Source organism: Schistocerca nitens, chromosome 5 (assembly GCF_023898315.1).
Source record: "Schistocerca nitens isolate TAMUIC-IGC-003100 chromosome 5, iqSchNite1.1, whole genome shotgun sequence".
In the NCBI taxonomy this organism is placed as follows: domain Eukaryota; kingdom Metazoa; phylum Arthropoda; class Insecta; order Orthoptera; family Acrididae; genus Schistocerca; species Schistocerca nitens.
Genome location: NC_064618.1, coordinates 188,611,783 through 188,683,871, shown reverse-complemented (window position 1 = coordinate 188,683,871; position 72,089 = coordinate 188,611,783). Strand labels below are relative to the sequence as shown.

The following is a 72,089-nucleotide window of genomic DNA, read 5'->3' as shown; positions in this document are numbered from 1 at the left end:
ACTACACTGACGAAGCCTTTCTCTCATTTGCCGAGAGACAGTTAGAATAGCCTTCAGCTAAGTTAATGGCTACGACCTAGCAAGGCGCCATTTGTACCATTGCATGTATCTCAAGATAGTCTCACTTGTATCATCAAGAATGCTGTATACCAAAGGACGATATAAAAGTTAAGTGTTCTAGTAGCTACGTTCTTTTCTTTATCACATTCATTACGAATCCTGTTCCAGACTTCGCGCCAGTCGGCGTGTGTGTACGTGTGCCCTCTGGGCTACCCGTCACTGTGGACTGGCTGCCTTGTCAGTCCACTACAATATGAATGTTCCTTGATGTTTTAAGAAACTTCTTTTGTAATTGTGTAGTATGCAACCAGTGCAGCATCCCTACTTGTTCTTGCCAAAAGATACATTTCCCTTCTCCTTTCAAAGGATACTTTAATGCCTCTACTGAGCCACGGTTTTTTACATGACTCTTTAGCGCCCTTCCTGATTAGCTTGTGCAGAAAACACATGTTACTTTCAAATAATCATGAATTTATCAAGGAATAGGTTAAATTTTATATTATCATTTGTTTCATTGCAAATTTAATCACAGGTCATCTCCTGTAATCTATTCTTAAGAACATCTGTCGTCTACTCATTAATTTTTTTAACTGATTTCCCCTGAGGAGTATCCGTACTGTACGGCATTTTGATATTTCCCCTAACCGTGCATCCTGATCAGAGAGAGCATTTTTATGGTAATAAGTTATTTCTTTGCTTTGTGGTTCGCCAAAGAGAATATTATCATTTTGTGTCCTACAGACTTTAGCCACCTGTGCTGGAAAGTTAATTACTGAGATCGAATTGTAGAATCGAAATAAGATTTCCAGGTCATTTTTCCTAGCAAAAAATCAACATTGAATTCACAACAGACTATTAAATGCTCGCTGTTGTCTGACAGATATCAGAGATAGGAATCTCAACACCTCATAAATGTTTCATACAATCCTACTAGGGACCTGTATACAGTTACCACTAAAAGATAAATATTTTTCAGCATTAATTCACAAGCACGGACTTCTCTGTGCTGATCACAACGAAATCTACTTGTCTCAATGTTTCTGAACTTTTATTCTTTCTTAGGACATGTAACAGCTCAAATGTTTGTTTTGCATGAGTAAGTTGCTATAGTTCATATGTAACGTATCTAACCATGTGGATAGGTGGTACTCAGACAGTCATACGATGCTCAAAGTTTCCGTACAAATAACGTGCTGATCTATCTGAGTAATCGGTCCTCCAGCATTTTAACGGAACAATTTAACCTCAGTTTTCTATGCATTTTTAAGCATTTTGTGGGGGTTTCTGTTAGTTTCACTTCCTTCAAAACGGGGTACCTGAAGCCTGATTCTAACCTAAAAACGTTTGTCCCTTCGACACCGGAAACCTCATGGATCTTACCATGTCTGATGACGCCCACTTGTATATTATCTACAAGAAGCTCTGCCGATCTATCTGTCCTTCTCCGGTTCAAGTGTAAGACATCTCCCAGTTGTAGTAACAGTCGCTGCGCTCATATGAAATCCCATTTCAGGCAGCAGCAGTAGGCCAGCCCAGTGTACATACGGCTCACATTAGTGATAACCCAGGACTACATCTACATCTACATTTATATAGTAGTAAGGGGAAGCAGTATATTCGATACCTCATCCAGAAACGCACCCTCTCGAAACCTGGACAGCAAGCTACACCGCGATGCAAAGCGCCTCTCTTGCAGAGTCTGCCACTTGAGTTTGCCAAACATCTCGGTAACGCTATCACGCTTACCAAATAACCCTGTGACGAAGCGCGCCGCTCTTCTTTGGATCTTCTCTGTCTCCTCTGTGGGTTGACCTGGTATGGATCCCACAATGATGAACAATACTCAAATATAGGTCGAACAAGTGTTTTGTAAGACACCTCCTTTGTTGATGGACTACATTTTCTAAGGACTCTCCCAATGAATCTCAACCTGGCACCCGCCTTACTAACAATTAATTTTATCTGATCATTCCACTTCAGATCTTCCGCACGCATACTCCCAGATACTTAACAGAAGTGACTGCTACCAGTGTTGGTTCCGCTATCATATAATAATACACTAAAGGATCCTTCTTTCCATGTACTCGGAATACATCACATTTGTCTATGTTAAGAGTCAGTTGCCACTCCCTGCACCAAGTACCTATCCGCTGCAGATCTTCCTGCATTTCGCTGCAATTTTCTAATGCTTCAACTTCTCTGTATACTACAGCATCATCCGTGAAAAGCCGCATGGAACTTCCGACACTACCAACTACGTCAGTTATATATATTGTGAAAAGAAATGGTGCCATAACACTCCCCTGTGGCATGCCAGAGGTTACTTTAACGTCTGTAGACGTCTCTCCATTGAGAACAACATGCTGTGTTCTGTCCTCTAAAAACCCTTCAATCCAGCCACACAGCTGGTCTGATATTCGGTAGGTACTTAATTTGTATATCAGGCGACAGTGCGGAACTGTATCGAACGCCTTCCGGAAGTCAAGGAAAATGTCATCTACCTAGGAGCCTGTATTTAATATTTGCTGGGTCTCATGAACAAATAAAGCGAGTTGGGTCTCACACGATCACTGTTTCCGTAATCTATGTTGATTCCTACAGAGTAGATTCGGGATTTCCAGAAATTACATGATACGCGAGCAAAAAACATGTTCTAAAATTCTGGTCCTATCGCAGCAGGATATCCACAAAACTTTCATTTGAGTGCCTATTTGCTACTGATATTTCGTGCAGGTCACACCTAATGCTGCAATAACTGTTCATAGCCTGGCTGTTTCCTGCTGCACATCGTAAAACAAACTGTTCCTCTTTGCCAAAACCCCTGCACTAATTCAGTGTACCCTCTGTCACCTAGCTAAGGCTAGCACCAGGCTTCACAGTACTCGTTATGTGGTACCCTGTTCCTAGTTTGTCCTGTAGCATCTGGGCTACGCACCTCCCACGGCTATCACATGGCATCAAGACTGTTGTATCCCCACTATCTTTCGGTTCTGACCTACGTTGAGTTTCTTTTCTAGAGGTGTGTTGAACGCTGCTATGACCTGCATTTTGGTGAGGCTCTTGCCCTCCTACTTCAGGTAGCAAATAAAATTTATTCATTGCTCTTGGCTTAAATGTAGATAAAGTTGAAGAGCTGTTCCGCTTTCGCCATTCCAGGTTACCTTTACCCATTTCGCAAGATCCTTTCCCCTTCCCCCGTATCTAGCCCAAATTTCGCGTGTTCCCGATTAACCTAAAGGGTACAGTTCTGTGCCTCCTCTCAGCGATTTTCTTATCTTTTTGCAGAGCTTACAGTTCCATGGGTGATCCTTGCTGAGTTCTCCACTCAGTTCCGCACCACAGTCACCCCAGTGAAATTCCGAGCCCAGTTTGCACATACGACTGCCCGCAAGACTGGCTTACGGCAACATCCACACTTATTACGCCTTGCAACATAGATTACAAACTTGAAAACAGTATTCAATCTCTTAACATACTTAAATTAGACTAATTTTCATTATTTATGAGGACGAAAACTTAAGCCCATATGTTAGCGCTTTAGGTGTATGATATAAGGAAGGAAATTACTTATCTCCGCTTACAACATGAACGTAGCAGTATTAGTTAATTATATTAATCACAACAAATTGTAATTGTATGCAAACTCCACATAAAGAACGTGGGGTAGCCGCGCGTTATGAGGCGTCTACTACTCACGGTCCGCGCGACTCTCCCCCCCCCCCCCCCCCAACCCCGGGCGGAGGTTCGAGTCCTCCCTCGGGCATGGGTGTGTGTGTCGTTCTCAGAGTAAGTTAGTTTAAGTTGGGTTAAACGGGTTTCTCTAAGTTAACTGTGTTAACAACTAATATTCGACTACTTGCCGCACACTTTTAAAAATGGCTCTGAGCACTATGGGACTTAACTGATGTGGTCATCAGTCACCTAGAACTTAGAGCTACTTAAACCTAACTAACCTAAGGACATCACACACATCCATGCCCGAGGCAGGATTCGAACCTGAGACCGTGGCGGTCGCGCGGTTCCAGACTGTAGCGCCTAGAACCGCTCGGCCACTTAGGCCGGCGCACACTTTTACTTGGGCTCTCTGTGAACGGCGCACATATAACAATTACAAACTGTTGCTTCTGACGACTCCTCATATCATTTACAGGCAACGGATAAGATAAAACGATGACTGAAAAATCCGTTATCCGACCGAGATTTGATCCCGCGACCACTCAGATTTTACTGTTACAACGCCAGGCCAAAAACCTGTAGAGACAGACAGTTTTGCTGAACAAGTTTGCGAGTATCCAAATATGTTAAATATTTGTTCGGATCTTATCACTGTATTGACTTAGAGTCTTAAATTCTTTTCACCGCCAATGGATCGTAGCATTGACATAAATTTCAAGTTGATAGCTCTACGCTTTCATGGAAAAAAGGACACACTGACGGACAACAAAATGATCCTAAAAGTGTTCCGTTTTTGTCTACTGATGTACGGAACCCTAAATTGGAAGAACCTGTCCTGTGTCTTACTACAGAACCATCCATCTCTGTCTTAAGGATTCGCGTCCATGGAGTAAAATAGCTCGGACCATAAATTTATATTTTAATTAGAGGTTGAGGTTCTACGTTTACTGAATTTTAATCAAGAAATTCTAGAGTTTCGTAGGAGCCATCCCTAAATCAACAGATTGGCATGCATACAGTGATATCATACATAATTGGATTTATTTGGTTCAAATGGCTCTGAGCACTATGGGACTTAACATCTATGGTCATCAGTCCCCTAGAACTAAGAACGACTTAAACCTTACTAACTTAAGGACATCACACAACACCCAGCCATCACGAGGCAGAGAAAATCCCTGACCCCGCCGGGAATCGAACCCGGGAACCCGGGCGTGGGAAGCGAGAACGCTACCGCACGACCACGAGCTGCGGGCATGGATTTATTTGTTAATCCTGCTATTTCGAAAGCAACAAATAAGATATTCTTGGCATACTCTCTGGCATACTGAATAATTGCAAGACCTATTCTCTCTCTAAGAAATTCTGATCGCTTAAAATGCACACATATTACAAAAATTGACGTATTTACAGGATATATATGCGCGTGTGTATGTTCCGTGTCTCCATCTAAATCACTGTATCGATTTCAGCCAGACTTGGTACAATTATTCCTTACTGTCAGACAACAATCGCTACGGGAGCACGAGTCAACTAACTACCATAGTTCAGGACCTGTGACGTCATCAACACTACAATGCTTGAAAAATTTGCGCATTGTGTATGACGTTTAGATTTATTACTTCTTTGCTACCTGCTCTATTCCCAACACATTTTGCCGACAGTATCCACGTATGCCGTTAAATGTACCTACACCAATATATCATTGTACGACACATAGTTCAAGTGATATGACGTCTTAAACACTGAGGTGAGTGAAAAAATGTCGCATCGGGCATGAAGTGTTAGTACATTTAGTTTTTACTAGTAAGACACTCGTACAGTCGAGTCAACTTGCGGATATGTGTGACGCCCGGCAGCGCTTTTGACAGCTTTCAGCTGCTAAGTGCAAACAGCTGTAGGTGAAGACAGTCAAATACCCGGGCAATCCCGAGCTTGTCAGTTACCGGTAGAATTAGTGTCTTGTAATTTACGTCCACGACCACGAATTTGTTAAGTCCTTGGACAACCAGTTTCGGATATGGCCTGTGGCTTTCTACACTCCTGGAAATTTAAATAAGAACACCGTGAATTCATTGTCCCAGGAAGGGGAAACTTTATTGACACATTCCTGGGCTCAGATACATCACATGATCACACTGACAGAACCACAGGCACATAGACACAGGCAACAGAGCATGCACAAAGTCTGCACTAGTACAGTGTATATCCACCTTTCGCAGCAATGCAGGCTGCTATTCTCCCATGGAGACGATCGTAGAGATGCTGGATGTAGTCCTGTGGAACGGCTTGCCATGCCATTTCCACCTGGCGCCTCAGTTGGACCAGCGTTCGTGCTGGACGTGCAGACCGCGTGAGACGACGCTTCATTCAGTCCCAAACATGCTCAATGGGGACAGATCCGGAGATCTTGCTGGCCAGGGTAGTTGACTTACACCTTCTAGAGCACGTTGGGTGGCACGGGATACATGCGGACGTGCATTGTCCTGTTGGAACAGCAAGTTCCCTTGCCGGTCTAGGAATGGTAGAACGATGGGTTCGATGACGGTTTGGATGTACCGTGCACTATTCAGTGTCCCCTCGACGATCACCAGTGGTGTACGGCCAGTGTAGGAGATCGCTCCCCACACCATGATGCCGGGTGTTGGCCCTGTGTGCCTCGGTCGTATGCAGTCCTGATTGTGGCGCTCACCTGCACGTCGCCAAACACGCATACGCCTATCATTGGCACCAAGGCAGAAGCGACTCTCATCGCTGAAGACGACACGTCTCCATTCGTCCCTCCATTCACGCCTGTCGCGACACCACTGGAGGCGGGCTGCACGATGTTGGGGCGTGAGCGGAAGACGGCCTAACGGTGTGCAGGACCGTAGCCCAGCTTCATGGAGACGGTTGCGAATGGTCCTCGCCGATACCCCAGGAGCAACAGTGTCCCTAATTTGCTGGGAAGTGGCGGTGCGGTCCCCTACGGCACTGCGTAGGATCCTACGGTCTTGGAGTGCATCCGTGCGTCGCTGCGGTCCGGTCCCAGGTCGACGGGCACGTGCACCTTCCGCCGACCACTGGCGACAACATCGATGTACTGTGGAGACCTCACGCCCCACGTGTTGAGCAATTCGGCGGTACGTCCACCCGGCCTCCCGCATGCCCACTATACGCCCTCGCTCAAAGTCCGTCAACTGCACATACGGTTCACGTCCACGCTGTCGCGGCATGCTACCAGTGTTAAAGACTGCGATGGAGCTCCGTATGCCACGGCAAACTGGCTGACACTGACGCCGGCGGTGCACAAATGCTGCGCAGCTAGCGCCATTCGACGGCCAACACCGCGGTTCCTGGTGTGTCCGCTGTGTCGTGCGTGTGATCATTGCTTGTACAGCCCTCTCGCAGTGTCCGGAGCAAGTATGGTGGGTCTGACACACCGGTGTCAATGTGTTCTTTTTTCCATTTCCAGGTGTGTAAAACAGAACTGAACACGTTCATCGCTGGCCGTGACCATGCCATCTCTTATTTAACATCCTGTTTTTGCCGTACTGGCACCTCGTGATGTTAGTTTCAGTAACTTCTGACACTGAGTTGCTGCTTTGCCAGCCCGTGAGCGGCAGCAGCAGCGCTTATCGATATAAGCCCTGCCGTATTATCTTTTGCTGCACTGCTATTACTTCGCGGTCGTCGTGTGTCGACCACTCAATTGGAACGTGCCAGCAGTGAGTTCAGACCTTGTAGTGTCTGAATTGGCACGCGGCACAATTTCAGTTGGGGCACGGCAGCAGTGAGGTCCGGACCGCCATGACTCTCCCGACGGTTGTGGACACACATGATTGAAGTGGGGACGACTTTGGTTGGTCGTCGGTAGGTCGTCTTCCCAGACGACGTGTATTTGGCCGGCGATGGCTTATGGGTTGGCTGTGTGTGCCGACGCGTGATTCTTCCCTGTTATTGTACAGTCACTGCTGTTATCATTGTCTAGTTCTTCGTGCAAGTGTTCGTGAAACTGTGTGTACTTTGTGTGATTTTGACTCACAAGTTATTTTAAATGTAGTGAGCGTATTGGCTCTGAGTAGGTCGGTTGGCGTGGAGCAGTGAGGAATCCTCAGCAGGGTGTGGTCTGGCCGGGCCCATTGGGGGTCTCCACGTGGTGTCGGAGTATGTGCCGCTGTTCCCATTGCTACGAGGTCCGTGGCTCACCGACCTTGAACACGAAAGTTGAGTTTTCATTTAACCTACCAGCAAGTCAAGGCTACACATTGTGTCATTTGGAGTTCGTCGTCGGCTGTTGGGATATTCCCACGAGCTACAGCATGGTTTTGAAGTTCGAAAATTCTAGCCACCCTCCGGTGGAGTTTCATTGTATTTGGTTATTTGAATTGAAGTGCACAAGCGGAATCTTCTGCCTTGTGGGCGTTATCGTTCCGGTTACCTGCCCTGGCCGTTGAGATAAATTTCAGGCATTGTAGTTTTCTCATCGTGTTGTTGCTGTTCAGCACAGTGTGTAATTTGACAGACAGCTCAATGTATGATTGGTTGTGGGCGACAATATCTTCTACGTCGATCAGTTGAACTCTCTGTTTTTGGTCTTTAATTCTAATAACAATTTCATGAATCATATGCGGAATAAGCATCAAAGATTCAACCGAACATTACGAAAAGGCAACTTTAAGCAAAACACAATTAAAAAAAATATTTTATCAAAATTATTGCTGAGAAAATCTTTCAGCAACAGTTTAGTTACCAAACCTTCGTCCAAATGGTCCCAGGAGAATCAGAAAACCCTTAACTCTTTTACCTAAAAATGTATGACTCACACGATATAAGAGAAAACTCTTCCTCATAAACATACAACAGTTATGGCGCCATTCCTATACGGCACCTCTCTGAAGGTACGGCCCTTATGACATCACTGGAAGGCGACAACGACAGAGGCAGCGCCCGACACGACACAGGCAATATTACACCCACTCTACAGAATATTAAATAGCAATAAATTTACGTCCAAGTGTGACAGTACTTGCCAAGCCACCAACCTTTATGAACCATCAACACACGACACTAAAACTTCAGCCTAACCAACAAGTGACAGCAAGGAAAATTCTTTTTTTTTTTTTTTTTTATCTCAACACTGGCAGCTGTTGCGGTTCATATGACCAAATTTCTTCTCTCTTTAAAGTGCCACGTAAGAAAGTGAAAATTAATGAAATGACTATTGCCTCTTTCTTATATAACCACAGCAGGCATCGGGCCTGTCCCAATTACATTCGAACAATTCACGGCAGCACTTGGCAGTTAAGAAAAAAAGCTACCCTAAGTAGCACAGGTTTTCTGTAAGGTGAAGCAGACAGCTTCCAAATCTTACAGTGCACCGGTATTCTGTAAGGTGAAGCAGACAGCTTGGATATCTTACACTGAGTATAACGGAACTTCCGAGATAAGTGTGAGAATAAAGGCCAGAACTATTGGTAGTCAGAATTTCTATTGCCTTCAGACGAGTACATTTTAAAGTATTCCGTGCCTCCTACGACGATTACCAAACCACTTCGAAGACACAACCGTTAACCGTTGCCCCACCAATAGGCAAAACCGCCGGTTTAAGTATATGTAGTGCCATAGGAGAGAGATAGCCTGGACACTGCTGAAGCAGAATAGAAAGACAATGCCATCACGGCACGCAAATGTTTCTAACGGACGTGGACCGACAACAGCCTAATACACAGAAGAGCCAAAGAAACTTGTACACCTGCCTAATATCGTGTAGGGCCCCCGCTAGCACGCAGAACTGCCGCAACACGCAAGTGATCTGACATGACGCCTACTTAAGTGTCACCTGTCAGAATGGTATCTATTGTTTACGCAAACAAAGTTGACACTCGGCGCGGTGGCCGATGGGAGCGACTGTAAATAGGAAATGCCTTTATGGGCGCTCCCATCAGCCACCGCATCGAGTGTCAACTTTGTTTGCGCTTGTAGTAGACGCAGCTGTGGTCCATTACCACTCCAACTGCACACGCCCCACACAATTACATAGCCTCCACGAGCGTGAATAGTCCCTGCTGACATGAAAGGACCATGGATTCATGAGGTTGTCTCAATACCCGTCCACATCCATCTGCTCGATACAGTTTGAAACGAGACACGTACGACCACGCAACATATTTCCAGTCATCAACAGTCCAATGTCGTTGTTGACAGTCCCGGGAGAGGATAAGGTTTTGTGCCATGCTGTCATCAAGGGTACACGATTGACCTTTTGGTTCCTAAAGCCCAGATCGATGATGTTTCGTTGAATGGTTCGCATGCAACCGTCCGACGTAACTTCAGAGATAACTTAGGTTGGAGTAAATGTTTCTTTTCTTTTTTTTAATACGCCGTAATACTGGTTTAAAACGCTCACTTTTCACTGTCCATAGTTCATGTACTCACTTAATAACTTAAAATATTTAGAGTCAATGAACTTGCATTAATACACACTTATTGTCCCTTTAATGATTTAGGCGTCACGTTAGATTTATCTTTTGACTCAGGTTTTATTGTTCTTTCTGTAATTAATTGTTTGTCCCTATAACACACGCACACCGATATGTAATTCAAGATTAACTTCTGTTCAGTTCAGTAATCGTGACACTGGCGACAACTTTTGACTAATCGGCTTACTTGTCTTTCTTTGGGTCTTCGTTTTATTGTGTCCTACTCAAGACTACGAATAGTTTATCTGTCGTTGATCCATTGCTCTCAAGGTTTGTAACTGTTCATCAGTACGAAGGTTAAGTCCGATAAACCAATGTCACTCAGTTGAAGTCTCACACTCGCCTTACTATACCACTGCGTTGAGAACGGTAAAAATTAACAATCCTCAGTCGAATGACTGAGCAATACTTCAGTCTCTACCTCACGAATTATCAAACTTCCAAACCTGAAACAAGCTAATAGTGTTTGCGTCCAGACAACTATCGCAAAAGTGCTCTAGAGCGACTCTAGAGCAACTAACTAACTGAACATTTCCATATCCGAGTTGCATTGTAGTTGCACTGAATTTCCTTTTCGATGCGGCTACAGCTTTCCTCCAGGGTAAATGTTATCTTTGTCTTTAATACTTTATCGGATTTAATCTTCGTTGATACGATTTTGAATTTATTCTATAGATGTTTGATAAAGAATCTATGATAATCCTTTACTTAGATCTCCCCTTGTTGTGTGATATTCTCAGTATTTGAATGACATAGGTGTTATTCAAAATATTACCAGTGTAGATTTTATCGTCAATCGTTCCCGTCACTGTCGAAATGACTCTTTTCCCTACTTTAAGTTTTCACAAAGTTTGTTAATTGGGGTTTGCTGTCCTTCGGGCGTTATTCATAGGTCAACGAGGTCTCTAGTGATGGGAAGAACCTAGTGAAAGCAGTAATTATCGGGTTTGCAGCCGGATCCCATCAACATTCTGCCACGTTATTTCGGCTCAGTGACGTCCGGCCATCTTCAGGTGAGTAGACGAAGTACTGAAGAGACCTGATGCAGGCATGGTATTTATAGTCAATTCCACGCATGCGAATCGTACTGGCGGTTTACGGCGCATGCGTTAGGAGGTGAGGTCTCCTCAGAGCGTTGCTTCTTATTATTATAATTGTGCATGGCCCTCGGTATTTGCGTACTTGTCTACGGAGACCTAGCACTGAACAAATGCTCGGTGAGTTGCTGGACGAGACGTCTGTCTTCATCGCAATAAGGTCGGTCACAACTGTCTGATCAACCGCGTTCCGGCCACCCACACACAGCTACGACTTCTGCAGTGCTGGAGCGTGCGCGCACTCCCATTTGAGGTATTCGACGGATTACAATCAAACACCCTGTTGCACAACTGGACGTCTCTGTTGCTAGTGCTGCCACACTTGTCCACCAGTTGCCCCGTGGGTTCTTTGCCGCCAAACAGGAGGGCCATGTGTGCAGAATTTTCTTTTTTCTTTTGTGCGTTACAGGGCTGATGGTGACCACTTCGAACCGGAAATTCAACGGCTATCCATGGGGTGGCGCAACTTGGGACTTTCATCTGCTCCGCGAGAAGCAGTACGTAGATGATAGGGGGCTGTTGATGCTGCAATACGTTGAGTCCTTCGTCGACCAGTGTACTGGTACCATGCGGGCACACAGGCTCTCCCAGTAAGGTGGCGTAAGCCATAGCCGAAACGGTTGCGCTCCCAAACTGCGGTGGTGGGGAGAGAGCTCCTTTGACTCTGACCAATAACAGCATGACAAAAATCTGAAGCTACCGTTGACCTTTGGTTTTCTTGTCATCCGTCTTTCTTTGCTAAACCACCACATGAAGTGGAGTTGGCATTAACTTCAGATTATCCATCTAACTGTAATTCCCTACAAAAATATTTGATTTACAGACTCACTCATATCCACTCACACATGATTAAATATGAGACTGGATATGGACAGGAAAGGATATCAGCACGTATTGTAAAAACATATGTACATGTGAATGTATGTATTTCTGTATATCCCACATTTCTTAACCAGTAACGGATTTCAACCAAACTTGGTATACACATCATTTAATCTCAGGAAAGAATCGATGCTGGGGTAAGAATCACCTACTCAGGAGTGGAGTCTGGGCTTAAAAAGCGGAGTTGCCCACGACGCGCGAACACCTGTAATTCTCCACCAAGTATTTGAGAATGAGAGCATTTAGTGACTTACAACGAACTTTACACACCATTTCAAACATTTATGGAATATTTTCTCGCAGAGAACCCAAAAAAATGATGAAAGGTTAGAAAGTTCTCCATTACTTCGTTTTCGCTGTTCATGCAGTAAACTGCTGCATGAAGTACGACGTTGTAATTTATCAGTTCCTTACTACCAAATGTATTCGCGATAATTTTGCAGGCAGTATTCACATAAACAACTGAATGCACTAGAAAAGATATATAATAGTCTGACATATCGTTCAGGAGGTACGACTTCATAAACTCTGAGATGCGTTAGAATGAAACTATAGTGCGAAATTAACTGCAGGCACAGGTGAAATATATATGAATGTACGAGAAAAATTATATTATTTTCTGACACATCGGTCAGGAGGTACGACTTCATAATAACTGAGATGCCTGAAAATGACACCGTACAGCGAAATTCACTGGAGTTACAAGTGGAATACGTGTAGAAATCATTGATAAATATGTTGAATATATGTAAAATATATTTGACAGGTGCCTATGCAGGCAAAGCCACAGACATAAAGTACATCCTAATCTCCTGCAACAACGCTGTCAGCCAAATCAGATACACATACCAGTTACGCCGGCCGGAGTGGCCGAGCGGTTCTAGGCGCTACAGTCCGGAATCGCGCGACCGCTACGGTCGCAGGTTCGAATCATGCCTCAGGCATGGATGAGTGTAATGTCCTTAGGTTAGTTAGGTTTAAGTATTTCTAAGTTCTAGGGGACTGATGACCTCAGAAGTTAAGTCCCATAGTGCTATGAGCCATTTGAACCATGACAGTTACGATATGGAATGATATACTTTGGGGGTTAGAAGCATCTGCCTTCTATTGAGATGGGGGTGGTAACATGGAGAAAGAAGAGGGTAAGGTGATTAACAGACAGACAAGGGGAAGGAGCAGATGCACACAGGAAGAGATGCGCGCTGTGGGGGGTAGAGGTTATAGACATAGAATTGGGGAAGGGGAAATGGGCAGTGAGATAGGAAAGAGGAGGAGGTGAACGTAGACAGGGAGGAAGAGATGGGCCGAGGGGGAGGAGGGAGGAAAGGAATGGGTGGGCGAGGGGAAGAGGAAATGGTCAGAGAAAGGGGAGAGGAAGTGGTGTACAGGGGGAGGTGAGGAGGACGTAGATAGAGCGAGGAAGGAAGACGAAAGGGTCAATGAAGGATGAGGAAATGGGCATAGGGAGGAAGTAAGAGGACCTGGAAATAAAGAGGAAGTGGAGGAGGTGGACAGTGCGGGAAGGACTAGATGGACAGAGGGTGAAGGAACAGAAGGACGGAGGAGGAATGACCAGATGAACAAAGGGGGAAGTAGCAGATGGACAAAGGGGGAAGTAGGAGATGTACAGAGAGAGGGGCGAGGAGGTGATGAACGTAGAGAAGGGTAGTAGGAGATGGACAGAGAGAGGGCAAGAAGATATGGAGAGAGAGTGGGGTGGAGGAGATGGACAGAGAGGGGCAAGAAGGAGTTGGATGGATAGTGGAGCAAGAAGGTTCTGGAGTAACAGATGATTGAACAAAATATACACTCAAGCAAATCTGCGTACTCAGCTACATAAATGACAAGTAAATGGAATTGAACAACATGTAACACTAAACATGTATGTAAGACGCATCACGAGCACAAGGCCTATGAAACGATTGCGACTGAAAAGTTTCAAGGTTCTATCTTTAACGGCATAGAGCCGTTGCCCATAAAACATATGAGTATAAAATAATTTCATGTGCTGTTCTCTTAATACTAATAAATATTACACTTCCTGAATGGTTTATCTCTAACGTCGGTGAACCTTCACAGAATTAGCAGGCAACATGAGGCCTGAGGTGATAAACTTGCCAGTGCGTGGCTAAAATCTCCACATTTATTTTATATTATATTTTTCTTTTGAACTTAAAAAAAAACTGTTCCTTAGCATGATGAGCCTTAAAACACCACGATGCGGTACACTATGAACAGAACGTATTACTTTTTTGCGACCTGTGATGGATAAAATTGACAAGAAGGGCAGAAACGGCATACGTTGGATATCTGCACTCGAGCACAAAGTATAAACGTTCACGTCTGACGTATAACAACTGCCGTATGGCGCGATATATTAGCCAAAATCTCTTTATATTTGTACAGCTTTCACATTTGTCATCATTTGATCACGTTTTAACCGCCACTGATATTACTGGAGCCGCTGTGAGAAGTAAAGCATCACATCTAAAAATGAAACGGCTTTTCTAACCTTGTGTATTTGTCCCTGGCAGTGCAATTCCGAGGAGGAAGAGGTGAGAACACTACGCGAGATTCACGACACCCTGTGCGACGTTGCGGCTCAGGTAGACGCAGTGTACGGACTACCAATGCTCGGCTGTCTGTCTACGCATCTGTTCAACTGTATCACTGTGCTCAACTTGTTGCTGTCCATCACACTGGAGTACCAGGTGAGAAGAGAGATATGATCTCTGTTGCATGATCTTCCCATTCATGTATTCAATCACTTACACACAGTGTGCGACAAGTTGTTATCATAAAGGAGCCCCAATAGGAATGAGGTGCGATGCTGATAGGGTTGAACAACCTAGCAGATCACATTTCTGTGGCCCGCTGAGGTGGCCGAGCAGTTCTAGGCGCTACTGTCTGGAACCGCGCGACCGCTACGGTCGCAGGTTCCAATCGTGCCTCGAGCATGGATGGGTGTGATGTCCTTAGGTTAGTTACGTTTAAGTAGTTCTAAGTTCTAGGGGACTGATGATCTCAGAAGTTAAGTCCCATTGTGCTCAGAGCCATTTCCACCATTTTTAACATTTCTGTAATATATGGCAACCAAAAATTAGGAACAGCTCTAATCCACCCCGAAAGAGTGTTGCTGGTATTCCCTGCAACTTGTGTCTTAGAAACGTCGCCTAATGAGGATGATGATAATTCATAGACGAAAATTCCTCTTACATCGCCATTTCGACTAATTACAAATTTGAGGTTTTGCCTGTGTATTAAAGATACTGCAAAATATTTGTGTCTGGAGCAGACAAAAAAGAGACGGGTGTCAGAACAAGCAGCATGGGGGGAGCTTCCATGTTCTTGTGACAAAGAAGGATGGAACGTCTTCATCTCAGAGTAGCACTTGCAACATACGTATTCAGTTATTCGCTGGACATATTCCAACCTCTGTCTTCCTCCACAGATTTTACTCCCTGCAGCTCACTCAGGTACCACAGAGGTTAATCTCTGGTGTCTTAACAGATATCCTGTACTCCTGTCCCTTACCCTTTTCAGAGTTTTCATATGTTCCTATCCTCTCCGATTCTGCGGCAGAACCTCTTCATTCCCTATCTAAACTAATCCACCAAAATTTCAGTATTCGTCGCATTCGTCTGTAGTACCACATCTCAAATACTTCAATTCTCTTCTGTTCCGGTTGTTCCATAGTCCATGTTTCGCTACCAGAAATTACTGTGCTCCAAACGTATATTATCACAAATTTCTTCCTCAAATTAAGGCCTAATTTAATACTAGTAGACTTCGCTTGCCCAGGAATGCCATTTTTTCCATTGCTAGTCTGCTTTTTATGTCCTTCTTGCTAAGTCTGTCTTTATTTTGCTCCCTAGGCAGCAGAATTCCATAACTTCATCTGTCCCATGACTTTCAGTTCTGATGTTGTTTCTCGCTGTTCTCATTTATGCTGCTTTAGACTGTTAATTCAGATCAACAGGGATGCTTACGAGCAAGGAAAAGTATATCTGTTTCGCTCGACGGTACTACTGAAATGACTCTAGCAGCCAAGACAAAAACTAATACAATGCTTCATAAATATTTTCATTCTTATGTACGTTTTCAGAATTTACCGGCCGTTGTTGCGGAAGATGAAATTTTCTAGGATGTTAACCCGCGCCAGCGTCGCGTTTCTACAGTCGTTGGACAATAATATGGAAATGCTACAAATGTAATAATTACCATGCCTAATACGATGTAGGAAATCCGTTAGCGTTCAAAATAGTCGCCAGTTGTCCCGGAATGGACAAATACATGTAGTGTATACTTATCAAGTGCATATTATTTCATTCTTCCCGCAACGTAGTAGCAAACTCAGTTAACGGTTATGGACATGGATGGCGTTCACGCACCCTTCTCTCCAAAGTAGCCACAAAGGCTAGTACCATTGGGATGTGTGAGTGTGGCGCCAAGGGGTTTGGCGACAATTTAACCTGGTGCTCGAAAAACCAGTCCTAAATTATCAGCCCTGTCGTCTTACGATACAGCATCATCACTGGGAAACAGTTATAGTAGCATGGGATGGTATGATCACATAATAACTGGTGGTAACGGGACCTAGCAGAATTAACATGGCTGCCCAAATCGTCGCCGAACACCCACCTTTCTTCACTGTTGCCAGCAAGCAGTATGCATCGTACGTTTGGGATGGCGTGGCCATACGTTTACTCTGCCGGATGTTGGAAAGAGTATGAAATAAGACTCATCCGGCCAAACAAATTTCTTCCATTGCTCAATAGTCCAGGTTTTACGGCTTCGGCACCACGTTTTCCTGTTGCTAGCATTGACATCACTGTTGAGTGTTTTTGGAATCCCGACTCGCCCTACAGTTCCCAACTTACGCAGCTCCCCTCGTGTTGTTTTGGAGTTGACAGGATCCGTGAGAACGACATTCAGTTCCACAGTGGTTTTTGCTACTATCTTCCTCTCTATTTTTCTTCACAGCTCTTTTCAATTGCCGTTTATCACAGTCACTTGTATCCGCGTTACGACTTATCTGCCAATGTTTTTCCCTGCATATGATGTAAATCATAGGTACACTGCCTCTTGGAACACCAACATTTCGACTACATTGGTTACGCAATCATCCACCGCACGAGCATAAACAACTTGCCCACGTTCGGAACCGTTCACCTCCGATGTAGAGCACTCACAACTACACATATCCCTGTTCTGGCCACGACTGATACTTGCAACATACTGAAGGCGTTTAACAGGTATGATTGTCAAATATGACATCGACAATGCAGGCTTCGTCAGCATTTACTTTTAAAATAAATGAAAAGCACTATAGTTCTCACATTCGACATGACTGTTTTACTGCGTTAACCCTCGTCAGACTTTAACTAACTAATGACAACAAAGAAGTTAACTGCAAACGACGTTGGAAAATATGTTATACCTCAAGACTGGCGCACAAACGCACGGCAAATGGCCTGCCATTGTGGCCGAGCGGTTCTAGGCGCTTCAGTTTGGAACCGCGCGACCGCTACGGTCGCAGGTTCGAATCCTGCCTCAGGCTTGGATGTGTGTCATGTCCTTAGGTTAGTTAGGTTTAAGTAGTTCTAAGTTCTATGGGACTGATGACCTCAGATGTTAAGTCCCATAGTGCTCAGAGCCATTTGAACCATTTTGAACCACGGCAAATGACATCTTTGAAAATGCGGTCGTAATGCAATTTAAAAGATAAAGGGTTGAATAGTAAATGAATATAAAGAAAGCACAGAGAAAAAACATGAACATTATAATGGAAAATAGCCTGAATAACACTGTACATTAATAAATAAAGAAAATAAAACCAAATAATTAGTGTTTGGAATGGATACTTCAAGAGGTATTAAACTGCAAAGTGATACAGAAGCCAGCTTAGAGAAAGAATTAACAGTTGTAACTACAGAATATATAGAGTAAATAGGCAGTCTCAATACAATAAAAGAAATCAGTACTATATCAGACATTAGTCGAGTCCATGCCAAGTTGTGTTGCGGCACTTCTGCGTACTCGCGGGGACCCTACACGATATTAAGCTAGGCTCTTCAGTGTAGAAGACAAAGAAAGTCAGTGGCTTTGATGGTGCGCACACGTACAGGACTTCAAAATTAAATTTTAATGTAGTGATAGGAAATAAAAAGGTTACCTTCACACTGTTTGAGGGTACCGTTCGTTTACGAAGTTACTGAACGAATCAACAGAATTCTATGGGGAAATAGTAGACATGTCATGTTTCTCTGTCAGAATAAAATATGGGGCACTTTCTAACGAAATATGGACACACCTGATTTGGTTAACACTGTGGGAGGCTGTGAAATGACGTGTGGCTAAGGCGACGCGTATATAGGCGAAACACGAAGGACTGTAAAGGAGCGTATTAAAGAACACGAACGCCACATGTGGTTAAAGCGAAGTGTGTTATCTGCTATAGCGCAACATTAGGAAACCTGAGGGCGAGACAAATGGGTAGTTCAGGCCGTTCACTTATCTGGTTCTGAGCACTATGGGACTCAACTGCTGTGGTCAACAGTCTCCTAGAACTTAGAACTACTTAAACCTAACTAACCTAACGACATCACACACATCCATGGCCGAGGCAGATTCGAACCTGCGACCGTAGCGGTCGCGCGGTTCCAGAAAGAAGCGCCTAGAACCGCTCGGCCACTCCAGCCGGCTGCGGACGAGACACTGATTTCAACAATATACGCGGGCCAGTCAAAGAAACCAATACTGGTAGAAGAAATTTCCGATAAGTGACTGGAATTCCCACGGATAATTTCAACTTCAGTGGAGAAGACAGCTTTAGGTTTCTGGATTTGAAGGTTCTCGCCATCAAGGTTGTGAGTAAGCAGTGGCGGCGAGCGAGGAGTACAACATCCGAGAAACCACGTCTGCGGCACGACAGTAGTATTTTGATCAACATTCTCCCTCTCTTGCTCTGCCTGATTCGCCTCTGTTCTGTGACGATTACCTGTCAACAGTAGCCGGAAGAATCTTACACAATAATCCCACTTCACCAACACTCGCGCAGTAAAACTGCCATTTATTAGTGAATGTCACAGTTAATTTTGAATGTGTGCTAGGTTCTGAAAAAGATCCCAGCAGAGGGGTAGAAACACCGAACGGATAGAAGAAGTTGAAGATAAAAATGACTTGCCCTGACATCCAAGAACGTATTTCAATGTAGTTTCTTCCATAGCACTACAAACTGAGAACTTCATATGTGAAAATTCTGTAGTGGGTAGTTCAGGCCGTTCACTTATTTGGTTCTGAGCACTATGGGACTCAACTGCTGTGGTCATCAGTCCCCTAGAACGTAGAACTACTTAAACCTAACTAACCTAAGGACATCACACACATCCATGACCGAGGCAGGATTCGAACCTGCGACCGTAGCAGTCGCACGGTTCCGGACTGCGCGCCTAGAACCGCGAGACCACCGCGGCCGGCTTCACTTATCTCCATGCAGCTCTGTTTTTACGAGGGGGGTTCAGTAAGTAATGCAACACTTCTTTTCCTGAGAGCGGGTTATTTTTACTCAGAAGAGCCGTACACCATATTATTCTCCTTACTTTTATCTACAAAACACTAATTTTCAACTTAATCTCCGTTCAATGCCACGGCCCTACGCCAACTTACTGGGAGAGCTTATATGCCCGCGTGGTAACACTCTACTGGTTGACGTCGGTGCCAGCGTCTTGCTGCAATAACCTCTCCGTGACCCTGGCACTGATTCCCGCAGAGAACATCCTTCATGAGGCTAAACAAATGGAAGTGGGAAGGAGCGAGACCCGGGCTGCAGGGTAGATAGGGAAGACGAGTGCAATGGGGTTTTGTGAACTCCCCACCGCTGAGCAGATTCGTGCGTGGCCTTGCGTTGTCATGGAGAAGGAAAAGTTTCTTTGCATTTTTGTAGTTACGAACACTCTGAATAAGTTTCATAAATTTCCTGAAGAAAACATAACGTACTTCAGAGTTGACTGTTGCACCATGAGGGAAGAAATCAATCAGAATAACCTCTACAGAGTTCAAGAAGACCGTCGCCATAACTATATCAGCTGGGCGTGCGGCTTTGAACCTTTTTTGGAAGGAGAGGTGGTGTGTGGCCACTGCATGGACTGCGGTCTTCTTTCCGGTTCGAATTGATGAACCCATGTTTCATTTCCTGTGACAATGTTTGAAAAAAACTGTCACGATCAGCCTCCTAACGCCCAAGCAATTCCGCACAGATGTTCCGTCGTTGGTCTTCTTGGTCTTCGGTTAGGCGGCGAGGAACGCAGGAGATACTTGTGGTCCGTCGATCACCTTGAACGAGAGCGTCTGCACGTTCCAATGTTCCAGGAGTCTCAGTTGTGTGCGATCGAGCGTCACTTCGAAGATAGGACAGATTTGCAGGACCTTGTTACGATGATGACAGACGACTCGGTCAACAACTCATCGCGCTTTGGTTCACTGTCAGGTCTCTGTAGACATCTGGCAAAGGCATATGAAAATGTGTGATAGTTTCCCACCAAAACTCAATGACAGTTCTCTGCTAGGAATGCACCTCCGTTGCATCTGTCATATTCCACGATGTACAGCCGTACATTTCGCATTTTTCAACTGAAACTCGCCAAGAAAAAGATGTGTTGCATTACTTATTGAGCGCTCCTTGTCGTTTTAATGTATTTGCCATAGATTTCGAAGCAACCACTTAGACATATCTCATAACTGTGATAATCGTATTCTTCCTTGAGAAACGTCAATGTTCTTCGTTTATACAGATGCTGGTTTAGGCTAAGTTTAAGTTTCGTCTGTGTGATCAATGTATTTCCTGTAAAATAATACGTAAAACTGCACGAAGCGGTTTGGGATTGTAGCTATTACATTCGTAATATTTTAATGAAACATACGCTGTCTGATCAAAACTATCCGGACACCCCCATAAAAACACGTTATTCATATTAGGTGCATCGTGCTGCCACCTGCTGCCAGGTACTCCACATCATCAACATCAGTAGTCATTAGACATCGTGAGAGAGCAGAATTGGGCGCACCACGCAACTCCCTGACTTCGAACGTAGTCAGGTGATTGCACGTCACTTGTGTCATGCGTCTGTATGCGAGATTTCCTCGCTCTTAAACATCCCTAGGTCCTCTGTTTCCGATGTGGTAATGAAGTGGTATCGTAATGATAATGAGCGTATGGCATTGGTGGCCGGGAGATCCCTCGCGGGGCGGTTCGGCCGCCGCTCCACAAGTTCTGTAACTCCACCACGGCGACTTGCAAGTGAATGAGGATGAAATGATGATGAAAGACACAGTTATCTCGAGGCAGAGAAAATCCCTGACCCCGCTGGGAATCGAACCCGGGACCTCGTGCGCCGGAAGCGAGAACGCTACCGCAAGACCACGAGCCGCGGACAATTAGTAGTGTGAAGGGTCACGTAAAGCACAAAAACGTGTCGGCCGACCTCACCTGTTAACTGACAGAGACCGCCGGCAGTTGAAGAGGGTCGTAATGTGTAATAGGCAGACATCTATCCAGACTTTCATACAGGAATTCCTAACTTCATCAGGGTGCACTGCAAGTACTATTACAGTTAGGCGGGAGGTGAGAAAACTTGGATTTCATGGTCGAGCGGCTGCTCATAAGCCACACATTACGCTAGTAAATGTCAAATGATGCCTCGCTTGATGTAACGATTGAACAGTGGACAAACGCTGTGTGGAGTGACGAATTACGGTACACAATGTGGCGATGGCAGGGTGTGAGTATGGCGAATGCCCGGTGAACGTCATCTGCCAGCATGTGTAGTGCCAACAGTAAAATTCGAAGGCAGTGGTGTTATGATGTGGTCGTGGTTTTCATGGAGGAGGCTTGCACCCCTAGTTGTTTTGGTGGCACTATCGCAGCACTGACCTATATATATGTTACAAGAACCTTTCTGCTTCCCACTGTTGAAAGTAATTCGGGGATGGCGATCGAGCACCTGTTCATAATGCACGGCCTGTGTCGGAGTGGCTAGACGACAATAACAGCCGTGTAATGGACCGGCCTGCCCGGAGTCGTGACCTGAATCCAATAGAACACCTTTGGGATGTTTTGGAATGCCGATTACGTGCCATGCCACACCGACCGACATCGATACCTCTCCTCAGTTCAGTACTCCGTGAAGAATGGGCTGCCATTCCCCAAGAAACCTTCCAGCAACCGATTGAACGTATCACTACGGGAGTGGAAGCTTTCATCGAGACTAAGGGTGGGCTAACATCATACTGAATTCCAGCATTACCGATGGAGGGCGCCAGGAACTGGTAAGTCATTTTGAGCCAGGTTTCCGGGTGTTTTTAATGACACAGTTTACTTCTTAACAGCACACACCAAGTTTTCTGTAGTTGTCACTCGTCTGCAGTAAAGCTAATATGTTGCTACATTATTTCGTATGCAACTGATCAGGTTATCTCAATATTATGTTAATATTTTTACCGAAGTTTGATGTCAAATATGAAACGATTTATTTATTGGTTAGTGTTATGTTATATTACTGCAATTATTTACATTACGTTCTCCTGTGAATGCTGATTTGTTAAAGATCTAATTGCTTAATGCTTTTTTTAATTTCATATTTCCCGAAAAAATGGTCAGGGCAAGTTACTACAGATGGATGTTGTTAATTGTGCAGGGTTAGGCTGTAGGAAATTTGTACTTACCTTGTGATGCCCCCCCCCCCCGCCCCCCCCCCCCCGTTCTCATGACTCTATGACATTTGTACTTGCTAACATATACTGTGTCACTGTCCAGGATGGATTCATCTGATCAGCTGCCTTGGTATATGCGTTTTGACAAGGAATTTCCAACCTGATATTAAAAGTAAGGTCTTAGGTATGCGTCTTTTTCTCCCTCATTCTCTCCCTCCGATTGTGCGTGTGTGTTGGGTTTTCTGTGTGTTACAATCTTCTGATAGTTCTTTAAGAGCAGAGAACAGAGTTCTGTTGAGGAATATTGTGTATTCATTTACTATTTCTTTTCCCTCTACTATGATTTTTTATATGCAACAGTCTTTCCTATTTCACTTTTTTGTGGGAGAAGAAAAAGTTGACCCAAAAAAAGCCATACCCTAATTGAAAGAAATATTAAGTAAATACATTGTTTTCTGCAACAGAGCTCTTTTCTTTGCTCTCAAAGAAATAAGAGCAGCGCCAAAGTTGGTATCGGACATAATGAATCATTGGTCTTTTAGAGGTGGGGTGACTTTTGTGCATTGTTATGCAGATAGCCGCACCGTAGGGGCAACCACAAAGGAAGGGTGTCTGAGGAGAAGCTACAGCAACTCGTGGTTCCCGAAGAGGGATAACAACCTTTTGAACTGTTGTAGGTGCCACAGTCTGGATGATTAACTGATTTGATCCTCTAACAATAGCCAACATGGCATTGCTGTCCTGATTCTGCGAATAGCTAAAAGCAATGGGAAAGTACAGCCGTCATTTTTGTCCTCACGCCTTGTAGATCTGTTGTATATCTTAATCGTGATGCCATCATCATGGGCAAATTATTCAGGACGCAAAATAGTTCTTCATCCGCACTTTTTTGCGGGTACTACTCATCAGTCTGTCGTTATCAGGTAAAAGACAACTGGCATTATGTGGGTCGGGGCGTGGAAGGCTAAATTCCTTAAACGGGAAGATTAGAGCGTTTAAACAGATACCGCTATGTTAGGAATTTGTCGGTAGTGGAAGGACTGGTACGGGGTACTCTGAAACTCGTGAGACCAACTGAGGAGGTACTCGATAGATTGCTGGCGGTTTTAAAATCAAGAAACTCGTCCTGGGGTACTGATAACAGTCAAACGTCGTTGCGATTCTCGATTCCCAGGATGGATGACCTTCCTATACACATAGTCAAGTTTGTAGAACGCCCCCAGCTGGCGATTACTACTCGCAACTGGCCAATTTTTATAGTTCTCGCTGACTCCCGTTTTCCTCATTACACACACCATTGTGTATTATACAGTGCTTTTGGGTGTTTGTGCTGGTGGTGATGAGCTTCATGTACACTAAAACTCGATCTTGAGTCCTTTGTATATATGCAGTGGGGTATATCGAACTTAACTTTTAATCATCTTCTGTTTCTGTGAGGAATGCTGTGGACTCTGTTTATGACAATGCTGAGCTGTTGTATGTGAATTGGAAACTTATCAAGAAAAATTGTCTTTCTTACACAATGAAGTAAATAAATTGTTTTGTTTATTTTGTGTCTGACTATGGATTCAAATACTTTGTCATCAATGTGACATAAGATGAAACTGGTTAGGAATCCATAATTAGAGCTCTCAAGGAGAACCCAACTTGTTGTGAGCAGCATTATGTCAAACAAGATATAATATGGTTGTTTGACTAATTTGCCAGTGTCCGTGAGTATACAGTGATTTTAAGGAATATGTGCTTTTCTTAGTTACGTGACAAGTAGCAGCTCATCTAAAATTTTCAACTGGATGGACTGGAATGTCCTGATAATCTATTTATGGTCATCTTTTTAGAATATGGTAATGTGTGTAGAACATGTGTGAGACGGGCTCGGATCGGTTTTAAACCACTGTAATTATGTCCTGTTGATGTACCTCAGCTCCCCGTTGTGGGATAACTATACCATAAGTGTTATAGCTTATTTTCCTGTGCTTTCTTTCACGAGTTTTCATAAAAATCCTGATCGCCAGCTGGCTGTTTACACTGCCTAGTAAATGATGCACACATAGTAGTCAACCCATCAGTATTCCATTTGTCTCTGAGCAATAAAAACTACCCTTATTATATTGTTACGTTGAGGATTAAGTTTCCTTGTCATTTACGTATAGTGATGCACGTATGTTTATTATTCTTTTATAGTTATTGGTATTGGCTAACATATTTTTAAAGCTGAGCTCCAAGTACATTATGAAAATGAATGTGAGTAATACTGTCTAATTCTTTCCTGCAACTATTGCATTCATTTACCCTATAATTAATTCGAATGTTCCATATCCAAGTGCAATTAAATGGAAAGCATAAATTAATAAATAACTGTACTGAAATTAATTTACTGTGTACTCCATCCAAAATTGAAAATCTGCTTCATGAGGTCTAAATCGCAAAAATGAATGAAAGTAATCACCTGAAGGGAAATGAACTTACCCACAGGTCAATGACAGTGTAATACGAATTGTGAAATGTGCGACATACTCCGTGTTTAGCAGATTGTATGCCCTGGAACCAGGTAACATAAAAAATTTAAGAGGTCATCAAATGAGCCTTAGTTATCATGTTACAACAAGACAGAGGAATCTTTACACCTAAAACACGTGTTATGTCACTGGCTGATAATGAATGTTTCACGTAGATCTGGTAAATCTTAGAATACTTTTAGTCAGCTTAGTGTGAGAACTTCAGTATTACACACAATAGCAAGCAACATTTGAATGAATATTTTTTTACTACTTTAATATTACCAGGGTGCTCTGCTAAAACTTGTAGTCTTGGAAAAAGTTCTGAAATAGGCAGGTACCAATCTGCAATAGAACCAATCTGCAAAGTTAACGCAAAACTCTAGTGTGAAATTGTGGTATACTGTCTAATTATTTACAATTAATGTACAAGGTGTCCGTAATTAAAGTTTCATTTTCAGATTGCTGTAGAAACAGAACCACTGCTCAGAATGGGGTCAAATTTTAACAATATATATTGGCAGAGGGAGAAAATTCATGGATTAAATAAATACCAAAATTGGACCAATGGATGGCGCTGTATGCATCAGACGTCAGGCATAAACATACCTGCTGCACACGGCTGTTTGTCAGTTTGCGTGCACGACGCCCTACATAACAGTCTCTATGAACAATCGCGCGCTGTTCTGAACCGCATCTACAAGAACAATGAAAGTGCGCCAGTAGCCCTGCAGAAGTTTCATACGTTCAAGGGTACGAAAAAAGGGATTTACCCGATGCGCCAGTGGGTGGAAAGCAGTTGATCCGACGTCTGCTGAGGATGTGGCCGCAGCACTGGAGGAGGGGTCGAGCGGCGGTGGGCAAACATGCTGTTCGAGGCGAACTGCCGGAACGTTGGACATGCCTGCAACGACGGTGTATAAAATCCTACGAAACATCCTGCATTGCTATCCACAGAAAAAATTTGCCTTGTGTAGGAGTTACTTGCTGCTGAACTGTAAACCTTGGCTCTGGAATTTCTTTCTCATGCGGACTAGGACTATGAAGGGCCAGGGGACATTCTGTGGACAGACGAATCCCATTTCCATCTCCAAGAACATTAGGGCATCGTTTATCGTAAGCCGTAATTTTTCGACGAGGTGAATCCTGCGGGCCCTGTTCCTTTTACCGTCACTGATAAACGCTGTGAAAGTCTTTTGCACACTACCGTCATTCCAACGCTTCACAGAAAGGCTGCGTGTGTAGGATCATTTTTGTGGAAGATGGAGTTCTTCTGCAGGTTGCACAACAAGTGAAGTGGCGGCTCCAGAGGCATTTAGGAAATCGCACGATATTTCCCTGCAGCCCGGGCGTCCAGATCAGCTGATCCTAAACTACGTGACTTCCGGCTGCGTACTAACTGAAAGATGTTGCTTTCAGTGCTCCAATTGTGAAAGTAAGTTGAACTGAACACACGTTGCACAACGCGCTGTGGAGGAACTCCCGATACACTCTGATTTGTCGTGGAACACGCTATCTCTTGATATCGGCTTGTGGCACAAAATGGTGATCAGCGTATTGAATCGATCTTGCGTCTCAAGATAATGAGAAACCGAAGTCACTTTGCTTTTTTATGCGATTTTTGGCCGAAGAACAATTCAAAACTGATTTTGCCCATCCGTGATGGGTGGGCTTACCTAACTAAAAGTGCCATTATTGTTGACTGTCGAACTTCTGCAATCATGCTCATTGAACAGCACGGATGGTGTAATGTGCAGCTCACACCATGGTCAACATACTGCGATTAATCTGTAAATTGTACCAGAACGCATTTACGTTAAGATAATAATCTTGCGGTTGAAGCTCTTCTATTTTGTGTTAGCTCTAACAACACCTACATACAAAAAAGCAGGAACTCTGTGTTAAACTATTCAAAATTCACCTGAAACTACGAAATCAAATCAAAATCTCTGAAATATTTAGTGACACCACGAAAATAGTCAAACAAAACACAGAAACACAAACAAAACCAAAATGGAGGAAGCAACAACAAAAACTAAACACTTTTTTAAAACAAAATAAAATCTTTATACATAAAAATAGAAAACAAACAAGGACACATTCTACAAAAGTCTGGGCAATCTTACTGACATACAACTAACTAACCCAAACTTCAATGCAGCTTTGGAAAGAGAATTAGTTATAGAAGATATAACATGAATAATAAAGGAAAACAAAAACAACATATTGACGGGAACGAAAACTGAAGAAGGAAAAACCTCCTCAAAAATAAAGAACATACTTAAAAGCAATGAGGCGCTCACTATGAGATCAGACAAGGTCAGCACCACGACAATAACAAAACAGGACGAATACACGTACAAAAGCAAAAATTTTCTTGATGACAACAATATAACAAAGCTAACCAGTTACGCAGCACAAAGATACCAGAAAAACACTCTAACACTTCTAAAAAATATCTCACACATATCCACAAATCTGAAAGCTAAATAGCTGAAACAAAAAAATCCCCAAGCACCCATCCTAAATTGCGTACTAAAGCTCCTCAAGGAGGGCATTCTGACATGGCCAGTTGTCAATTCAGAACTGCACCCACATACTTACAGAAACATTAGATAGGCACAAATAACAGAAGCATACACAACACCAAAGAGATGATACAACAAATCAATTTGGTCACCGTTGAGTGGACTCCTAGGGAAAATTTTTCTCAATCACATTGAAAATAAAATATCTGAAACAATAATAAGACCCGAACGATACCACATATTATGTTGGTATCGGTATGTGGATGACATCAAATGCCTTCTAGATGAAACAGCCAGTCACATCCAACAACTGCACAGTGATATAAGCAATAGATACCCAAAAATAAAAATTCACCATGGAAACAGAACACTACAAAATTTTAAACTTCCTTGACCTCACAGTAAAAGACAACAACCAACACCAATGCTTCATGTTCAGGAAAGTGACCGCCACCAGCACAGGAATTCACATACATTATAATCATCTGATTGTGCACAAACTAGCCTGCTTCCCATATATGCCACACAGACTGAACAAAACTCCACTCAATGAAAACAACTATAAGAATGAATTACAGACAATCAGCCAAATAGCTGTAGAGACTAGATACGACACGAACACCATAGATAAACTGAACCACAAAATTAAAATGACTCCCAACACACCAAAACATAAACCTTCTCACCAATTTACAAACACAGAGAACACACATGTGAGCACACATGAACAAGAAACACCCAGAACGACAAACAAATTGTTCAGTCTCACCATAAACAAGTAATAAAACAATTACAGAAATTAATTTTGAGTAAGCTGTCGAATGTCACATTCATCAAATTTTAAACGACGTATGTTACACATTATAATAACTAAATAAAGACAAATAAGACATTCTATTGCATGATACACATACAAATATAGGAAAGCTAAACATTGAAAATAGAAACATTATTTACAAATTATGCCATGCACATTTGCAAGTAACCTTTGTTACTCGCCATTATAATGCTAAAAGCAACCATTTCATAAAACTATACAGTTATCTTTAACCTCCCATACATATAAGAAGGTACAATGTATACACTTTTTTTTTTTTTTTTTGGTCATCAGTCTACTGACTGGTTTGATGCGGCCCGCCACAAATTCGTTTCCTGTGCTAACCTCTTCATCTCAGAGTAGCACTTGCAACCTACGTCCTCAATTATTTGCTTGACGTATTCCAATCTCTTTCTTCCTCAACAGTTTTTGCCCTCTACAGCTCCCTGTAGTACCACGGAAGTCATTCACTCATGTCTTAGCAGATGTCCTACCATCCGGTCCCTTCTCCTTTTCCACATATTCCTTTCCTCTCCGATTCTGCGTAGAACCTCCTCATTCCTTACGTTATCAGTCCACCTAATTTTCAACATTCGTCTATAGCACCACATCTCAAATGCTTCGATTCTCTTCTGTTCCGGTTTTCCCACAGACCATGTTTCACTACCATACAATGCTGTACTCCAGACGTACATCCTCAGAAATTTCTTCCTCAAATTAAGGCCGGTATTTGATATTAGTAGACTTCTCTTGGCCAGAAATGCCTTTATTGCCATAGCGTGTCTGCTTTTAATGTCCTCCTTGCTCCGTCCGTCATTGGTTATTTTACTGCCTAGGTAGCAGAATTCCTTAACTTCATTGACTTCGTGACCATCAATCCTGATGTTAAGTTTCTCGCTGTTCTCATTTCTACTACTTCTCATTTCCTTCGTCTTTCTCCGATTTATTCTCAAACCATACAGTGTACTCATTAGACTCTTCATTCCGTTCAGCAGATCATTTCATTCTTCTTCACTTTCACTCAGGATAGCAATGTCATCAGCGAATCGTATCATTGATATCCTTTCACCTTGTATTTTAATTCCACTCCTGAACCTTTCTTTTATTTCCATCATTGCTTCCTCGATGTACAGATTGAAGAGTAGGGGCGAAAGGCTACAACCTACAACAACAAAGCAGCCCACACAATAGCCAACATACTCAAAAAGCAAGGGCTAAAAGTAGCCTACAGGAAAGACAACACAACACAGAGGAATCTTAGGACAACCAACATAAGCCCAAAAAACACAACACATCTGGTATTTACCAACTACCACGTCAGGACTGCAAACCAGTTTATACAGGACAGACGAGCAGAAACTTTAATTACCAGCTACACAGAACACAGAAGAGCATTAAGAAGTGACAGCTGTCATTCCACATTTGCTGAACACCTTATGGTCAAGAAACATACCCCAACAGACATCAGTACTGATTTGAAAATTCTCAAATGCAGCAACAATCCCCAACAAAAATTAATAACTGAAAAAATTATCAAATACAAAAAGCCATAGTGGAAGGAAAACATGTGATAAATGAATACACAGCACACTGCAATGGAACTCTAGTCTCTGCTGTCAAAGAATTATTAGATAAGACCAACCTATAGAACTCCCCCCCTCCCCCCCTCCGCCCCACACATACACAAGAAAGGAAAAAAAAATCCTCAAACCTGTGGTCACCCCTCTCTCTCCCTATTTTCACACGAAAAATTAATAATAACAATAATGAAAATTTCTCAATATACTCTCTCTTTATCTCTCTCTCTCTCTCGAACACACACACACAAAATGCACAGACACCTCTGAAAGATTCAGAACAACGGCCAGAAATACCTTCAACTGTTCCACTGTCAGCCATCATGTTTTTACACCTTCAACCGTTCCACTGTTCGTCATGTTTGTTTTTACAGATATAAACAGTGAAACAGTGACAGTGACAGCTCAGTATATACTGCTTCACGTTGAAGAAGACGAGGAAAAAAGAAAACGTAAGTTCAGGCAGGCGATAACAGTTTTCAATCGTGACTCTGGCTCAAATAATTTGTCTACTTCAAGGTGATTGTGGTTGGAGATGGCAAACTGTGAAATAAAACAGTCACTGTTGAAACATAATACATCAGGAAAACCACACCATGTGGTAGAAAGGTATGAATTCATATTTTTGTGTGTTTCTTCAAATATCTATAATCATGATTTAAAAACTAATGTTTTCATGTATACAAATAGTAAAGAACATTCTTTATGTTTAACAGCCATAACATAAAATCCCACTGAAGATACTGCAACTACAGTGTAACATGTATGGGACAATAAAAAAAAATTGTTTTGCTAAAAGCGGATCCCATCCAGAAACATAATTACGTTAATATACTTATAATGACATCTACTGGTAAAATTTTCTATGACGTTCCCCTCGGCGTCAATAGTATGCTGTTCAAATTTGACGGCATTCTAAGCAGTAGTTCTCTTTAAACTGGAACTTTAAATAATTACACCACGTACATTCCTGTTGGACAGCAATAGATCATGGGCTAAAGGCGAATACTCATTATGTATTAAGGGTTATATTGGTTAAGCGAATAGTGCAGTCTACGGTAACAGCGCTTCTAAGTGGCTTCAAAACGTTCTTCACAGGTCTTTCAACACGGTCGGACGGAGCAGCTCACCATCCTCGTAGTCTTGTTGGCTCTTTCGAATGCTGCATGTCTGCTGGGTGCGACGTGGTCGTGCAGTGCTCTAGAGAGTGAATCCAACCGCTGTGCTGACCTGGTGCACAAGCTGCTCCTCCTCCCGTCGGACGCCTCTGTCGACAATGCCGGACTACGCCGTCAGCTGAAGCTGTTCTCACAGCAGCTGCTGCATCGTCGTCCCAGCATAACAGCCGCAGGACTTTTCACGATCAGTCTCAATAACCTGCCAACCATGGCTGCGGTTACCATTTCTTACTTGGTCATATTTGTGCAGTTCAGTGACGCAAAAGCTAACGCTTGTGTTCAAAAGTAAATAACAAATAGTTGGTAGTAGTTTCTGACACCTTACAAGTCAACAAGAAATTTGCTTTGAGTAAGATTCATAAATAGTACAGGTTTTATTTTAGAGATAAGTAAATGGCAGCTGACTGTGAAGAAGGACAACAGAGAGAAGACAAACATTCTGAAATATGAGTGAAAAGTAAGGCATAATGTCAAATTTCTATGTATTTGGCAGTATAGGAAGCTAAATTATTTGAATTGAAGGGACTCATGTAACAACTTCAGGACATTGGTTTCTATATGGTACAGTCAGTTCTGCTTCTCGGTCCTTATTGGTCTAAGTAAGTGCTCAACATTTAATTGCTACAATATCAACAATTCAAAGTGTAGAAATATTTCCTTTGTTCAAGCTTTTAGTTACTTGCTTAATAAATGCAGAAGCAATTGTCAGCATGAAACGTATGTTCTACTTAAACAGGTTGGTGCATAAGTTCGTAGCGTTGTTTTGCGTGTTGGTATTCTTACTGCTATGGGTTAATTAATCGAATGTCGGTGTTTATATGTCGTTCACTGCTGCTATTTAAGTTTTCATGTCACCATTTTCCCATTTGGCGATATTGAGTGGAGCTGTGGACGCTAGAAAATGGAGTGCCAAATGGTGAAATCTGAGCATCTCCGAGACATTCTTCTGTTTACAGCAGAGTGACAACAGCGGAGGCATCCAGAAATATTTGCGCCGTGTATGGAGATACTGCCGTTGAACAGAGCACGGTAAGAAAATGGATTTTCGTTCTAAGAAGTATCGTTTTGACATTATTGAGTATCCACGCTCAGGGAGACTCACAGGGTTTCATGATGACCACTTCATCGTATTACTCCACAACGTCCGTGTCATTATACACGAGAACTTACAAATATAATGAACTGTAACTTCCTGGCACATTAAAACTGTGTGCCGGACCAAGACTCGAACTCGGGACCTTTGCCTTTCGCGGGCAAGTGCTCTACCAGCTGAGATGATAGAGCACTTGGCCGCGAAAGACGAAGGTCCGGAGTTCGAGTCTCGGTTCAAATGACTCTGAGCACTACGGGACTTAACTGCTGAGGTCATCAGTCCCCTAGAACTTACAACTACTTAAACCTAACTAACCTAAGGAAATCACACACATCCATGCCCGAGGCAGGTTTCGAACCTGCGACCGTAGCAGCCTCGCGGTTCCAGACTGTAGCATCTAGAACCGCTCGAGTCTCGGTCCGGCACACAGTTTTAATCTGCCCGGAAGTTCCATATCAGCGCAAACTACGCTGCAGAGTGAAAATCTCATTCTGATAATGAACTGTGATCATTCCACTATCATGCGACATTAGCATACCGTGGGGAAGGTTCAAAAATCGGGTGTCAGGATGTCGCATGCTCTAAGCCAGAATCACATAAATCAGTGGGTGGCCATATGACCCTCTCTGCTTACACGTCTTCAATTGGCTCGTGAACAACACTGTACCTCATATCCTTTATCATTACTGGTGATGGGAATTAGTGCATTGGTGCTAACGTAAGGAAAGTTAAGGAATGCGTGATCCCAGACAAAATAGCAACTCCCCTTGCAAAGACCTTCCCGCAATCACAAAAGACAATTTTATGGATCTGGTAGAACAATGACGGTGTGGCGTACTATGAATTGCGTCCCCGAGGTGTAACCATCGTCATTTCTCGTCAACAACTGAGGCATCGGGCAGACGCAATCGAAGAACAACGTCCATGAAAACTGCGTGAAGTGTTGCTGTTCCACGATAAGGCCTGCTCACATTCTGATGGACTGTCAAAAAACACTGTACAGGTGTTGGTTTGGGAAGTCATTCCACAGTCAAGTTAATCACTCGTTCTTGCGCACCCAGATATTTATATTTTCTGATCTCTGTCACAAAACCTTGAAAAAGCTTTTTTTTCTGGATGAAAATGCGATCCGAACATGGTTCGACGAGCTCTCTGCTCCAAAACCATGATTTCTGCAGTAGTGGAATCTGAAATTTACGACAGCGTTGGTAGACATTTGTCAGCAGTGATGAAGAATATATTATTGATGAGTAAAGTTTGCGTAGTATGTATCTGTTGTGTATTAAACATCAAATGCGACGATGATATGCACCAACCAACTGGTAACATCAGCTTGGATTGGTAGTGGAATCCTAGGTAAATATTCACAGCAAATACCTTTATGTTTCAGCAGGTTCCTGCTCATCACTTCCGCAAATAAAACTTTAAACCAGATCGCCATAAACATAATAGTATTGCCCTAGCTGTATGTAATGTTAACATTGAGGATTATATAGTTAACAAGGGATATCTTACCGTTACAGGAGTGTGTTATTGTCAACTTTATTGTTTTACTACGAGGGCAATTGCGTACTTTTGGAGTGTACTTCAATACTTACTGCGATTTCTGTCTGTTTCCCACTGTTTATATAGCTTCCTACATACGGTGACTATCAGTAACTGATAAAACAGTGTCAAATCTGTGTACCTAACAATAGTGCAAAAGGCATCTAACATTTCGCTTCAAATAACAGCCATACGAAGCGAGCTCTGTCGTCCGGCCCCTTGCGGCCAGTGCAGCTGACGGGTAAAACGTGGTTTAACCACTCGTGTACTGAGTTGCGCCTGTGAGGCAGCACACCATGTTACTGCCAAATTTTAGCACATCGAGATAAGAAACATTAGTTACACTTTCTTTACCAAAAAAAAAAGAGACCCTTAAACTTTTTCCCGCAATATGGCAGAAAAAAGACTCAGCTAATTTAAGTGTCGTTGCAGCTGTACCATCTCGTGAGGATTTTCTAATCTCCAGGTGCGCATAATATGTGTATTCACACTTCCACTAAGGTGAAATGCTGATTCGTCACTGATCCAGAAATCTTCATCGCCATGCAGTAACATTTCGTTTGGAAAGTTGGTACTTATGACGTAGTTTGTAGCGTTGAGAGTTTGTAGCAACTGCAGACAATAGCAACATAGGTGAAAGTGTCCCCTTAAAAGTTTCCACACAAACGTCACTGGAACTGCTAATTCACGACTAGCCTTCCGAACTCGTTTCTTGGGTCTACGCCTGAAAGACTCTCTCACTCGTTCGTCACGTTCTTCAGTCACTATTGGTCGTCATATTCTCTTTCCTTTGCATTGACAACCGGTTTGAAACAGAACTGTTTGAGTGTCTCTTTCATTTGACGTGTTTTTTATAATTGTAAGTCGAATATAACAAAAGCTACAAAACCTTAAGACCCAGGTATTCATTTCGCATAAGTTCTGTTACAATAAAGTCAGATAGAAACATAATGCGAATATGTTTATTTGTGCAGTACGATCAATACTTGCTCGCCGTTCTGATCTTTACAAAGTTTCACTATGTACAGAAAACGTTTAATTTTCCTACAAAACCTGAATTAAGTCAACAAATGTACGGGAGTTTATCAACTGAAAACACAACATGAGAAAATCCTTCACCAGTAAGCAGGTTACATGCAGATGCAGCGAAGCAGCGTTCTATTTACGACAAACGTGTAGTCTTAGGAAGGTTAACAGCTCAGGGTACATACACCTACTGAAGTAATGGAAGCACAGTAGGGAAGAATGTATCAGAGAAGAAGGCAAATGCAGTTCTTGGTGAAATACAGGCGGGATGTGGAGACAGTGGATCGTCAGTAACAGCAAACAATATGGTAAACAATGAGCTTAGAGCTAATTATTTCCGCTTGGAGAAATCACTATATGAGTTTGAAAGGCAATCATACCATTAAGCAGCTTGTATGCACCTATTAAAGCGGACACTTAAGCAAACAGTTAATTTTCCAACATTACGTAACCAGGTGCAGCCTAAAGGCACCTGTTGTGACGCAATGCTGCCGAATAGGACCTTTAACAGTCCTATACCGACAGCCACTGCCAGCATCAGGGACATGATGGAATGAGCTCTGCCGCGCTCTATATAGGAATACCTTGCCTGGGGAGCAGAATATTTGCTGATAACCTCTAACGGAGCATTTTGAATCAGGGTAAAGTCATTGCTTATAGTTTTCGGCTTGTTCCTCACAGAAATTACCGTCCGATGTCTTTCTCTTTCATATTTGCTCAAAGAACGCACACTGGACATGGTCCATGTGTTAAACGCAAATCTACTTAACAAGAAATTCCGTCTGAGACACTGGCAACGTAGCAAAGCCACTAGGCCTCATGTGATATGCACCGGCGGGTCAACGAAATATACTCGAACTTCCGAAAAACCCTTAAGCTGCGCCGGCCGGAGTGGCCAAGCAGTTCTAGACGCTACAGCTTGGAACCGCGTGACAGCTACGGTCGCAGGTTCGAACCCAGCCTCGGGTATGGACGTAAGTGTTGCCCTTAGGTTAGTTAGGTTTTAGTAGTTGAACCTTAAGCTGCACTATGTCCCACTCAGTCTAGCATCATGGTTCAAATGGCTCTGAGCACTATGGGACTTAACATCACCCAGTCTAGGCATGATTCACCTGTTGACAGGGCATAGTCCTTATCCGTAGTACTTATGTGTACAATGTCACCAACAAGGATGGGAATGTGACTGCAGAATGGTTGGTTCCCTTCATCACATTCTGTTCCAATGTCAACTGTACAAATTACGCAGATCAGAGGTGATACAAGTAAACCGATTAAAAGTGAGTGCGCAAGACCCAGGAAGTGGCCAGCGCCGGGGCAGTTGCAAATTTCTGAAGGGTGTACAATGATTACCTCCATAGGCGTCATACAAGTGAGCAAAACAGGCAACCCAACACCAGTAGCGAAGGAGTCAGTAAAAGTCAGTGAAAATGAAAGCGAAAGTGTGAGCGATGCCAGTGACTAGGCCGTCAGGGTACCGCTTACATCAAGTCATTAAGGATGGACAAATGGTAGATCACGGTGGTAATATGCACAAAAAAAAAAAAAAAAGGAAAGCACTCATACACACATGCAGCCAACATACCACCCATAAAGAATTGTCCCCCGCTATTGAGAATTAAGCAAACACTGCGACACGTGGCAAAGAAGCACAACGTTTTTGCCAGGAGCGGTGCCAAAATCAGGTACAATGTGAATTCATTTGCGAGTCGCAAAACAAAGCGAAATTTACCATTAATTTACATATTAGATAGACCTTGAAAGTTTAATTCTATTGAGCTACAGTACCGACATCTTCACACGATATGACAGACATGTGACTGAAGACACATGAATGTATTGACAAGAAAAGGGTAAATGTTTTACCCAAAATTATGTAAGCAGGGAATTTTGCACATATATTAAATAACTTATTAATGGCTAGTACTCATTCGACATGATTACTGCCATGTCCAAGTGGGTTTGACGTCGACACAGCTGCACATCTTTCAAAGTCCCTTCATTGATGAAAATTTTGTGAATTTATATACTTGGTCGAGGTCATTAATTTTTCTTAAAATGGCAGAGAATTTACTTTGAGAAATACCAGATATCGTATGATTCCTTTGTGTGATCAAAAACGCATGGGCTTGTGGCCTGAACATAAAGCATTTCCACTAAAATTGCAGGAACTCGTACTAAACCAATCTTGTAGTCATTTCAGCAACAAGAATCTCTAATCAGATCCTAGCAATGAAAGAGAACAAGTTAATAACAGTGTTAACTCACTTAAACAACATGCTAACACCTCTGTGATATCCTCTGCAGGGGAAAAATGCTATTGCGTTGTACTCACAGAGCGTGTCTCTCAAACGCATCCACCATCAGATTCCACATTAAAAGTTGTGATGGTGGAGAGGAATACTCTAAAGAGGCTCACCAAACCCTCCAAACATTCATACACACGTACAGAATAAAGGTACTTATTCTGGTACTCTACATACAGAGGTAAAAGCAAAGAATCAAAAAGTCCCTTTCTTCCTTAATTTATGGCTATGGTGGTAACTTTCCATGGGACCAAACTTTTGAGGTCATCGGTCCCTAGGCTCACACACTACTGAATCTAACGTACGCTATGGACAACACACATTCTCATGCCTGAGGTAGGACTCGAAACTCCGACGGAGGGACCCGCGTGAAACGTGGCAAGGCACCCTAGACCGTGCAGCTACCGTGCACGACTGTCCCTTAAGGTTAGCTACTACACACACAGGTAGCGAAGATAGGGACAACATAACAACAAGATTAGTTATATGACAGAGCTCTAACAGATCACGTTCATGACCCCTTTCCTTGAGAAAAGAAAGTGAGTCAGAAGTTGCCTTTCATTGGAAGGTAATTATCGAAGTATATTCTATACGGATTTTCTTCGTGATTACACCAACTAAGGTCCTCGAGAAAAAGAATCATAATCATTACATAATTGTTTTGATAGAAGCCCAATATACATAAACAGATTTTCATGATGGACCAGAACTCGCCATTTTCTAATCATTAGCAAGAATAGAGGAGAAAATTGCCCCTCTCGAACACATAAGAATAAATTTCATTGCAATAAGTGTATTGACACGCAGAGATAAATGGAGGTCGTCTCCTGTGCGAATAGCATAAGTGGGCACATTGTAGAAATTTATATTTCAGTAAATACGATACATTTGAAGTAAGATATGGCACTTACGTAAGACCGACGAATGGAAATGGAAATGAGCGTTTGGCGTCATTGGCCCGTAGGCCCCTTACGGGACAGGTCCGGCCGCCTTGTTGCAGGTCTTCTTATATTCGACGCCACATTGAACGACCTGTGCGTCGGTTGGGGATGAAATGATGATGAAGACAACACAACACCCAGTCACTGAGTGGAGCGAATCCCCGTCCCATCCGGTAATCGAATTCGGGCGCCTTAGGACGGCAGTCCGCCACGCTGACCATTCAGCTATCGGGGCGGACAGTCGAACAAATGAAAAAGAGAGCAAAATAGATGCATTACGGTCTTTGGTACGTCACATAGTTGAAACAAGAAAATCGAATTGTAGTTAATTTGTACAAAAGTAAGATCAGAAATGAGACGTCTAAGGGCTAGATGTTTACAGTAATATAGAAATTAATTTGAATCATATGCAGTGTACTGCTAAAGAACGTGATACTATAAATGTCTAGTGATTTAAGATAAAATAACAACAACAACATACCCGAAAAACGATAACCACAAGAAGTTAATGAGCTATCTTAAGTGGTGTAATGAGTGTGGGAATTAATAAATCAAATAGGAAATCTGTACATACTTATCTATGAAATCAGCTAACAACAGAATAAAGAAGAAAAAAGAACTGTTTCTTATATAAAAGGAAAAATTCAAGGTCAAGTCAACTCATTGTCATCGAAGCATCATATCAACAAAAGAAAACATGTGCATATTACTACACTTCACGCAAACCCATTAGAGTAAAATACTGACTTTACTCATTAAAAAGAAGTATTGTTGTCAAAATAATTACACATAGATCATCAATATTGGAAGTATTAAAAAACACATAATAGATAATGAAATCTCATTAGTTACTTTCAAAATCCTGAGAGGGAAAAGATGACAACAGAAAAATAAACAAGTAACATGTGTTTACAGAATTCACATGTTTATCTGTTCATATTAGGTGATGAGAGCATGTTTTCAGACCTCTGGTTGGAAGACGGTGAAGTCTTTATGGTGAAAACTTAGAGGCCATAGCAATCAGCTATTTTGACAATTCTCGCTGTTCAGAACATTCTGTGAGAGCATCATCATTCCTTCGTTTCATGTTTCTGTGGTGTCTTCAGTGAAGAGGTTAAACTGTCTCTTAGACATAGACCATCAAACCCACCAGTGTACATGCTGAGTCATCTGCAAATTGAACTGGTTCATGTTGTCAAGTTCACCATCCTGGTGAATGCCTTAATCCTACCATTCAGACAGTTGTCAAGGCCATATGTCTCCCTACTTCAAATCACCATAGTACTGACCAGTCATCAGACTTTCACAATTTTCGTCAGTATACAAATGTTGGGAGTATCTACGTCGTTTGGAATGATTAATACATGGCACTTCAGGAACTGCACTGTACGTCCACATTTCTAGATCAATTTCTTCTTAGGATTAGTCTCATAACATGATGTAGTAGAGTTTGTATCAAAGCACAGTCGCACAGCTTATTCTTCTTTCTACGCTTTCATTGCCATGGAGTTGCGATTATCAGCATACACCCAGGTAGCCAAGTTCCAAGAACGTCTTCCAGTGAATCTTCACGCTTGAAGCAAGAGTTTGTTTATTTGCACTCTCCATCTGTCGGGTGGAATTGCAGCAAGAACTCGCGCTTCCGAAACAGCAAGTGTTTCAAGGTCGTCCAGTTCATCTGAGCGAATAGAGCAAAGTTGCCCCACAGGTAGAGGCTGGGATGTGTTATGTCGGAGGGGGCAGGTCTTAGTGGCCATCCGGAAGTCACTGCACTTCACCCTCTCACAAGCTAACCCCACATGGAGGAGTGTCACATTCCTGTGAACCGGGAGCTACAAAGGTGAGTGAAATGACATGGAAATGGAGGAAAAGCCCACTCCATCGTCTCACGATCTCCTTACACGCCACCATATATTCTTTCAGCAGACTTCCACATACATTAGAAGAAAAGAGATTACCAAGTCTTAAATATTGATTCCACACTCAGTGTTACACAAGTCTAGATCTTTAATTGGGAATCGAATCTCATGTATAAGTTACTGAGTTATTACAATCTTATGTTCTCTCTCATTCCAACAATTCTTTCTAACATCACAATTCGCTATCTTAGAATCAAACCTTTTTGTTTCAGCCTCGACAAATTACCAGGCCAGTATATAGACTCTGGTCTCAATAGTTTTCCGTTACCGGTTTCTTCTTAAATTTTCTTAAGCCAAAGTTTTCCTAAAATTCACATCAAAAGCGCTTACAAATGGTTACAGTTTCAAATCACAGAATAAACAAGACGCAACATAAAAGACGATACATTTCCATCATTATACACTAAAAGATTGAACAATAAGATATCTTAAGAAATCATCAACTCAATAAAGTACCTAAAAGATAGAAAGAGAACTTATCACTGCCATCATATCTTCAATAGAATCACAGTACCTTGCTTTTCGTCCAAGCATAACTATTCTACCCACAGTTTCACAGGCAATAAGTATTGCAACCTGTGCGATGGTGTGATGTTGTTCGTCAAGAAGCCTGGAAAACTTCTAACAGGGGCCATTTTGTTTATTTAGTAATTTGTAGGACCACACAAGAATATCTTTTCTCACATAGAAAGAATTTTCCGCTTCTTTCTACGATCAGCATTATTCAAAAGCTCTGTTGCTCGCTTCAGTTTCTTTCGCTACCAGTCGATAATCAAGTATCTCCGTAGACAACGTCTATTAAGCTGCACACTTATTTCTTTAATCAAGTTTCGGGACTCTATATTCATTAATACGATAATTGGAGGCACCTCAGTATGTACATTAGGTAAGAACATCTTGAAGTGATTTTAGATTATTATACCGCGTATAATGCTTTGCGTGACAATATAGACGACAAAGTTTCCCCAATACCCACATCATTGTTACGGCTCGGACTGAGGACAAATCTTACAGTGAAATGAATATCATTTGACGTCGCACTCTCTTCATCACTTTCAGCAGCAGTTTTTATTTAAACTTTGTTCCATCGTTAGAAATTACGGCTCTCAAATGCAGCGGTAACGGTGTCTATCCACAGTGGGTTAAAGGTAACGCACTATAATCTTAACTCAGATGTCACTAATATTTATGAGAAAATAACTCCGTTCTCTTAACTGGCCTATACAAATCGTTTGCGGCTACATCTCACAACCTAAACAGAATTATTATTCAGACAGGAGTAACAAAGGACACGCTAACTGACTTCAGATTCATGCAGGTCCCACACTTCATTAGTACTCAATGTAACCTACAAAACGTATTGTTGAAGTAACAGGTCTCTTTAAACTTATAAAACGATTTTTTCACCCGAAATGAACATGGTTCAAATAAGTAATGTAAAGCTCCGTCTTCGGTTATTTTACATTGATTTTGGTAGTTAGGGGACTTACGGACACACGTTTTGGAATTTTACAAAGAAAACTGGCTCCGTCACAAAATAAACGTGACTATCTGCCTAATATGAACATGTATGTCGCACTTTTCAAACATCAAACTTGTTCATTTAAAATATGGAATATATCGTGTTGAAATAATAAGAGTAAAAGTCATAGTATATGGTTTTATTGTTCCTTTTTCACTTAACACACTTTCCTAGCAATTCCTAATCTCATCAAGTCTCGTGTTAACGGTTATACTTGTTTCACATTCACACTCAAGTAACCACTGCAATTGAAGTTCACTTGCTAATTAACATCTAATCACTGATCACAGAAGTCCTTGCATTCATATTCTATTCTCAGTATGTTACTCTACGGAAGTTATTACTCACAAACACAATAATACTCCAAGCAGTATTTCAAAACTAACCACGCATGCCTTTTTGCGAAATGATTTTATTTTGCAAACACTTCATTCCTATGAACCAACATAACATTTTCGCATCTTAATTATTCTTCCTAACAAATCATTTCTACTGTCTATCTGTGGAAAGGTGCATGTGACCACTCCATGCAGTAGCCCAACAACAACTCGACTGTGTGTACCAAGACGGTGTGTGACCAGAGGCAATGGGGCATTGTTGACATTATACAGCAAGGCAATGCTCCCTCCAGCGTACAGACACATGCAGCTACGATAATTCCAGAATACAGCGATAGATAAGGTGTACACTATCGCAACCTCATGACGTTAGAAAGATGGAAGTACTCTCTACAGCAAAGCATGCCAGTTTGTCAATGTGGTGCTCACGTATAACTAGCAATCACTGCAAATAACTTTGATATCATTACATATAAAAAAAAAGTTGTCTTTGGCCAAACATTATAAACAATTGCAGCCTTGCTTCCCTTCATGACATTTCATTTTATCATCCATTACTATAGGGCCCTTATCCTTTTCTTGGACCATATATTCAAGTGATATCATCGCACAATCCTTAAAATTAACGTTCTCCAGCTACAGCAAAAGTAAAAGTATTGTTCGGTTCATATCTTTCACCACAATGTGGTAATGTGTTGTGTGCCAGCGATAAGACATCCAAAATTTCATTCACTTCGTTAGGGATATATTCGGTAGTGAAGCGGAACTTGCAAAACCCCTAATGGTACCAAACTTCAGTAATGTGTATCAGTTTAGTCACTGGACTGTAGAAAACGATACGGATTACATACAGTAGGACTGGTCATGTCTTTTCACTCTAGACTGCATAAGTTAACTCTTCCTTGATTTACCTTAATCTATCGACACGTAGGATTTCCTCCAACCTGTTCTCCATAGATCTGTGGTTGGAGCTGAACGTCGAAGCTCTTCTTCTACCACAATGAATTCTTTGAAAAACGGAATGAGACGATTGATGTTATAAGTGAAGTGCGGGTAACTAATCTACTTGAAATAATTCCTGGGCTGCCGTTACGTAACCTGAGAGTGGATGCAAAAGTGCTGTAACGGGGTCTACAGAGCTGGGCGACGTCGTCGACACTGAAGATTCGGGGGGTCAGGAGCAGACTTGTCAGCACTGTTCTTCAGATTCCGTCATCCCGGGCACAATTGTTCTGTAATAAAAGAAGGACCACATCCAGTCACAGCCCGGTAGTAACTAGTTTATTTAAGCGTTGGGTTCAGAATACACTGGAGACAGAATGCCCATACCCAGCAGAGGGCATGTGGGCGTCTAGTCCACAGTCTTTGGCGGCGACGCGCTGTCATATTCTCATCTGTGATTGTTATGACTCAGCATGATTCAAGAACGGAATGCACTTGGGTTGCACGCGGTAATGGTCAGCGGCGGAGCTGCGCCAGTTGATGATGTTGCTGGAACGGAGTCCCTGCGGGCACGACTTCCAGGTATTCTGTCATAGAATTGGCTCGTGGTGTAAATGATTGTATCTTTGGAGTGAATCCTGACCACAGAAGTGGGTTGACTGCATCTAGCAACAGTACTCGCCGAGACGGTCGGTATTTAAAGGGAAATTCGGTCGACACTCACCCAAACGGAGCCGGCAGTTGGCCAACGGTTAACCTGTATGACGACTTCAGCAGCGGACAGGAGTAGCCCGAGGATGCAACCCTGGGTCACAAGGTGTGATCCTGCTCCACAGCAGTCGCTGATTTGATGCTTTGTTCTTGATGGGAGCCCGTAATTGCACGTGCCATGGTCATTCGTGCTGATAAGCATCATGTAGCTTCGATGACTGAACGCTTCAGTAGCATCTTGAGTCTTGGTAACCCAGCAGGAGGATGATGGGCGGTGTGCCAACTGTGGCGTCCCCGCACTCCAAGAGCGTGCTGATACTGTCGACTGGGTAGAGCTGCTACTGCCACAGCTCTCGCAGTGGAGTTTAGACACGATGCGCGATGACGTAGGTCCCGTTGGTAAACGGGAGACAGAAATGCGAACTCGTACGATGGATGCTTCTTCTGATTTAAGATTGACTGATTCATTGCCCGGATATGCAGTAGTTGTTAAATCTGATCTCATCCACATCGTACACACTATCATTTGCGAGGAAACATTGTAATTATCAGTCTTGTCGTACGTTGTTGGCTCGTTGCTATGGAGTTGTTGAAACTGTATGAAGCGAGATCCACAGATACTCTTTGATCACGTCTGAGTGAATCTCCGCCGTAATGTTAAAAAAAAATGTTCAAAAGTTCTCTTTTCAATTAATGAAGTAGGTATTTTGATATTCACATTAAATTGTCCCTGCTGAACAGTCGTTGGTTAACTATCATTGATTAAATCACTTAATAATGTAGTCCACGCTTGATATTTCACTTGGAACGAACAGTTTATTGTTCCTTGGCCACTAAATACTTTATAACTTTCGCACCACATCGGCACGCAGTTGGTTGGTAAAGTCAGTTCTATTACAATTAAGTTTCTTGACAATTACGACAACGTGACTCTTCAGCGTAATTGTATGATCTTCGTGAAGTCGTGTAATTGTGTCCTTCTCGAGACTAACTGACTGTAGTCCTTCGATATACTCTCCACTCTTCTTTTAGTTCCAACTATTTGAAAGTCAAGTCCAATATATACTAGTTTCATCAATAAAGTTCAATTAACGCGTTATGCACGGTTAAACGTGTCTATCAGTTCCTGTCTCTGCTTAGAAAATCAGTTTCCGAAGTTCGTGAATCACGTCACGCAAGAAACAATTCTGAACACAAAACAATCTCGTCGCGTCCCGTGCTCTCAACAACTAAGACAAGAATTGTTCTCGCACGGCTTTACTGGTCGAGAGCCAGCAAGCGACCTCTTCTGTGAAACAGTATTGTAAGCGCATTGAATTTCTTCGTTGCGCTTACAACTCTCTTCCACATAAAAGCTATCTCTGACTAACATCACGTTGGACTTAGCTTTCAGGATATTAATCGCAATGATCACTTGAATATTTGTCCATTAATGGAATCTGAGGTTTCTTTCTCATCTTTTCATAACAAAAACTCTCAGTGATATATAATATTTTTGTTATCAAAACTTCTTGGTGTTAGCTTATCGGCAAAGACGTCCTATTTGCCAAGATAACTATTCCCTACTTCATATTATGATATTCTGTCTTAATTGAGTTTAAGGGGGTCGTTGTGGTGTTATAAAACGTAACAATTGTGACATTGATGGCAATATGCTGCGCCAACTGCTTCAGGCAATTTTTGCGGTTAGTGCAGTGATCGCTTCTGCCAGACAGCGCTAGTACACTACCAAGGGCTTGTCGAAACTTTGACACAAAGAGTCTCTGCTGTATTGCGTTCCATAGTTAGGCCAATTTACTAGAAATTATGTATCTCTAGACAAATGAGGCTATTATTCATAAGATTCTAAAGTTTAGCTGAGTTACGTTTCTTCTTGAAGATGAAGAATTTGTGAGAAATGATGCAACTTTTTACTGCAACTGCACTCTGCAGCGATGTTATATCTCTTGTACATATGACGGCAATGGTAAAAAATAGGCAGTGGTAATATTTAGATACACACTGAGATGTCAAAAGTCATGGGATGCCTCCCAATATCACGCTGGACCACCTTTAGCCTGGTGTAGTGCAGCAACTTGACGTGACATGGACTCAAAAAGTCGTAGGAAGTCCCCAAGAGAAATACTGAGCCATGTTCCCTCTATAGTTGGCCATATCTGCAGACGTATTGGCGGTGGAAGATTCTGTACAAGAGCTGATCTCTTGATTGCCTCCCATAAACGTTCCAAGGGAATCATGTCGGGTCATCTGGGAGACCAAATCACTTGATCGAATCCTCGAGAATTTTCTGACATTGTGCACTGTAATCCACAAAAAATCCATGGTTCTTTGGGAACATGAAGTCCATGAATGATTGAAAATAGCCTCCAAGTAGCCGAACGTACGCATTGTATGTCAATGAGTTCAGTTGGACCGGAGGACCCAGTCAGTTCCATGCAAGCACAACCCACACCATTATGGAGCAAGCACAACTGTTCACAGCGCCTTGGAAACTAGGAACAAGGACTTCGTGGCGTCTACGCTACACTCGAACCCTACTAACTGAAATCGTTACTCATATAACCAAGCGACGGTTTATCAGTCTTGTAGGGTCCAACAGAGATGGTCACGATGCCAGGAGAGGCGCTGCAGGCGGTGTCATACTGTTATTAAATGTAATCGGGTTGGTCGTCTGTTGTTACAGACCATCAACACAAAATTTCACCTTATTTTCCTAACGGATACGTTCGTCGCATGTCTCGCACTGGTTTCTGCTGTTGTGTGTCAGCACTGAGAACTCCACACGAAAACGCCACTGCTATCGGTCGTTGAGTGAGGGTCGTCAGCTATGCCCTACCCATGGTATTGTCGGTACGCTCTTGAAATTCTCTTGGAATATTGGATTCGCTAACATTTTCCGAAACTAAATATCCCTTGCATCGAGCTCCACCTACTATTCCGTGTTCAAAGTCTGTTAATTCCCGTCGACGGGTCATAATCACGTAGGAAATCTTTTAAACTTTTCACATGATTCACACGTGGACGGGTCATAATCACGTAGGAAATCATTTAAACTTTTCACATGATTCACACTAGTGCTACTGACAGCTCAGCCAATGCAGTGCTGTTACATTCCTTGTGTACGGGGTACCATTGTCATCTATATATGTGTATATAGCTATCCCATCGTCACCAACCATCGTCACCTCAGAGTTGTTGTTGCGGTCTTCAGTCCTGAGACTGGTTTGATGCAGCTCTCCATGCTACTCTATCCTGTGCAAGCTAATTCATCAAATAGTTCAAATGGTTCTGAGCACTATGTGACTTAACTTCTGAGGTCATCAGTCCCCTAGAACTTAGAACTACTTAAACCTAACTAACCTACGGACATTACTCACATTCATGCCCGATGCAGGATTCGAACCTGCGACCGTAGCGGTGGCGCGGTTCCAGACTGTAGCGCCTAGAACCGCTCGGCCACCCCGGCCGGCAAGCTTCTTCATCTCCCAGTACCTACCGCAACCTACATCCTTCTGAATCTGCTTAGTGTATTCATCTCTTGGTATCTCTCTACGATTTTTAACCTCCACGCTGCCCTCCAATACTAAATTGGTCATCCCTTGATGCCTCAGAACTTGTCCTACCAACCTTCTTCTAGTCAATTTGTGCCACAAGCTCCACTCCTCCCCAATTCTATTCAATACCTCCTCATTAGTTATGTGATCTACCCATCAAATCTTCAGCATTCTTCTGTAGCATCACATTTCGGAAGCCTCTATTCTCTTCTTGTTAAATCTATTTATCTTCCACGTTTCACTTCCATACATGGCTACTCTCCATACAAGTACTTTCAGAAACGACTTCCTGACACTTAAATCTATCTTCGTTGTTAGCAAATTTCTCTTCAGAAATGCTTTCCCTGCCATTGCCAGTCTACATTTTATATCCTCTCTACTTCGACCAGCATCAGTTATTTTCCTCCCCATATAGCAAAGCTCCTTTACTACTTTTAGTGTCTCATTTCATAATCTAATTCCCTCAGCATCACCCAACTTAATTAGACTACATTCCATTATCGTCGTTTTGCTTTTGTTGATGTTCATCTTTTATCTTCCTATCAAGACACAGTCCATTCCGTTCAGCTGCTCTTGCAGGTTCTTTGCTCTCTCTGACTGAATTACAATGTCATCGGCGAACCTCAAAGTTTTTATTTCTTCTCCATGGATTTTAATTTCTACTCCGACTTTTTCTTTTGTTACCTTTACTGCTTGCTCAATATACAGATTGAATAACATCGGGGAGAGGCTAAAACCCTGTCTCCCTTCCCAACCACAGCTTCCCATTCACGTCCCTCGACTCTCATTGCTGCCATCTGGTTTGTGTACAAATTGTAAATAGCCTTTCGCCCCCTGTATTTTACGCCTGCCACCTTCAGAAATTGTAAGAGATTATTCCAGTCAACATTGTCAAAAACTTTCTCTAAGTCTACAAATGCTAGAAACTTAGGTTTGCCTTTCCTAAATCTTTCTTCTAAGATAAGTCGTAGTGTCAGTGTTGCCTCATGTGTTCCCATATTTCTACGGAATCCAAACTGATCTTCCCAGAGGTTGGCTTCAACCAGTTTTCCATTCGTCTGTAAAGAATTCGCGTTGGTATTTTGCTCCTGTGACTTATTAAACTGATAGGTCGGTAATTTTCACATCTGTCAACACATGCTTTCTTTGGGATTGGAATTATTATATTCTTCTAGAAGTCTGAGGGTATCCACCTGTCTCATACATCTTTCTGACCAGATGGTAGAGTTTTGTCAGGACTGGCGCTACCAAACCTGTCAGCAGTTGTAATGGAATGTTCACTACACCCGGGGCCTTGTTTTAACTTAGGTCTTTTAGTGCTCTGTCAAATTCATCACGCAGTATCATATTTCCCATTTTATCTTCATCTTCGCCCTCTTCCATTTCCATAATATCGCCTTCAAGTACATCACCGTTGTATACACTCACTATATAGTCCTTCCACCTTTCTGCATTTCCTTCTTTGCTTAGAACTGGGTTCCCACCTGAGCTCTTGATATTCATACAAGTGGTTCTCTTTCCTCCAAAGGTCTCTTTAATTTTCGTGTAGGCAATATCTATCTTACCCCTAGTGAGATAAGCCCCTACATCCTTACATTTGTCCTCTAGCCATCCCTGCTTAGCCATTTTGCACTTCCTGTCGATATCATTTTTCAGACGTTTGTATTCCTTTTTGCCTGCTTCATTTACTGGATTTTTATATTTTCTCCTTTCATCAATTAAATTCAATATTTCTTCTGTTACCTAAGGATTTCTACTAGCCCTCGTCTTTTTACCTGTTTGATTCTCTGCTGCCTTCAATATTCCATCCCTCAAAGCTACCCATTCTTCTTCTACTTTATTTCTTTCCTCCATTCCTGTCAATTTTCCCCTTATGCTCTCCCTGAAACTCTGTACAACCTCTGGTTCTTTCCGTTTATCCAGGTCCCATCTCCTTAAATCCCCACCTTCTTGCAGTTTCTTCAGTTTTAATCTACAGTTCATAATCAATAGATTGTGATCAGAGTCCACATCTGCCCCTGGAAATGTCATAGTATGCTCTGAAAAAGTCATTTTCTCATTCATATATTTTTCGTCAGAGAACAACTGCGGGGTACTGTTTCAGTTCATCTATCTTTCAGAGACGTCAGTCTCCCGACATGACACGCAATCATACGTTTAGTGCTTCAGGGAAAAATTTCCTTGTTCCATAATTTCGATTCTAAAAGTTCTTCATTAACTAAATTACCGTTTGCACTCAGACAGATTAAATGCCGAAGTTCTCAGTTAGTAGAAAGTTCTACTGATTAAGATAAAGCTATTGTTTTGTGAGGCTTCAGTTCATGTCAGACTTTTTCTTCGACGTTTGTTTTCCCTTCTGTGCTAATATTAAGTAACTAGAGTCGAAATCTAAGTAAATAAATCCACTTTAACGTTCATAATATTATTCGTTTTCGTTTCGGTGGCTTGAATGCTTATAATAGTAAGAAGTTTAATATGGAAGGCTATGGTTTCTTCAGAGCCATAAAACCACTGTACTACCTTAGCAAACCGTTTGGTTTGGCACCGTATACGATAAATCAACAATCAAACAAATTTACGACTTCGCATTATGAAAGGATGTACTCTTTATTAGTGCTTACGTTAGAGGTCACCATGGTCACTGTTATGCTACATGAACGATTACGTTCGAACCACCTGATGGCCACTGTAAAACTCAGTGAAATATTTGAACTGTTGCTAGTTACCTCTTCTGCCATCTTGACAATTATCCCTCTCTGTTTAGTCTCCCTTACGCACATTATACAAATTCTGAATAAAGTGCTCGATATCGACAGGACAATTTTGAAAAATCCCAGCGAGGAGTACAAAACAGTATTCAAAAAACAAATGGCGCATGTAGCTACGCTGGTTCATCTGCTTGTTCTACTGTTCACCGTCGATGGGATCTTGTGGGGAAGGGTCGTTAAGCAATATGTTTTACATTATGTCTGTCAGTATCCGTTGTATGCATCAGTTGCTGTCACGACTGCCCAGTTCTCCTGTTTGGTGCTATGGTTGAGGCAACGATTACGTATAGTGAATGAAAGACTTTTGATCATACGGCAACGGAGGTTGGCATCATTGACGTTTTGTCCGTCATTATACAACCTGCAGATGGCCGCTACACTCGGAAGACGACAACAAGACACATATGCTTGGGGTGACAACGCCAGTTCTCTCCATGTAAGTTGTATATTTCTGAACTTCCGAAACATTTTAGTTAACCTGAGAAATTCACATTCTTTGCTGATTTTAAAATGATTTAAGGCTCTCGTCAGATAAAGAACAAAGAAAAAATTGTATATCTTCCCATTTCCTGTTTAAATTAATACCATATTGACAGTTTTTGGGTTATATCTGTCAGACATTGAATAACTGCAAGTTACGTTTTGCCACACGTGTTTCAATTCAGTTCTGGGAAGCATTTTTAATTAATCGGAATATATGTACTTTTTCACCTGAATTCTACTTCTGACATACATATTGCACAATTGGTGTGTTAAGCTAAGACCATTTGTAACAGTGATACGTTAATTCTACTTATGTTTTAGTACTTCCATTGTTTATTGGTCATGTTTAAGGTGTGCCTTTACTTTTCTGCTACTGAAACTTTTCTGCATCCACCATCAAGATACATTATCAATAGTGGAGACGCAACGCACACTCCGCTTTTTAACGATTTTCAATAGTGAAGCGCTACTTACTTTTGTCATACATAAAAAGCCTACAACGACTGATGGAATTATACATGCTAAGTCAAGTCATTGAAACAAATATAAAAGGGCTTTTTCCTGCTCAAATTTCAATAGAATGCATAAGCTACCACTCTCACCATATCGAAAATAAAGAGAAATTTCTGTTCTTAAGCAAACTGCTGCAGCTAATGGTTACGACACTAAAATGGTTAACAATCCTTATCAGAAGTTCCAACTGCAAGACAAAGAAGTAGTTCTCGCAAATGGCCTACATGGGAACTGCTTGTGACAGGATAAACAGGTTGTTCAAAAATACTGACGTTAGATTACCTTTCGCTGCCAGACAAGTATTTGCAAGTGAACTAAATCACACTATCTGAAATTCAAAATACCGATTCCCAAGATCATTGTATATAAATTAACATGTAAGGAATGCCATAAGGTATATAACGGACAGACTAGTAGGCGTTTTCAGAGAAGATTGAAAGGGCATATGAAGGGTACAGTTCGCAGCAAATCAGCATACTGGCAAATCCTCACCGGTAATAACCATGCAGAATATGATATAAAACACGATATGCCATACATACTATCCAGAAAGGATTCCTGTTAGGTACCTTGGAAGAACTTGTGATTTTTGTCCACCAGAAAAATGACCCGGCACTTCATCTTAACGAACAAATAGAATTAGGAGATAACACATACTTTGATCTTTTTCAGAACATCATTGGAACCCAAGGCTACTGCTTCTCCCTTTTAATTCACAACCTTTGTCTTATATCCTATCTAACCTTGGTTTTATTGAAATTAATTACAATACCGCTATTTCTTCAAGCCTCACATGTATATTAGCGCCACTTTGTTATGAACCAGGTTTTTATTTTTCACATTTTTTTTATTTTATAGTGTACATTGAGACCAGATAGGTTAATATATACTGGCGCACGTGTATCGCTTTAACGTTTTATCTTTCTATTCCTGTAAATTATCATTAATGTACACTACTGGCCATTTCCATTGCTACACCAAGAAGAAATGCAGATGACAAACGGGTATTCACTGGACAAATATACTATATTGAAACTAACATGTGATTACATTTTCACGCAATTTGGGTGCATAGATCCTGACAAATCAGTACCCAGAACAACCACCTCTGGCCGTAATAACGACCTTGATACGCCTTTGCATTTAGTCAAACAAAGCTTGGATGGCGTGTACAGGTACAGCTGCCCATGTAGCTTCAACACGATACCACGGTTCATCAAGAGTAATGACTGGCGTATTGTGACGAGCCAGTTTCTCGGCCACCATTGACCAGACGTTTTCAATTGGTGATAGATCTGGAGAATGTGCTGGCCAGGGCAGCAGTCGAACATTTTCTGTATCCAGAAATGCCCGTACAGGACCTGCAATATGCGGTCGTGCATTATCCTGCTGAAATGTAGGGTTTCGCAGGGATCGAATGAAGGGTAGAGCCACGGGTCCTAACACATCTGAAATGTAACGTCCACTGTTAACAGTGCCGTCAATGCGAACAAGAGGTAACAGACGTGTAACCAGTGGCACCACGTACCATCACGCAGGGTGATACGCCAGTATGGCGACGACGAGTATGGCATTGACGGCACTTTGAACAGTGGACGTTACATTTCAGATGTGTTACGTTCGTTGCTCTACCCTTCAGTCGATCCCTGCGGAACCCTACATTTTAGCAGCATAATGCACGACAGCATGTTGCAGGTCCTGTACAGGCGTTTCTGGGTACATAAAATTTTCGACTGCTGCCCTGGCCAGCACATTCTCCAGATCTCTCGCCAACTGAAAACGTCTGATCAATGGTGGCCGAGCAAATGTCTCGTCCCTATGCGCTAGTCACTACTCTTAATGAACTGTGGTATCGTGTTGAAGCTGCATGGGCAGCTGTACCTGTACACGCCATCCACGCTCTGTTTGACTCAATGCCACGGCGTATCAAGGCCGTTATTACGGCCAGAGGTGGTTGTTCTGGGTACTGATTTCTCAGGATCTATGCACCCAAATTTCGTGGAAATGTAATCAGTAAAATATATTTGCCCAATGTATACTCGTTTATCATCTGCATTTCTTCTTGTTGTAGCAATTTAAATGGCCAGTAGTGTAATTCTACCTACAATCATGTCTCTATGTAATACCTGTATGATGATATAATTACTACTCTCTAGTTTATTCGTTTATCGACAAAACGTTAATACGATCGATATGTTTGTCATTCACGCCAGTGTCACTAGATGACACTGCCTCTTCTCTCGTTTTGGCAGTGCGACTTCTACCAGTGGCCGTCACATTACCAGCTGACAAAATGGTCTTTGCCTTTTCGGTGCACTTTCTCCAGCCTTTGTCCATTGTTTTGACCGCCGTTTTGACTCTGGTGGCAATGATGGGTTTAGGTTTATTAAGAGGCACAAATCGGCACAAAGAGTCTTGCAGATTACAGTTAAAAATCGCCAGGTGTTATTTTGCAACGCTGTGTCGGATGCGCTTTAAGTCCAAAGTGAGCAATCGGGGGACCCTCCTTGCACATAGCTTCTTCATAGAAAATTCTCCGTGCGGGAAGTTATGCACTTGATCGGTAGAGATGCCTACAGTCTCAGCAATCGCACGGTTGTTTATTCGGCGGTCTCGCGCTACCATATCATGCAGTTTGTCAACTGTTCCCACTCTGCTGACATCATTCGGACGACCGAGCTGCACTTCGTCTTCGGTGTTTGGCCGACCACGTTTACGATCATTAATGCAATAACAAAGGGTCTTCAGTGATGGCCCAGAGTGTGTGTGAACTTCATTCAATTTTGTTTTGATTTGTACGGTGGTCCAATCCTTCAAATGAAAATGTTTAATACCAGCGAGAAACTCGGTTTTCCCCATTTTCAATCGCAGTCGACACACTGACGAATTCAGACAGCCGACAACAATGAACTGTCAGCTACACTACATTGTAGAAATTCTATATCCAATCCTCGAAATAATCAAACGTACCAACCATGAAGGCTCAATAAAAATGTTTCTCCCTTTAACGGGAAACAACCCGCAAATCATCCTCACAGTCAGGTTAATTCCCTGTATGATATTTGAGCCATCCGAAGTCTACGTCAGTTGTACTCCAGCATTCTTCTTGTTTTAGATCGTATTTCTTCAATTAAATTTAAGGATACTTCGGATTTGGTAATGGGACCGGTGTCATCCTGCTGTCTGTATGGTTGGCTGTTACTGTATCAATATAACTTACATGGGAGTTCAAGCGCATTTAGAACGGAAAATAGGGAAAATAGTAATGCTTGGTTATTTCAGAATTCATTACGCAATTTAAGCTGTAATTGGCACATATTGCTTTTCCCGAATCTACTCCATTGTCGCTTTTTCTTGCAGCTGTGCTTACTTCAGCTAAGTAGTACTTTTTCCATTCTTTTCACTGAAAAGTCCACTATATGTAGATAGTTGCTGTCCTCTAGGGCGATGTCTGTAGTCTGTTTGGCGTATTTATATTTGAATGTATTACTATAATATTCGACCCTTTCTCGAAACTTAGTAGCTATGGGCGAGAGGCCTGCTAAATCACATAGCGCTAAATTGAAAGTCGTCGTGTAAGTTTCCACTGTTTCATACTTACTAATGAGATCTATTGATTTTCATGCGGTTGCGTTTCTTCTATAGCATTTCTATGCACACTGACAAGGTGCATGATAATATAAACAGCCGTAGTGCCTCAACGCGCAGGTCATTGTCGAGCCTAACTGACCTTGAGAGAGTGTTAATTAAAGCCGTACATTTGTCTGTACTATGTTGGACATGTCTATTGAATGCGTACTATCTGTCGAAGTAACTCCAGGATGTTCTAGATGATTCACATGCTGAAGTTCTTTCTTCTTAAGGTAACTGATTTTGACGATTCACATCGCGTTTTCCTTGTGAAGATCGTACCTTCTGATTTCCGTTCGTTGAATCGGCGCTTGTTGTTATCTACCTAGACATGTTCTCAGTTTCAACATAACTCTTGTTTTTAGTGAGATGAATTAGATCAGCCTCTAAAGCAGGTGTGAGATACTGTCTTAAGTAAGACAAACTAAGTAATGGATCATTGTATATTATCGTCAGCAGAAGTGACCGCAGCAAGATCGTTGCGTACATCCTTTGGTTGCTCTTTTCCTCTGCTCGAAAGTTATTATGTGTTGAAGTTACAGTTCTGTGGCTGAAACAGCTACATTCCAAGTACATTAAAATTCGTACTACGTTTATAAAGTACTCGTACTTAGCCATCATTTTGCTAGAAAGACTCCTTGTTCACAAAGACCCACCAAGATTGCGTAAATGTTGGCTGAGAGACAGCAATCGATAAATGTTCTGACTGCCTTTACGACATCCGTCGTAGCTGGTTTTGGGGTGAAACCATATTGACTTTTATGTATAAAATCTCTGGAGTAGAGGATTGAATTATTCGCTTGACTGATAGTATATCCAGGATATTCGCTTTTGTGTATAAAAGGTGTAACGGGCGAATTCTGTAGATTTATGTTGATTTCTATAGTGCGCTCTGTAGTCATTAACGGCGTCTCTTCCACAGTTTTGAGAAGCATCAATGATCCTTGACAGCACGTCTGCTGCAATCGAAATCAGACAGGTCTGCCGCGAGTACGCCTTGGCGCTGATTATCTGTGGCTGTGTCGGAAGTTAGGCAGCATAGGCTGCTGCGCGGGCTCTGTCTTTACCATTTATATACTGTATTATTATGTTATATGCGTTTAATATATATATATATATATATATATATATATATATATATATATATATATATATATATATATATATATACCTCCGATTGAATATTTATTAGAGAATCGCGCAAAATGTTGATGTGCATCAGTCAAGAGCACTTTGAATGTGTTGCTAACAACATTTTCCTTTATAAAAATAAATATTAAAAAGTATGTAGCCTACTTCCATCCGAATGTTTATTGGACGGTAATTTAAAATTTGAATGTATGGCCAAAGATGTGGCACTTTAAGCTGGACAGGCGTTCGGAATTAACGAACTTCATATCGCCAATTACTTTTTTTTATTTTGGAGTCAGAGGTTTTATGACTGGTTTGCTGGTGCCCACTACGAATTCCTCACCTTTGCCAAACTCTTAATCTGAGAGAAGCACTTTCAACCTACGTACTCAATTATCCAGTATTCCAGTCTCTGTCTTCCTCTACAGTTTCTGCCCTCTACAGTCCCCACTTGTACTATGGAAGTCATTCCCTGATATCTTAAGTGATGTCCTGCCATCCTAGAGTGGTAGACTTCTCTTGGCCGGGTATGCCCTTTTTGTCAGTGCTAGCCTGCTTTTGATCTCCTCCTTGCTCCGTCCGTTATTAGTTACTTTGCTGCCTAGGTAACTGAATTCCTTAGCTTCATCTAGTTTGTAGCCATCAAGCCTGATCGTTAGGTTTCCTACTGTTCTCATTTCAGCTACTTCTCGTTACTTTCGTCTTTCTTCGGTTTGTTCTCAATTCATGTTCAGTACTCACTAGGCTGTCATCTCATGCAGCATATCATGTCATTCGTCTGCACTTTCACTCGTATAGCAATGTAATCAGCGAATTCTATCACTGAAATCTTTCACCTTGAATTTTGATTCCAACCCTCAACCTTTCTTTTATTTCCATCATTGCTTCTTCGACGTACAGATTAAACAATAGGGGCGAAAGACTACATCCCTGTCTTACACAATTTTTAATCCGAACACTTCGTTCTTGGTCGTCCACTCATATTATTCCCCCTTGGCTCTTGTACGTATCGTATATTACCCGTCTGTCCCTGCAGCTTACTCCCACTTTGCTCAGAATTTCGAATACCTGGCACCATTTTACATTGTCGAACGCTTTTTCAGGTCGACAAATCCTATGAAAGTGTGTTTTTTTTTCTTTAGTCACGCTTCTATTATCAACCGCCACATCAGAACTTCCATCTGGTGCCTTTGCCTTTCTTAATGCCAAATTCATCAGTCGGACCCTCTATTTTCTTTTCCATTCTTCTGTATATTATCCCTTTCAGCAACTTGCATACATGAGCTGTTAGGGTGATTGTGCGATAATTCTCGTGCTTGTCAGCCCTTGCAGCTTCCGGAATTCTTTGGATGATATTTTTCCGTCAGTCACCATACTCATTCATTCTACAGACCAACGTGAGTAAACGTTTTGTTACCAGTTCCGCAAATGATTTTAGAAATTCTCATGGAATTTTATCTATCCCTTCTGCCTTATTTTATCATAACTTTTCCAAAGCTCTAAAATTCTTCTTCTAATAGTGGATTCCTTATCACTACTATATCGTATCTTATTTCTTCTTCTACCACATCAGACATATCTTCCCCTTCATAGCGGCTCTCAATGTAATCTTTACACTTGTCGCCTCTCTCCCCTGCATTTAACATTTGATTTACCGTTCCGCTCTTAATGTTAACACCCTGGCTTTTAATTTCAACGAAGTTAGTTTTGACTTTTTTACTTGCTAAGTCAGTCCTTCCGACCATCATTTCTTTTTGTATTTCTTCACAGTTTTCATGCAACCATTTCGTCTTAGCTTCCCTGCACTTCCTATTTATTTCCTTCCTCGGTGACTTGTATTTCTGTTTACCTGAATCTCATTCGTTCATTGGTCAACTGAATATTTCTTTGTTTAGCCACGGTTTCTTCGCAGTTACCTCCTTTGTACCAACGTTTTTCTTTCCAACCGTTTTTAGAAACATCCATTTCTCTTCAACTTTACTATCTACCGAGCTATTTATTATTGCTGTATCTGTAGCCTTAGAGGACTTCCTGCGTATCTCGTCGTCCCTTAGTACTTCTGTACGCCACGTCTCTGCGTATTCACTCGTGCTGAGTAATATCTTAAACTGCAGCCTACGCTTCAGAACAACAACATTGTGATCTGAGTCTATATCTGGTCCTGCGTACGCCTCATAATCCAGTATCTGATTTCCGAAAATCTGTCTGAGCAAGACGTAATATAACTGAAATCTTTCTGTATCACCCGGCCTTTTCAAGTATACGTCCTTCTCATGTGGTTCTTCAACACAGTATTCGCCATTACTAGCTGACATTTATTACAGAACTCAATTAGTTTTTCTCCTCTCTCATTCCTTGTCCCAAGCCCATATTCTCCCGTAACCTTTTCTTCTACTCCTTCCCCTACAGCTGCAGTCCAGTTCCCCGCTACTATTAGATTTTCATCTCCCTTTAAGTAATGCATTACTCTTTCAGTGTCCTCATATACTTCTGTGTCTCTTCATCTTCAGCTTGCGATGTCGGCATATATACCTGAACTATTGTTGTCGGTGTTTGTTTACTGTCAATTCTGATAAGAAGTCCCATCACTGAACTGTTGACAGTAACACACTCTCTTTACTACCTTCCTATTCAAAATGAATCCTACTCAAGTTACACCATTTTCTGCTGTTGTTGGTATTACCCTATAATTCATCTGACCAGAAATCCCTTTCTTCTTTCCATTTCAGAAAGCTATCTCCTACTACCTCTAGATTGAGCCTTTCCATTTCCATTTTCTGATTTTCTAGCTTCCCTACGAAGTTAAAGCTTATGATATTTCACGCCCCGACTCCTATTACGTTATTTTCTCGTTGGTTTTCAATCATTTTCTCATGGTTATCTCCCGCTTGGCACCCCCCTCCTGGAGATTCGAATTAGGGACTATTCCGTAATATTTCACCAATGGAGAGATCATCATGACACTTTTTCAGTTACAGTCCCCATATCCTGTGGATACACGTTATGTGTCTTTAATGCAGTGGTCTCCATTGCCATCTGAATTTTCATGTTGTTGATCACTACTGGTTTTTCTGCCTTCAGGGGCAGTTTCCCACTTCAAGATAGGAGAGTCCCCTAAATAGGGTCCACTCGTCCGCCCTCTTTGACAAAGCCGTTGGCAGAGTGAGGGTGACTTCTTATGCCGGAATCCTTCGGCCGCCAGTCATGATTATTAATGAAAATATAAGTGTTGGCGTGTTTCGAACCCGTGACCGTGGACGTTTTGAATACTAATTTTTAAAAAAATCCACTTTTTTTCGCTGATCTCATTTTGTTCGTAATTGTTCGTAGGATAAGTTCGGTGCAGACGTCCCATGACACCTGTTAAAGTTCATCGTTAAGCTCAGTTTCTTATTACAGAGGGCAGCTAACTCTCTGACCGAACACGCTGAGCTACCGTGCCGGCAAGAAAGAGTTTAAGATTTCTGCGTTTCCTGTAGGCAAATGACTCGACGGTTTGGTACGCAAAGTCGTGATCGACTTCCCCGCAGCGCTAATGAACTTCTTTGCGACCCATTTCTACTAACTTCTTCGCGAGAGAAACTTAAACCCTGATCTGTCAAACCACATATTGAGTGCCAACACGAAGAGGTAACACAATACATGACCATCAGTAACACATTCTATTTGTGAGTGTTCATTTTTAAAATATGCCTTGAGATAATCTCTCCACTTGATCTATTATACTAAAAATGAACGTTTATTCATATTTCAGTTTAAAATCATCACAGAAAAATTAGAAGTGTAGTTGACACGGGAGCAGATATCTCTCATTTCTTTTGTTTCTGGAATTTATTTACATTTTCTTATCCTCTCCACTGCCGTTACCAAACACGCACACACATACACATACACACACACAAACACACACACACACACGCACACACACTCACACACACACACACACACACAAATGCGCGCGCGTGCGCATACCACAGGCGCAGCAAAACACACATTAAGATGAGCTGCGATAAAAATATAGACGTTACTTGGAGAAAATGCAGACCATTTCATCACAAAGCTTCCTTTTCATTTGTTTCCTTTCCCAATGATTTAGTTAGTGAGTATTAGCGTTGTATGTATACTGCAAATATAAAGCACACATTCCTAATGTAGCAGAAACATCCACGTAATATGACAATGTTACAACATTTCTAATGTCTGTAAATGCAACTGAATGATCTATATGAATGTTTGAAATACCACCTACAATGAGTCAGATGTATTTGTGTTGTGCTGTCTTCATCATCATTCCATCACCATTGCAAGAAAGTTCACAAAATGGTGTCATATAGGAAGCCGAACAACCCCTGATGTGTTCTCCCAGCCAAATATGCAATACGATCATTTCATTTCATAATACCATTTGAACATGTTGTTTAGTTACGTTTATCTGTGTAAATTTTGATTTTTAAACACCCACATCTTTTGTTACCATACGTATCATTAATCAATCACACTGTAGTTACATATGGAACAAATTTTGGAAGATACGTTAGATCTGACGATGTAAAATACAATTTGTTTTCTTTAACAGAGTACGAGTGATGCAGAAGAAGTTCAACAGCTGCGAGAGATATACGATGCCCTCTGTGATTTTGCCGGGACGATAAACAATGTGTATGGCCTTCCAATACTCAGCTGTCTGGTCACATATCTATTTCACTTTGTCGTCTGCCTCAATTTTACACTCTCTATCATTCTCAAATATCAGGTAAGGTGGTAAAGTTGCAGTCAGCGATACGTGGCGCTTACCGCAGTCTGTTCTGTGTTTACTTCATTAACATCTTCAGTGATCGAGTTGGTATTAAGGGTTTAATATATGTCATTTGGATAGCGGCTTCATTTACAGTGAAGCTACTGTCTTAGGATCGTTTCCATTCTGCTAATATTCTCTAATGTTAATTGAAATCAGGTTGTTGTCAGATGAATGAAGTTTCTCAACCATGCGCCATTTCACTTAGATTGGTTCATGATTCCACCAGTAATATCACAATGTTACTTCTGAAACAGACTTGAAATTGTATGGCGATGAAAACCTTTGAAAAACAAAAGCTTGTGTTGGGCGAAATATGTTATAAAGTAAAATTAGTAATTTTCACTTAAGCAAAAAAAGGAATTAAAGGTGTAAGATAAGAGTCCCTACCGGAAAGGAATGAAAAATCGCTTAGAAACAAATGATTTTCTGAGATAATATATGTATGTCGATCCTGAGTAAGAATAACTTTATATTCTCAGTATGTTAACACTGTCGATCAATAAGAAACTGTCAGGATGGTACAGTGTGCAGCAAATTCCGAGATTGATTGATTTTTCCAATCAAATAAATAAACTGTAGATTAATTTTTAGTCATTCAATGCCACTAGAAAACTAGTTTAAAAGAGAACATTGGCTTATGATAGCAAACCGCTAACAACCACAAAATATTTCACTCACTTAGTAAAACAGTATGCAATTTAGCAAAAAGGCGAAATTTAGTGGCATGTTCTACATGCTTTCGTAGTTATACAGTAATTTACAAAGCAAGACGACAGATCTCGGTCAAATGTGCCGTCAAAGAACCGATCCAAACACTTAGTCAGATCTTTCGAGGATCGTTTAATGTAGTAACTGAAGACAACTGAATGTCAACAAAAATACTGATACCGTGATTAAAAATTCATTCGTACATACAAGTACAATTATGCAAAATTTTAAGTGCCAGATATGTTTGCAAATAAGGAATATTACAATGAAACTCCGAAAAAGCCATCACCGTTTCTTAAAATCTAGGAGCTTACAGCCGTGACAACATGTCTATTTGATGTAAAATGGAACTGCCACCAAAACTGACCCATTTCCTAGATGATATTTATAGAGAATCTCTCACATAGCAGCTTGTGACACAGAATTGGAAAAGAACATGTGTACGTCTATGTTATAAAAAGAGCGAAAGAAAGTATGTCCGGAATTACAGACCAGTATTGCTCAAGTCTCACTGGTGCTAGATCCTAGTTATCTTTCGCGAACAGTAGATCTAACTGCAATGAAATATAAGAAAAGAAAACTGTTTTGCTATAGTTACAGTTTTTTATACTCACGTCCCTTTCACGGAAGACTAATTTTGTGGTTGCACAAGTTACGTGTCACTAAAATTTAGGTAGTTAGGAGTAAGTGACGATGAATAAACAGCACAATTTTTTTCCCAACAGGGTTCTGCTGGTGCAGAAATGGAAGGTCTGGCGATGTTGGCAATTGTCTGGGCCCTTTTCTATTTTGGCGGATTTCTGGCAGTCACTTGGTCATGCAGTACCGTAGCCAGTGAATGTTGTCGCACCGCAGACCTGGTACTCAAGGCCCTACTGCGTCCACCACGCAACACTACCACGGATACTGAGCTGTGGTACCAGCTGCAGATGTTCTTGCAGCAGCTGCTGCATCGGCGCCCGCGCTTCACTGCCTGTGGGTTTTTCGTCATTGACCTGACCAATATTCCATCAATGGTAGCTGCAGCTGTATCGTACCTTGTTGTAATTGCTCAGGCAAGTGCTAAGGAAGAGTTTCCAGAAGAAAATGAAGCTAGATAGCATATCGCTTGAAACTCGGCAGGCAGCTGCTAAACATTTGTTCATTCTGGTTTCATTTTCAAGCCATACGAGGTGTGTGAGAAAAGTAATTAGACAGATTCTCTACCTACGCAAGTTTTAATTTTTTCTCCAAAGAATATTGTCCGCTTCAAAGTAGTTTCCTGCGGTAGCCATACACCGGTGGTGTCGTTGTTCCCAGTCCTGATAGCAGTGCTGAAAGAATACAACTTGCAGAGATTCTAATATGTCGGTCACATCCTTCTGGTTTTTACACAGAGTTCCTAAATGACACCCTTATTAGATATTTTTCAGTTTCGGGAAAGGAAATGCGCAACGACTGAGATCATGTAAATATCATAGGAAGTCTGTGGAACAAGAATGCATCTTAAGGCAAAAAATCCAGTGACGGAAGTGGTCGTATGGCATGGGGCGTTGTCGCAATGCAGCATTCACTTGTCTGAAGTGTCTAGTGTCACACGATTGACCCTTATCCTGAGCCTTTCGAGGACGTCTTCGTATAATCATTTCGTTAACAGTTTGTGCGGGAGGAACCAATTCTTTATGCATGATAGCCCAACCGCCAAAAAAGCAAATCAGCAGTGCATTCCTCCTTGATTTGCCCGTTCGAGCTTCTTTCGGCAGAGGAGATGTCTCAGACTGCCGCTCCTCATTTTACCGCAATGTCACGGTACCGTACTGAGAAATCCGAGATTCATCACTTGTTATCACGTGACTGAACTATTCGTGGTCATTGAAGTACTCAACGCAAACATACCTTCTGCTCAGTTGTGAGGTTTTTCGGCCCAGTTTTGGCGCAAAGCTCTGGCACATGCATGCCTACGGCCAAAATTTGTTGTACGCTGAAAATGTTTAAGTTTAACTGGTCACCGGTAGTCCTTATTGTTAAAAGTCGGTCTGATCCCACAGGAGCACGTACACGTTGGACGTTTTCGTAGAAACTGGACATCTCCCTGAGCAAGGTTCATCTCCAAAGTGTACTCGTCCTTCCAAATATGATTCGTGCCAGTGAAAAACTCGTGCTCTTCATTAGGAATTTCCCCATGGGCCGTTTTCAACTTTTCAAAGATCACGCTCCCGAGTCCCCGATGTCTAACACAAAACTTTATTCCATACTTTTGTTCTAAATTCCGCTAATCCATTTTCGTAACACATAACAAAAACATGGCTTCACTGATGGCGATCTCAAAAAGCAGGTGGTGGCTATACAGAACTAAAACTCGGACTGAGGATCTGGTCTCACAGGCAGATCAACACAGATTTGCCAGATCGCTCGTAGTATTGTCATTCTCATTACTTTACTCACGCACCTCGTATACTTATCACACACACACAAGTGCGAAGAAATGTATTTTTTTTTATATTATCAGTTGGTAGATCACTTGTTGGTTGACTTTACTGCTGTGTATATGATGCTTTCCACACAACATATAGTTATTTGTGCAAGAATAGAATCATGGAGTTCATAATTAAATTTACAGTTTCAAAACTCTGTAGAACAACCACTGCTGTGAATGACATCAAATCTGAGCAGCATATTACTGACGCAGATGGAAATATCAAGGTACAAAGAAAATATTAATCGAAATTTTATCAATAGACGACGCTATAATTGTCTTACTGTAGCTGGGATCGGCTACAGGTGATAGATGAATCGCTATACGATGGATATCGTTTGAGTTGCACGTTACACCATCCATACTGTTCAACGTACAGATTGATCAAGATCGGCTGCCAGTTGTTGTGGCAATCTTAGTTACTTTAAGTCTTCCCACCATATGGAATCGGATGCTTATAATAGGTATTTAGTTGTCCAGAACCCAAAAGCGGCATTAAAAGTAAACAGACGTGGGTCTCTGATAGTCGTGAGAGTGGCGCAAACCACATTCGATATGCTGTCCACCTTTCTGCGCTACAAGTTGAAATAGAGAAACATCTTATTCCACGACAGATCCGAGAGTCTCGGGGGTCGCATTCATACTGTATTGTGCATTATGTGCTTTAAATTGAGTTATGTTTATAATTGGAGCACTGAACATAACATCTTTCAGATAATCATACAGCTAGAGGTTAAAATCTGACGGCACGGCTGCAAGTATATGACAGATGATAATTCTAGCATTTCCGAAATGTCTTTGCAGCAACGACTTCACTGGCTGTGCAATGAGCGCCATCTCGTATAAAAATCATCCTCCCCATACTTCAACGCTGTTGAATGATTGGACGACGTTGAAGCGCAAAAGACTCTCTTAGCGTCTACCAGTAAAGGTAGCGGTAACAGGACCCGCAGGACTCATCTTCTCGAAGAAGCACGACCCTGCGACATGCGATGGCGTCAACCCGCACTACGCAGTCACCGTTGCAGAATGAAGTGGTAGAGTTTGACGTGCGTACGGATTTTTCGATGCCCGTAATATGCCATTCTGCGTGCTGGTATGTCCTTGTAAATGGAAATTCGCTTCGTCTGTCCACAGAATTATTCGTGGCCACTCAAGCAACAGATTACTGTGGGAATCTTTGTCTTCCTGACAGTTCAGTTGGAAACAACTCATAAACGTGAGTTATCTTCTATCGACAGCAATCCAATATTTTTCGTAGGATTTTATGCACCACGCTCTCAGGCATGTTCACCATTCAGTAAATACTCCGTGCACTGCATGACTGCATACAACTGCACTTCCAATGTTGTGGTTATGGTTTCGACAGACGTCAGACAAATACTTTACTTCCTCTGCCTCACTGCACTCCAAAAGAAACTGTCTTTTCGAATTCTGTAATCATTTTCTTCAGGCCCTTAGCAGATATCGGACAAACGCCTGTTTTCAAATTCCTGAGTGTCCCGAACTTCTACTGGCACACAGTCACCATTCTTGTAAAGGAAGGTAACCAGCAGAACGTAACCCTTCATCGTGAGCGTCTCGTCGAGCGTCACGGAAGCCTTGTGCCACGCATATGTTGGTGTGCACATTTTGACGCTTACGGTGCCATCTTTTTGTCTAATTTACGTTACTTTTTTGTTCCATGGCGTTCCCCACTGCGTCAATAGTATTCCGTCCAAATTTTAAGGCATTCTGAACAGTGGTCTCCTTCTAGACGGTTTTGAAACAGAACTTTAATTGTTGGGCAAATAAAAGTGGCCAGGACGCCCTGATACGACTGGACGTGAATGTGTCCACATAACCAGTATAACCACAACCCGTGACGCGCACACGATGTTCATGCCCGCCACGTGATCCTCACTGGTTTCTTGGAGCACATTTACAAAATCCTCACACCTGGCAGAGAGTTAGTAGAGGTCAGTCTGGTCGCAGCTAGGACACCCGATCTGTCATTGTACGATTACTTTACATGGGGGGGGGGGGCTCAAGTCTAAAGTGCATCACAACAACCCTCATAGTCTTCAAGAACTGCAGCACAACATTTAGGATGAGACTTCAGCAATTCCAGCAGCCCAACTTTGATCCGCATCCAGTAGCTTGCTGATGAGGACTAAAAAGTGTCAAGAGATGAATGGTATCCGATTTCAACATCTGCTTCAGTTAGGTTAGTAATGTATATCCTTTCCTCTGTTGTCTTTCTTTGTAACCTGGTACTCTGTTCTCTGGACCACCTTTATTTGCCCCAGCCTGTGTGTAAAGGTTGGTATAGCAGTTTTTGGGTTGTAATTTCTTAAAAATCAATAGGTATTTTTTCTCATAATATCGTTATCTTTGATATGAACGAGCTATTCTTTGATGACAATTGTGTACATCAGTTACGTAAACTAGTTATTTCGGTTATTTTCTGTGACAAATGCTACTTCTTGAAGGTCCAGGTACCCAGCTTCCCTTAAAAGTATTTCTGAATTTTTCGAAATTGCACAAATGTGCCATTTCCTTATATTCGTAAGGACAACAGTAAACATTAGCTTCATCCAGATGTCACAAATCGTATGAGAGAAGCTGAACAATTTATTCGAGGAAGCAGTTTCATCCAGAAGAGCTTACGTGTAGTATGAGGCCACTTGAACTGAATAATGGTAAAGAACTGATCAGGAACATTTGCGTCAGAAAACCTCAGTCGATGTTCTCTAATAGTGAAATGTTTTAATGTTCATCACGGTTCTTTAACATAGATGTTTATTTAGCCTGTAACGATTGTACTCACTCTGTAATCATGTCATATTTAAGGGTGTAAACGAATTTTTGAAACTTTTATACTAATGATTGATCCAAGATTAAAGTCTTTCAAACATTTATGTACACTATAGCTGAACACTGTATTCCAAGTGTATTGTATATTAGAATACCACCATGTCTTTTCTAACACAATAGCTGAACATTGAAATGTGTTAAATTAAAGCATTATTTGTACACTTCAAATTATACTTACCCCTTTTTGACTCTTAAGACATCACCTCAGTTATCTGAATTTATTGTTCATCACAACTACTGGTAATTGTAATTTCAAATGTAGAAAACCATTCACAATGAAAAATCTGTCTTTTTATTCGTTTTAAAAGTCTTTATTAACATAAATGTCTAACATATATAACAGCATTGCCTTATAAACATTGACAGACGTTCAAGCACACAATATCCAAGCAAGTGTCATCATTGTAAGACAGCAGAAAGATAAAATACGTGAAAATAAAGATAAATAAACAGCGGTTCTCTGGAAATGTACTCATTCTGTCCAAGTATTTCAATGAAATTAAATTATCACGTGCAGAATATGAATGCCATAGTGACACCAATTCACCTGTGCATCCTTTTCTTCTACAAGGGTACCAGTAATTGAGCCTGCACCATATTTTCAATGCGCTGCCACGACTCCAAAAAAGTCAGATTTGGTTATTAGATTGAAGTATCATTCGTGATACTAATCTGGTACTGACAAATCTGTTGATTTCTTGAAACGAATAGTCACTTACACTCTCTACTTCTATCGATACTGATCATTTACCTGCCACGTCTTTTTCACCCTGCATCTTCAGTTCCATTACATTCTCTAGTCACAGCATACTGATTGACTTCAGTACTTTGATTTGTAAGTATTCCATAAGGATGTCACACTACAATACATGGGCCAAAATGTAAATCAAAGAATTCTTGCATTTCCGGTGTCAATTATGATTACATCTAAAGGGTCTTGACTAAAACAAGAACGCCAATGATCAGTGTTCTTCTCCCATCATGCCTTGCGTTTCTCTCACGTCGACATTTCTCCAGCTACTTTCAGAACTATGCTTCTCTTTCTTGCCGGCCAATGTGGCCGAGCAGTTCTGGACGCTTCAGTCTCGAACCGCGCTGTTGCTTCGGTCGCAGGTTCGAATCCTGCTTCGGGCATGGCTGTGTGTGATGCCCTTAGGTTAGTTAGGTTTAAGTAGTTCTATGTCTCGGGGACTGATGACCTCAAATGTTAAGCCCCATAGTGATCAGAGCCATATGAAACTATTTTTTCTCTTTCTTGTGACGTCTTAGCCGCATTTGGTAGAAAATCAACATCTAATGATATTAAGTTCATTGTTGTCCTAATCTTCATTTTCTAACTCGGGAATTCCAGTGCATGTATGATGCACATTGTTCAAATTAACCACATAGTTGAGCAAAAATTTGAACCAATAGAACTTGCACAAGCCATCAGTTTTTCTGCTCTAATCACTAAGTATTAATTAGATACAGAAACGTGTTTTTCTCGCTGCATCCAATGAATGAGTTCCATTGTTTTATATAAATTGTATCCTACTATCTGTCAATAATGTTGAGCATCTTCCAATGTGTTAGAAACAGGTTTTATGGATTTTTTCGATGATTTCCAAAATTTCTGCACTCGTGAGTGAACCCTGTTTGATATAGATGAGAGTTCTCCAGATGATCTGTTTAGCGGTTCATGCGAATCCATTACCACTAAACTTAAAAGCTTATCTGGAATAATACATTGCATATTTCCTTAGTTACCTTTATTTGCCTTCACTCTCTTGTATCTATCATATATGGCTAACAGATTCCTAGCTCTGTTATGTGGATTGTAAACGAAATTTTCTAGCAGATTCTGTGGGTCATAGAATCCATAGCTTTCACGAGTACATTTATTCCTCTCATCGGTGTATCTCTCAAGGAGACATAAGTTCCAGTTTCCCTCTTCTCTCCATACATTATGAATGGGATCGCTCTATAAATATCATAAAATTCTCTTGATATTTCATGCCTGTGTTCCATCTTATCCGTTTCTAGATAGGGCCTTGGTTTGTCTTCTTTATAACTCCTTGAAGATTCCTCTTACTATCATTACCGATCTAAAACATTTTGTGACATTACTGTAAATTCATAATCTATATCACACGCCTGACAGAATTTTCGTCCCTTACTGGATGCTTTTATAAAGTGTCTGCTATCTGGTTTTCACATACTTTAATATATCCAAGCCTGTAATCGAGCTGTTTCAGGAACAAGGTCCACTCGATAAGTATTCCATGGCGTAATAGCTATTCTTCCAGAGAACTCTATGCCTTATGACTGGAATAAACAATAGTTCCAGGTCTTAAAAGATGCTACATTTATTTAGAGGATACCCAATATATTGACATTATACAATGTCACAAACAGGGCGTATTAGATATCGACACTAAGCACCAGACTGTAATTGATTTATCCTAGAAACTGTACACTTCTTGATACCAGAAACTATACACATACTGGATATTAGGGTGATTTGTATTCTATGCATTGCAAACAGCGTTTGCAAGTTTCGATAACTGGCTTGATTTCGTCAATAAGGAACACTGGATAATTTGTAACAGCTGCTAGAATAGCTACAGTAAAGAGGTTTGAACATTTTCTTGGACACTGCTTGAAGTACTAAGAAACTAACGAATACGCATAAGGAAATCAAAGTTATTATCCTACAGCAATTTTTGCCTGGTGCAATCTATCACATGCAAATGTTGAACTTACGAGGGCATGAGAAATAAGGGAATTGTAAAACGATGAATACATGAGGTGGTGATAGTTCCTGTGGCGCTGATGAAATATTCTGAAGATGTATGACACAAAAATTACTAGATGTAGTATTTCTGTACACAACCGTTTTCGGGATGAGGATTTTTATTTATAAGCCCACTCACATAATACAGTCTACCAGTTACTGTTGGCCAATACGGCACAAGGGATCAAGAGAGTTTCAGGTTAATGTAAGCAATTGGAGAGGCTCCTGTTCTTAAGAGTAAACTTAGTTTTTGGAGTGTTATCAGCAAATCCCTTACTTACACTGTAAAGAAAGAAATTTAATTTAATGACGAATTTGTAACGTCCAAGAAGGTTTAGTTTTTCAAGAAAAACGGTGCCAGGGAGACGTTTTTAAGAAGGACCATGGGTTTGAGATGGAAACGCACATTTGAAGAGGGTAGCTTTATATCAGCAGTTTTTAGTTTATGGAAGAATTCAGTTTGTCGGTTTTTAGATATGGAGTAGAATGAGGAGAAGGAGATTTATATACTTTAGCTTTAGAGCGATTTAGGATTTCGTTTATTTACAGGATGTTAAACTACTGCCTATAAGTTCGCCACCAGAGACAATAGTAATTATTTTGATGGTTACACTTTTACATCGTATATTCACCCACCTCAGTTGTACAATTGTTTACGTATGATCAGTTTCGATCAAAGTGATCATCGTCAGCACTAAGTAGCTGCATAAGCTTACTCGAGATAGAATAAGAAACTGTACAAGAAATTGTAAAGAACTTTCCATATATTTTTATTAATGTCTCATTGCAATGAAGCATCATGATTAAAGAACCTGTACTACTTCAATCGATTTTACCTTTTATTGTTAGTAGAAAAAGCATTCGAAGCTCAAATGTGTCGCTCAAATAGCCGCTCCCGTTAAAGGACATTATGTTTGACATAAGGTCGCGCTATAAGGTGTGTAATCAGGCATTTTCAAAAACTGTGACACCAGAGGTCAAGGCACTTGACCTTGATCCCAAGCACAGCTCGAATGGCGAATAAAAATAATCAGCTTTAACTCTTGTGTAAGGAATCACACTCATTTTCCAAAACTAGATCAAATGAAGTCGGGAGAGCAGCTATAGGATCACGGTTATAGAAATCAGAACGTTACGTGTAAACTGGATAATCAGAAAGGAGAAGTATTGGCAGAACGTGAATATGGCAGGTAGTAGTGGGACGAAATGAACAGAGGTCAGTGGGGTGATACACACAGCAAAAGTAAAAGATGTTATGGACGTGTAGATTGTTATGACCAAGTAATTGAATAAGAGGGTGAGTTTCAGAGAACAATGAAGTTGGGAAGTTTTCTTTAGAATTTTACAACAGGACCAGACCCTACTCAGCCACCAATGAACAGGTCCACTTCACTTGCTGATAATAAGTGGAGAGAGAAAATGCGTATGCAAATACTATAAACGACAAGATACGTGAAGAGGTAAATATCTGATAATCGTAGTAATGGTAGGTGATTGGAACACCATTATAGGAGAGGAAATGTAAGGTAATGTTTGCGGGAAATGTGTATGCAGGGATAGGAGTGAGAGAGGAAGAAGCTTCAAGATTTTTGAGATCAGTTTCAACTGGTTGTAGCGAACACCCTCTTCCAAACTAAAGGGAGCAGCTATACTCGAAAGCAAATCGATAAAAATATAGAAAAGTAAGAGACACGTGGAGATGCCAACTCGATTGCATTGTGATTAGGCAATGATTTATAAAAAGAATTGTGAAGTAGTAATTATACTAAGTCCGGAAAAAAACCGTAACGTAATGCAGTAATAATGTAGAGCACACTGAAATCGGAATGAGTAAATAACATAGGAATTACTGAAAAATTTTAACAAAATGAGATAAGACCCAAGTTCTATGGACAGAGATATTGCGAGTGTTTCATCTAAAAACTAAAGGAGGAAAATAAAGAAGGTAATAGTTGATACAGGACGGGACACCAAAACAGCAGCAGAGTCAAAGATATCATCGTAGACAACTGAGTAAGCACTCAAGCTCATGGGCACAAGAAGGATGCACAGAAAGTTAAGAATGACACTGGAATGGAGCAGTGCAGTCCATAGGGAGGCAGTGAGGAGCTGCACGGACAGCGCAGGTGCGCCGTCGGTGTGACTTCCAAGTTCGTCTGGCTGAGCATCATCCGGATACGATATGCGACTACCGGAAATGGGAGTTTCCACATTATTCCTTTGGCCGACCACATCTGTGCGCGAGTGGAGGAACATCCCGATCCACACATTTTCCTGCCGGCTCCAAGTTTTTCCACACTTTGTCACTGCATATTGGCTTTGCATGTTCCGTAAACTACTTCTGGTTCTTTACTTCTGTGCCGAGACCACGTGGCATTCGTAAAGATTGATCCTCCTCCCTGCTGTGAGCATGATAATTGTGAGTGGTTGGTTTCCAGTGCGGTGTTCGTGCCCGGCCGCTTCTATATCGGACCCGGTTCAGCTTCCTGTTGTTGTTGTTGTTCCCTGTTCCTGTGTCTGGCCAGGCGATTTGAGAAACATGGGGCTCATATCAAAACATAGTACTTTCTATTTGGTAACTGCCACAGAGTTTAGAT

General features: G+C 41.7%; 1 protein-coding gene across 1 annotated transcript; it reads left to right on the top strand.

Annotated features, from left to right (window-relative positions):
• Positions 1-14,268: 14,268 nt before the first annotated feature.
• LOC126260333 (putative gustatory receptor 28a) lies at positions 14,269-62,508 on the top strand. The gene is made up of 3 exons (XM_049957658.1): positions 14,269-14,295; positions 14,710-14,886; positions 62,134-62,508. The coding sequence occupies exons 1-3, from the start codon at positions 14,269-14,271 to the stop codon at positions 62,506-62,508; spliced, it is 579 nt and encodes a 192-aa protein (XP_049813615.1).
• Positions 62,509-72,089: the final 9,581 nt, after the last annotated feature.

What these genes read in the sequence shown, in the direction of transcription:
- LOC126260333 (XM_049957658.1), top strand. Translation starts at nt 14,269, where the DNA reads ATGAGGCCTGAGGTGATAAACTTGCCA. An exon ending in CTGAGGTGATAAACTTGCCA is followed by an intron (nt 14,296 to 14,709) that starts GTGCGTGGCTAA and finishes TGTCCCTGGCAG; the next exon opens with TGCAATTCCGAGGAGGAAGA. An exon ending in CCATCACACTGGAGTACCAG is followed by an intron (nt 14,887 to 62,133) that starts GTGAGAAGAGAG and finishes TTTTCCCAACAG; the next exon opens with GGTTCTGCTGGTGCAGAAAT.